General features: G+C 44.4%; 2 protein-coding genes and 1 long non-coding RNA gene across 3 annotated transcripts; 2 read left to right on the top strand and 1 right to left on the bottom strand.

Annotated features, from left to right (window-relative positions):
* Nucleotides 1–5625: 5625 nt before the first annotated feature.
* Nucleotides 5626–6384, top strand: LOC126999232 (putative nuclease HARBI1). The gene has a single exon (XM_050861633.1). It carries the CDS (start codon nucleotides 5722–5724, stop codon nucleotides 6382–6384), a length of 663 nt encoding a protein of 220 aa, XP_050717590.1. The 5' UTR covers nucleotides 5626–5721.
* Nucleotides 6385–25659: 19275 nt separating this feature from the next.
* Nucleotides 25660–31888, top strand: LOC126996500 (neogenin-like). Its single transcript, XM_050857029.1, has 7 exons — nucleotides 25660–25728; nucleotides 25955–26769; nucleotides 27460–27632; nucleotides 28272–28388; nucleotides 30323–30483; nucleotides 30692–30992; nucleotides 31175–31888. The coding sequence occupies exons 2-6, from the start codon at nucleotides 26709–26711 to the stop codon at nucleotides 30735–30737; spliced, it is 558 nt and encodes a 185-aa protein (XP_050712986.1). The 5' UTR covers nucleotides 25660–25728; nucleotides 25955–26708; the 3' UTR covers nucleotides 30738–30992; nucleotides 31175–31888.
* A 9971-nt stretch (nucleotides 31889–41859) lies between these two features.
* Nucleotides 41860–53887, bottom strand: LOC126997133 (uncharacterized). Its single transcript, XR_007751921.1, has 3 exons — nucleotides 53744–53887; nucleotides 43995–44139; nucleotides 41860–41963 (listed from the first exon to the last, which is right to left on the bottom strand). It is a non-coding gene; the product is annotated as an uncharacterized LOC126997133 (long non-coding RNA).
* Nucleotides 53888–72089: the final 18202 nt, after the last annotated feature.

Genomic DNA, 72089 nt, shown 5'->3' with positions numbered 1-72089 from the left:
CAGACGTGCTTGGTGCCACAGAATTTGCAGGGTTTCAGTTGCTTGGGTGTAGGTGAAGTCTCAGGCTTTGCAGCTTGTTTCACTTGATTGGGCTTGTTGGTTGGCTGTTGTGAGACTCTTTGAACAGGCTCTTGCGCGCCATCCTTGTAGATCGACATCTGCTTCTGTGATGCTTGATGTGCTGCGGCGATCTTCTCTGCTTGTTGTAGGGTTAGGTCTTCTTCTCGGAAAAACTTCTCCCGGAGTGCATCGTCTCGGCAGCCAAACACCAGCTGGTCTCGCAGTAGGTCGTCCTTTTCAATCTTGAAATCACAGTCTTTTGCCAAAACTCTGAGCCTTGTTATGAATGCTTCCAAAGTTTCTCCACTCAGCTGCAGACACTTGTGGAATTTGTACCTGTCAATCAGCGTTGTCTTCCTTGGAGCAAAGTGGGCATCGAACATGGCAAGTACAGTGGTTAAAGTCTTAGCAGGGTCAGTCCCACTAGCATCTGGTGTAGGGAACTCAAAAGAATTGTAGATATCAAGCAGCTCATCCCCACCTAGATTTAGAAGTAAGGCCACTTTTTCCTCATCGGATCTCTTCTTAAACCCTGCAGCAAGCACATAGTGGTCAAATTTCTGTTTGAAGGTCTTCCATGCTTTTTTTTTTTTTTTTTTTTTTTTTTTACGTTCTTGCCTATTGCGCCGGTAGGCATCTTCCCGGTGGGGCCTGATGGTCGGCCCAAGGCTTCTTCCAGGTGGGGCCTGATGGTCGGCCCAGCCCGTTCTGGCGCAGGCGAGTGTTTATAGTGGCGCCATCTTGCATTGGCTCATGCTGCCCCCCGGAACTCGTTCTTGATTCGCTTGGACGGCTTCCTCTAGAGTCCGGGTTGATGGGTGGTCTTCAGGACAGCATGTGGGTAGTTTTAAGCCACTCGCTGGTGACTGAAAAATCTGGTAGCGTGAGGATTCGAACCCGCGTCGTCCATCACGCGGCGAATGTGGGTCCAGTACGCTATCACTTCGGCCACCGCCTACCCCAGATCGGAGTTGCCTGCGAGGTGTATCTTGCCTGGGGCGTTCAGTGCAGAGACAGCCATCTTCACTTTCACTCCCTGTGTCCTCCAGAGAAATGATATTGCTGGCTCACCAGATTCTTGCACCGCCGCTCCTCGTATCACCAGGGCTGGGCGTCACTCTCTTCAACACATTTCACGAGCTTGGAACACTTCTTTCGCCACTGCGCTGCTGTTATAGGTGTCCGAAGGGATTATGTCACTTTTACCGCTGCCACCATGTTTTAAGCGTAATGGTTATGTGTAGTAGCGTGCATTATATAAGGACAATGATACACGCCCGTGGCCTGTGCTTTGTATTCCGTCTCCGAGCCGTTACACAGCGGATCCTTCGAGAATGTAAACAGTGGGTTACAGAAAACTGATTGATTGATTGATTGATAGTTTATTGTTGCAGGTAAACAACAAGGGAGAAGGGAGGAACATGCCATCCCAGCCCCCAGGCAGGACAGAGTGTGATTATACAACTATTAATACATGTGTAGGTAGCACCATGAAATTAAAAAGATACAATGGTAGGAAAACTGGATAATGGTGAGGGGTGACTGAGCCACACAAACAATATGAGTATTGAATATTGTCACAACCCCCCACATGTATATGTGACTTATTTCAGCGACGAGGTATTTCTTGCAACACTGGCTGCAGCGTCGCCACAGCCGCCAGAGGAGGTGACGCGCCTCCATAAACATTATCCCCTATTTTCAAGAGTGAAAAAAAAAGTCCTTGAATTGGATTTTCAAAGCTTTTCCATGACTGTTTAAGGTTTGTAGAAAAGATATATGAAGAGATGCTGATGTTTCATAAGGTAGGTAATGAGATACTGGCACGGACCTAAAACGAATCTTAACCGTCCTCCCTTCCTTTCCTCCCCAGTCAAAATACATCTTCCCTTCCTTCCTCCTCCCCATTCTGTCCTCCCTTCCTTCCTTTCCTCCCCGGTCGAAATACGTCTTCCTTCCCTCCATCACCCTTCTCTGTCCTCACTAAAACAAATTCCTCCCAGCTCCCATCTCTTCTTCTTGGGTGTTTTATGGGCTAGTTTGGCTGTGGGGCTGCAGCCTCTAGAGCTCGAGTTCCCATCTCTCTCCTCCTCCACCATGGCGCTTGTTTCCCCCTATTTTCACCTCTTCCACAGCCTCCACATGCTTCCTGCACTCACCACAGACGGCACGGAGTGGCTTTTCCAACACGGCACTCGTCTCCCTCATCTTGGCGGCATAAACCACGGGTAACGGTAGAAATATGGACTCAGCGGGGTTGGTTTAGGTCCCCGCTCTTGGTACAGGTGACCCGTTGGAGAGTCAGGCCTTCTCATCGGCACACCCTGTAAAAATAAAACAACAGTATCCATTACAAATCTTCCAATTCCCTATTTCTTGCACAGCACATCTTTTCCAGAAAACCCTTCATGGCTTCTATAATTCTCTCATTTGCTTCATCACTCGATCAGTCCCAGCAGCAGCAGCATCCACTCCCTCTCTGTCCTTGCAATCCTCCCATTCACATCCCTGCAGCCCACCTCACTCAGTGCCACCCTCATCATCTCCATCCTTTCTCTCCGGTACCTCCCACACACCACATGCACGACAGTTTCCTCCACACCGCTGTCACACACCTGTCACACTTTGCTGCGGGACTCAGACCACCTGTAATTTCTTGCATTCACATTCACACACTGCGCTCGAGCTTGGAAGAGAAGATCACCACCACCCAGGCTTCCATCATACCAGCTGACACACTGCGGGGCTTCCTTTTCCCTGTACCACTCCAAAGTACTCTTTCGCTCCATCACATGCTTCCACCTCCTCAGACCGTCACCTTTCACTGCACTGTCTATCTCTTTCTTCCACTTTCTCACATTCCATTCTAGACCCTCACTATTTCTGTCAGTCACCTTCCATTCAAAGAAACGCCTCCCTTCCTCTCTGCTCACCCACCTGACTCGCATACCACTGTCACCAACCATTCTCATGCAGTTTTTAATCCATTTCTCTCATGCACACTCCACAAGTAGACCTTCCGTGCCAATATCGCTTCATCCATTCGTTCCAATCTGACTTTGTATCTAAGGGTAGCCTTCCTAAATCTTTCCCTAAAGGTACTCCACCCCATATCACCCCTCAATGCTTCCACCGCCGCATACCTTGGTGCATTCAAAGCTAACCTACCGATCCTATTTTGCCCTACTTCCAATTTATCCATTTCCAACTCACTCCATGTAATCACCTCCATCCCATACATCACACTCGGCACTGCTACACTCTTCCACACCTCTCTCAGCACATCATACTTACATGCTCTCATTCTTGCCGCACTTCCCAGACGGCCCACCCATTGATTGACTAGGCTAATCTTCTCATTCTTTGTCCTTTCACATCCGCTCAGACTCATCCATACACCCAGGTCCTTGTATGCATCTGTTTGCCCTAGCTCTGTGTCTCCTAGCCTCCAGGTCCTATTTCTCTCATCTTCTGCCCCATTCACAACCATTATCTGACTTTTCTCACTACTATATTTCACTCCAAAATCTCTCCCATACTCATTCACCACATCTAATAGTTCCTGCAGTTCCTCCGCTGACTCACTCATGACTACCACGTCATCTGCATACAGAAGCACACATACCCTGTCTTCTCCCACTTTTACTCCTGCATTCTTTCTCCTCATCCTGGCTGCCAACTCCTCAGTGTACAGACTGAAGAGAGTTAGAGACAGGATGCAGCCCTGCCTAACACCTCTTTCACTCCTCACCCACTCTGTCTCTAATGCTCCTAACCTATACCTGGCTCTTGTATCCACATACATGCTCCTAATGATTCGCACTATCTTATCACTCAAACCTACTTTCTCCAGTACCTTGCACATCACCTCCCTGTTCACTCTATCATACGCTTTCTCAATATCCAGAAACCCAAGATGCAACGGACTTCCATTCTTCCTTTTCCTCTCTATCATCTCATTTACCACATACATATTGTCCTCTGCCCTCCTGTCTGTGCGAAAACCATTCTGCTCCTCACCCAGCACTCTCTCTCTTTCAATCCACTTACACAGCCTTTCATTCAACACAGCACAGAAAATCTTTCCCACCGTATTCGCCAGGGCTATCGGCCTATAATTCTTCAGCTCTTTCTTACTCTTATGTCCTCCCTTGTGTATCAGAGTCACTCTGCATTCGTTCCATTCCCGAGGCACTCTCTCATTCTCCCATACACAGTTGAACAGCTCAGTCATCCTGTCTATCACCACCTCACCTCCATTCTTATACAATTCATACGGGATCTCATCCAGCCCTGCACGAAATAATATTGTATAATCACACTCTGTCCTGCCTGGGGGTTGGGATGGCATGTTCCTCCCTTCTCCCTTGTTGTTTACCTGCAACAATAAACTATCAATCAATCAATCAGAAAATCAGGGCGGGCCGTTGCAAAGGCTGATCCCAAAACATCAACACAACAACAGAACATGTGTGTGTGTGTGTGTGTGTGTGTGGCTCCCCGCCCCTGGGGGCGGATTCTGAAACGAAGTTACGGCGCCGTATCTGCTTAAGGCGGCGTAAGTCCGGCCGTAGCGTTTCCGCTGGTATACTCAAAACACTGGCGCGGCCATTTTGAGGAGAGTTACGGCGCCGCAGGTTAAGGCGGGTGTGGGCAGCCCTAAGTGAGTTACGGCCGCCTCTCCCTGCACGCCTTCGCTGCTACAAGTGGAACATACAGCCTTCATACAGGTATGAAATGCATATAAACGATGTTTTACGTAGTTATACTAGTTATACAGTTGTAAGAAGTGAATGAACTACCAGCAAGATGTTTAGTAATACAGTAACTAGGAAGTTTGGTGAAAACTTGTAAGGGGGCTTCCCACTGCCTCTTGCAATAATGCCATTTTTTTTGTGGAGTTGTAAGGAACTAGTAGATAGGTATGTTGCCATGTTCCTATGCACTAATACTTTATGGACACCATCACAATTGAAGATTGGGTAAATATGCAGTTTACACCACACCATTTTCCTCATATTTCCTTCCTAAAGCCTACAAGTTTGGGGGGGAAATGTTTTTTTTTCTTTGGGGGGTGAAAGCCATATGAGTGACAGCAACCTGTCAGGGGGGGCTTTGCCACACCTCGATCCCCCAACCTATCGGAGGGCTGCGCGCCCCTCAACCCCCCCCTAATTAGTCGTTTAATAAAATATATCTGTAATTGTTACTCCTGTCGAAAGAAATGCACGTGTTTATGTTATCCATTATCAGGTGGTTTTATTTCACCTTTCCAGTGGTGCGCTGACCGGTGACTGATTCTGTGTCTACCCCACAGCCATGGAACTTCTGGCAGCACATCTCTTTGAACGAAATCTGAGGCGTGAGAGGAGATACAGAGATCCACTTGACCCTCTTCAAGTGAGCGACGAGCACCTTCTGAGGCACTATAGGATGCCTCGGCATGAGATTCTCAGACTCTGCGACGAGCTGTCTCCACTGTTATCACGGGCAACAAAACGGGCTCATGCTATACCCACTCACACGCAGGTGCTTGTAACTCTGCATTTTCTTGCAAGTGGCACTTTTCAAAATGTTATCGCTGATACCACAGGACTCACTCAACCAAGTGTGAGTCGAATAATTTCTAGTGTGACCAACATCCTATATGAGAAGGCTAAAATGGAAATTAAAATGCCAACCAATATCTATGATGTGAACAGAACAGCAGCCGCATTTAGTTTTATAGGTGGTTTCCCCAGAGTAATTGGTGCCATAGATTGCACGCACATACCTATTAAGGCACCTATTGAAAATGAACATATTTATGTAAATAGAAAGAGTTTCCATTCTCTGAATGTGCAAGTCATTTGCAATGCTGAGATGCTGATTACCAGCTTCAGTGTCAAGTATCCTGGTGCCACAAATGATGCCTTCATTTGGAGAAATTGCCCTTTAAGAGACAGATTTGAGGCTGGGACCTTCAGAGATTTTCATCTGTTAGGAGACTGTGGATATCCTCTTGAACCATACCTGCTGACACCCTTCCATGACCCCATGACTGAAGGTGAGCGGCAGTACAACAGGAGCCACAAAACTACAAGGGTCATCATTGAACAAACCTTTGGTGTCCTGAAGTCTCGCTTTCGCTGCCTTCACCGTTCAGGTGGATCGCTGCAGTACGACCCCAAGAAGTGTGCTAAAATAGCTGCTACATGCATGTGGCTCCACAATAGGTGCATAAGAAGAAGAATTCCAATGATCGCACCAGTTGGGAATGATGATGGTATGAATAATGACAATGACATCATACATGGTGATCACAACCCACAGGGCAAGATGTGAGGAGGGAAATAGTTGAGGGCTTTTTCACCTAAATGTAGACAGTTCAGTGACTAAGTGATATTATGGTGCATATAGTAGTTGAAATAAATATCTCATTTGAAGAGGTAATTCTATTTGTACTTTTATGTTACATAGCAGGTGACATAAATATGATCTCATTTAATAACAGATCCTGAACACTTTTGATATTTTGTTACTTACATTTTAATGCTAAATATACAGATTTTTTTAAATATTTATTTCTCTCTTCCCTCAAAATAATTACCCGTAGAGTAACAAAAAAATAAACTTTCAACTATAGCATTTGAACTAGAAGCTTTTATATATATCACATTTATTTGTATCATAAATATATTTACTCTTATCACAGTAGAGCAGCGCCTCTGTGGTGCAGTGGGACGGAGATAAGTCCTGCATCCACGCTGTCACTGCCTTATCACAGCATTGTGTGACTATATATTGCACTTTTAGGATCTAAAATAGCTACTGACTTTAATAAGAAAGGTAATAAAGGTAATATCTGTGCCCCAGGATAGCAGTTTCTAGCCTGTCAAGCCTTGAACTATTTTTTCTAGTAGGTCACCTATTCTGGTAAGGTTGTCACCTATTCTTGTAAGGTGTCTATCTAGCATCTCTTGTGTATTATTTTGAACATTAATAACTCTTTGGAGGCTTGCTGTCTCCTCATGGCCACGGGTTGATCCACGGCTACCGGACTGGCCTCGTCTCGGAGTGCTGTTTGAAGAGTTCGGCTCCTCCCTGTGGTAATCATGTTCATTAGGAACATGATTTGTGTCTTGGGACACAGATGTAACTGTCACTTCTCGGATGGCTGAAGGACCAGTAGCAGGCTCCAGGAATATGTTTGCATCCCTAGATACTGGATACAACTCAGCCATGGCCACCCTCTTGGGGGAGGTTCCTGGGGATGAGGCGTCGGAGGTTTACATGCTGCCACACTAGTTGTTCTGGGAGGTGCTGGCTCTTCATTCTCAATGGTTGCTGAAGCTGTAACAAAAAAAACAAAAATAAGAAAAAATGTACAAAAAAATATACAATATATATATATATATATATATATATATATATATATATATATATATATATATATATATATATACACACACACACACACACACACTCAGTGCAAGCTCGATATAACGAACTCCCTTTTCCTCTTACAATCAACCACTTGCACACACCCCATAGTTCACGAAATCCTAGACTGGCTTTTCCGCCTAGCAACCCGATAGAAATCAGTCTACTTCTGCTGGGTACCAAGCCATGTCGGCATCCCTGGCAATGAACAAGCCGACTCTCTGGCATGTGCAGCTACACTGTCCCCATCCATTCGTACCCGTTACTCTCATGTCCAAGCTACAGACTAATTCCTTTTTATTGAATAAGTGGCAGTCCTTCTAGACAAGCCTTACCACCAATAAACTTCAAACAGTCAAATCATCAGTATCCCCCTGGTTTAACCCCTACCATAAAAAACAGATGCTGGGAGACCTTTGTTGCACGATTACAAAAGACAAACACCCTCCACCTACTTTAGCATTCACACCCTCAGCCGATGCCTATCCCCCACCAAACCACCCTAATTAACTGATCATATTAATTCCCCTTGACCATAGTACCATATGACCTTAGTTGTCTGGCACAACAAATTGGTGTTGCAATTCAATTAATCCCCAAATAGGGGAAGTAGCTGAGAAAAGCCACTGATAGGGTTTATTGTGTATGCCTTTTTTAACTGAAGGAAGAAAGTAAAATATCTGTATAGTTTGTTCACACTTACCCATTGATGACAATTCTTCGCTATCCTCAATATTAGCGAGTCCATCGATGGCCTCAAGCTCAAGGAGAGACCACATCGCCTCTTCGCTGGCTTTCAACTGGTCATTAACATCCAGTGAGCCACCACCTTCAAGGATGAAATAACTTTATTAAACATTGGAAGAATTTATCACATGTGCCATTGCACTTTAAACAACTCCTCCAATACAGACTATCAGTGGCAGGTAAATTAAAGAGTTCAAGCTAATATTGCCGGGGCCTGAAAACTCATCAACGGTAAACAATAAATTAAGCTTTCTCCTTTCTAGGTAAATATTTACTCATATATCAGTTAGCTTTTGTGAAATATAGTTAAAATGAAGAGATAAGGGAGGTGTTGAAGAATAATTTTGAAGAGGTAAATTAGAGTATGGGAGGAAGAGCAGAAGTGACTAGTATGGGGTGAGATACTGTAAGCAATAAAGGGGAGGGAGTAGGGGGAGGGGAGGTAAATTTATCGCAGTGGTCAGAATAGGATTTTGGGGTTGAATATTTTTTCCTGAAAAATTTTCATGTGCTTATTATAAATTTGACATTGTTTCCATCACAATGTTTTATATTTTTGCCCCCACTCCCTATCTAACCAAACCTAACCTAACAACCTTAATTACGGGAGAAGGCAAAGTTTATTTTTATTTTTTCGATGAAGAAAATGATCCCGACTCCCTAACCAAAACTAAAATAACCTAACCTAACCCTCTGTGGTGCAGTGGTCAGCATGCCTGGCTACAAATTTGCAGGCTGACCCACCCACCTGTTCATCCATCCCTATCGGGTTGGTTGATAAATGGGTAGCTGGGGAAACCGGGGGAAGATAAACTGTGGAAATCCCGAATGCTATTCCAGCCCTGTGTCCCGGGGTAGCGAGTTCTTACCCACCACAGGCTCAAAGGGCTAATGGGACAGACATGAGCGCCACAGCCACGCACAGCCACTGCATATGCACCCCACTTTAACTAGGTAACCTAAAGCATTGGGGGGGGGGATTTTTTTTTGGCAATGGAAAAAATGCCAATTTATAATAAGCACATTGAAATCTATCAGAAAGAAGTAGTTTCTACTCCAAAATCATTCTGACCTCTGTGATAATAATACCAATTAACAAATAGCAGTAAGGTAAATATGGTGCCCTCCATTTTTCCTCTGCCCATCTAAGTACCCCCACTCTCCACTCCACCCCACAAAATGCATGTTCCCTTAGCAGTTTAAGCATGCTAATTACAGCAGAGTAATGCATCGAGCCTACACATCTGTTAGTTTGCCATGCTTTGTAAATAAAACCATTGCTACTGCTGTAAAGATATCACAATTAGGTGTCTTACCTGTTTTTTTCCTCTCCTTGTTGATCTTGGCTGCCTTCTTCTTCACCTCAGACCTGAAGTCCTTGAACTTCTTTCTCACTTCACCCTTCTCTCTCTTAACCCTCCCCACGCCACCTACTGCTACTGCAACGGTCTCCCACGCTCGGTCCTTTGATCTTAACGTCACACTGTTTGTAAGGGGCCCAAGTAACAGTGCCTTCCTTTTGGAGACCTCTGCTAACAGCATTAAGAGCTCCTCTTCCGAAAAGTTCGGCCTCCTTTTCTTGGTAGGGGGTGAGGAGAGAGGTTCCATTGTCATCCGTGACCCGTGACTCGTGAGAGACTGAGGTTGGGTGCGGCGGGTCACGTTCGCACAACAGCTGATTAGTGTTTATATCCCGCGATTGGTCGACGCTTCCTATTTGCCGACTAGAACTTGCCCCTGATTGGCCACTGAGACGCGGCCGCCTTGGAGCGGCGCGCGCCCTAAGGCCCCGTTACGGCGGCCTTAAAAAGTTTTGAGTATGGGAAAAGAATGCAGAGATACGGCGCCGTAGCGCGGCCGTAGCCAACGGCGCCTTAGTGAAGTTAAGGCAGCGCGCGGGCCTTAACTTACGGCCCTTCTCAGAATCCGCCCCCTGGGGGCGGATTCTGAAACGAAGTTACGGCGCCGTATCTGCTTAAGGCGGCGTAAGTCCGGCCGTAGCGTTTCCGCTGGTATACTCAAAACACTGGCGCGGCCATTTTGAGGAGAGTTACGGCGCCGCAGGTTAAGGCGGGTGTGGGCAGCCCTAAGTGAGTTACGGCCGCCTCTCCCTGCACGCCTTCGCTGCTACAAGTGGAACATACAGCCTTCATACAGGTATGAAATGCATATAAACGATGTTTTACGTAGTTATACTAGTTATACAGTTGTAAGAAGTGAATGAACTACCAGTAAGATGTTTAGTAATACAGTAACTAGGAAGTTTGGTGAAAACTTGTAAGGGGGCTTCCCACTGCCTCTTGCAATAATGCCATTTTTTTTTGTGGAGTTGTAAGGAACTAGTAGATAGGTATGTTGCCATGTTCCTATGCACTAATACTTTATGGACACCATCACAATTGAAGATTGGGTAAATATGCAGTTTATGCGCACCACACCATTTTCCTCATATTTCCCTTCCTAAAGCCTACAAGTTTGGGGGGGAAATGTTTTTTTTTCTTTGGGGGGTGAAAGCCATATGAGTGACAGCAACCTGTCAGGGGGGGCTTTGCCACACCTCGATCCCCCAACCTATCGGAGGGCTGCGCGCCCCTCAACCCCCCCCTAATTAGTCGTTTAATAAAATATATCTGTAATTGTTACTCCTGTCGAAAGAAATGCACGTGTTTATGTTATCCATTATCAGGTGGTTTTATTTCACCTTTCCAGTGGTGCGCTGACCTTCTCCTGCCCTCCCGACCCTCACATCCTCCTCAGTGCCGATGATGACCTGCTGCTGACGACCTGCCAACACGGGGCTGTGCAGGAAGGAAGGAGTAATGGCCTGGGGTGTGTGTGTGTGTCTGGCCGTTAGGGTGAAGGAAGGAGTAATGGCCTGGTGTGTGTGTGTGTGTCTGGCCGTTAGGGTGAAGGAAGGAGTAATGGCCTGGGGTGGGTGTGTGTGTCTGGCCGTTAGGGTGAAGGAAGGAGTAATGGCCTGGGGTGGGTGAGTGTGTCTGGCCGTCAGGGTGAAGGAAGGAGTAATGGCCTGGGGTGGGTGTGTGTGTCTGGCCGTCAGGGTGAAGGAAGGAGTAATGGCCTGGGGTGGGTGTGTGTGTCTGGCCGTCAGGGTGAAGGAAGGAGTAATGGCCTGGGGTGGGTGGGTGTGTCTGGCCGTTAGGGTGAAGGAAGGAGTAATGGCCTGGGGTGTGTGTGTGTGTCTGGCTGTCAGGGTGAAGGAAGGAGTAATGGCCTGGGGTGTGTGTAGTGTGTCTGGCCGTCAGGGTGAAGGAAGGAGTAATGGCCTGGGGTGGGTGAGTGTGTCTGGCCGTCAGGGTGAAGGAAGGAGTAATGGCCTGGGATGTGTGTGTGTGTCTGGCCGTCAGGGTGAAGGAAGGAGTAATGGCCTGGGGTGTGTGTGTGTGTCTGGCCGTTAGGGTGAAGGAAGGAGTAATGGCCTGGGGTGGGTGGGTGTGTCTGGCCGTTAGGGTGAAGGAAGGAGTAATGGCCTGGGGTGGGTGAGTGTGTCTGGCCGTCAGGGTGAAGGAAGGAGTAATGGCCTGGGGTGTGTGTGTGTGTCTGGCCGTCAGGGTGAAGGAAGGAGTAATGGCCTGGGGTGTGTGTAGTGTGTCTGGCCGTCAGGGTGAAGGAAGGAGTAATGGCCTGGGGTGGGTGAGTGTGTCTGGCCGTCAGGGTGAAGGAAGGAGTAATGGCCTGGGGTGTGTGTGTGTCTGGCCATCAGGGTGAAGGAAGGAGTAATGGCCTGGGGTGTGTGTGTGTGTGTCTGGCCGTCAGGGTGAAGGAAGGAGTAATGGCCTGGGGTGTGTGTGTGTGTCTGGCCGTCAGGGTGAAGGAAGGAGTAATGGCCTGGGGTGTGTGTGTGTGTCTGGCCGTCAGGGTGAAGGAAGGAGTAATGGCCTGGGGTGGGTGTGTGTGTCTGGCCGTCAGGGTGAAGGAAGGAGTAATGGCCTGGGGTGTGTGTGTGTTTGGCTGTCAGGGTGAAGGAAGGAGTAATGGCCTGGGGTGTGTGTGTGTGTCTGGCCGTCAGGGTGAAGGAAGGAGTAATGGCCTGGGGTGGGTGTGTGTGTCTGGCCGTCAGGGTGAAGGAAGGAGTAATGGCCTGGGGTGTGTGTGTGTCTGGCCGTCAGGGTGAAGGAAGGAGTAATGGCCTGGGGTGTGTGTGTGTGTCTGGCCGTCAGGGTGAAGGAAGGAGTAATGGCCTGGGGTGGGTGTGTGTGTCTGGCCGTCAGGGTGAAGGAAGGAGTAATGGCCTGGGGTGTGTGTGTGTGTCTGGCCGTCAGGGTGAAGGAAGGAGTAATGGCCTGGGGTGTGTGTGTGTGTGTCTGGCCGTCAGGGTGAAGGAAGGAGTCCTGGCCGGGGGTGTGTGTGTGTCTGGCCGTCAGGGTGAAGGAAGGAGTAATGGCCTGGGGTGGGTGTGTGTGTCTGGCCGTCAGGGTGAAGGAAGGAGTAATGGCCTGGGGTGTGTGAGTGTAGTGTGTCTGGCCGTCAGGGTGAAGGAAGGAGTAATGGCCTAGGGTGGGTGAGTGTGTCTGGCCGTCAGGGTGAAGGAGAATGCTAGCTGCTATGTACCGTCGGCTGCTATGTACCGGCTCCTATGCACCACTGCTTTGGCTTATATGTACCATTGTTGGGCTGCTATGTACCGGCTCCTATGTACCACTGCTTTGGCTTATATGTACCAAACAAGGCTGCTATGTACCAGATACCAAGTAGTAAGCTGGCTCTATATGAGATGGAGGTAAGTTTGGCAGCGCCATTATCTGCCGAATGAATTGTCTTACACAGGGACGTGCACAGGTAGGTTGCCCAGGTTGTCTGAGCAACTGCCGTTTTGCCCTTCTCGGCTGATGTTGCCCTTCTGAAAAATAGTGTTACGAATGTGTGTATTTTTTCCTAATATTATTTCCTCCAGGGACGTTATTATAGTCCCCGTTTTCTATTTTTACCCTCCCTCCCCTAGTGCTGTTGCAAAAGTAACCAATGATATTTCCGCTTCCAACAAAACATTATTACACTGAAATTACCTATTTAAATATAAGTATTCATCAATCTAAAATTATTTTAACTATTTTCTCACATTTGAAAACTTATAATATTAGCTATCTAGCTAGTTAATTCATTCCCGCCAAAACGTACTTGAAGCGTCCCTCGCGGCGTCACAGTCACTTCCCCCGCGACCGTCGCGACGCCTTCACACACGTCCCCTCGCAGGTAAAACTCCCCCATATTCACCGTATTTTGTATAGTTAATAACCTTCGATAACATGTGCTGCTATAACAACTAGTGAGTTAAGGATCCCTAGAAGGCTGTGATAACTATGAATCCCATATTATACAGTTGACCGGGTGAAGTGAGGCATGTTGGGTATGATAGGCTGGACTGCTTGCATCACCCGCAGCCCAACACCCACCCTTCATACCGACTCACGATTTGCTTTTTTGTTCTTTGCTGTGCTGTGGGTTCTACAAAACGCTTTCGAACTACACAGTATATGGTTAATAAGATACAATAAAATAAAATATTGATAATAATAATAATAATAATAATAATAATAATAATAAAAATAATAATAATAACAACAATAATAAAAATAATAATAATAATAATAATAATAATAATAATAATAATAATAATAATAATAATAATAACAATAATAATAGGGCTTATAATACAATGGCAATTATGCTATTACACAGATGATGAGCCCAGTGCAGAGCCAGAGCAAGAGTCAGATGAGGTCAGGACAGGCAGAGAAAGGAGAGATGAGCAAGAGGATGAGAAGAGGGAGAGAACAACTTCAGAAAGGGAGGATGTTGAGATGGAAAGTTTGGCAGAAAGTAATACAAATTTTGATTTTTTGCTGAGGTTGGTTAATCCCACAGATCCGGCTCATGTACAAAGCAAAAATCTTAAATATAATCCAAATTTCATCCGATTCTGCACTTCAGTCGGGCCTTGTCGTCCTGTGGTGAAGTTCCCGAAAAATCAAGATGGGCGCTCATTTCAAGCTCAGTGGTTTAATGATGATCCCTGGCTGGAATATTCTCCACTGAATGATGCCATGTATTGTTTTAGCTGCAGAAATTTTATGAATGATGAAAAGTTTCAGAGCAAGACAGGATGGAAGTCAGGAGGGATGCGCTTCTGGAGGCAGGCAAAAGTGAAGATCAAAGAGCACCGCAGCAGTGAGTCACATATGCTAAGCATGATTCGGTGGAATGCGTTTAAGAAAGATACACTGCAGAAGGCTTTTGAAGCATCTGATTCAGAGTTGAAAATGGCCAAAGAAAGAGAGAGGCAGAAAAACAGAGAGCTTATCTTCCGCATGATGGATGTCACATTATATCTGGCAAAACAAGGATTGGCCTTCAGGGGTAATGAAGAAGGCTTGTCAAGTTCAAACAAAGGAAATTTTCTGAATTTGGTTGATTTACTTGGCCAATATGACAACGTACTTGGGCATCATCTTGAAATAGTCAAGGAAAAAAAAGAAGCAAACAAACGGTCTCAGGTGTCTCTCCTTTCCAATAGGACCCAAAATGACCTGATAAAAGCACTGAGTGTTTACGTCAAAAAAGTCATACAGCAGGAAGTGATGGAAGCAGCACAGTTTTCCATTCTACTGGATGAGACCACCGACGTCTCACATCTTGAGCAGGTGTCCTTTGCCGTGCGATATGTCAACAACATGGCAATAAAAGAACGCTTTGTCCAATTATGTAATGTGGCATCAACAACTGCTGAGGCACTGGAGAATGTTGTTATGAAGCTCCTTGAGGAAAATAGCTTCAACATTCAGGAGGTCTGTGGACAAGGATATGATGGGGCAGCTAATATGAGCGGACGCTACAATGGGCTGCAGTCCCGGATCCAGAGGCTAAATGAAAAAGCACTGTACGTGCACTGCCACGCACATTGCTTGAATTTAGTTTTAGTCGAGAGTGCCAAATCCAACAAGTTTTTTGTGGATTTCTTTGCCGTTGTTGAGAGGCTGTACACATTCCTCACCATCTCCACAAAGCGACATGCTGCTTTTGTTGAAACCCAAAAAGCCATGAATGCTGACCAACGTGTCCTGGAATTGAAGAGGCTCTCAGACACCCGCTGGAGCTGCAGGGAGGATTCTTTGAAGACAATTAGGAAAGTCCTCCCAGCTATCCTGCAATACCTGAAAAGTCTCAGAGAGTATGACCCCCCCGATTTGGCTGCAGGCGAAGCTAAGATGCTGTTGAGCAGCATAGATTTTGAATTTTTGCTCTGCCTAGAGATAGCAACGCCCGTGTTCATGGAGACATCAGTGGCTTCTAAAATCCTCCAGCAAAATGACCTGGACTTGGCTGCTGCTTATGCTGTTTTAGATGGTGTCATGAAGCGAACAGTGGAACTGAGGACAGACAGTCAATTCTCACAAATTTACAGCACTGCCACAACAATTGCAGAGGAACATGACATAAACATTCCAGCAATCATTCCTGGTAGGCGGAGAAAAGTCCCTGCCAAGCTAAAATCTACCTCTAAATCTGCTACATTAGATGATGAAGCTCAGACCTTGGAGGAGTACTACAGGGGAAGACTGTACTACACGTTTTTGGACAGACTGAGACAAGAACTTGAAAAACGATTCTATGGAGAAGGGAAGACTCGAGAAATAGTGATGTCATTGCAGAGACTCACTGATCCAGAAAAGTGGGTGGATGTCAGTGGCAGCCAAGGCGAAGACACAGCACGCACACTTTGTGCCTTCTATGGGCTTCAGGGTGAAGAGGCCAATCTGCAAACTGAACTCAGGGTCTTTCATGCAGCTTACAAGTGTCAGAAGACAGTGACAGCCATGCTGGAAGTGTTCAAGGAAAACAACGCAGACATCATTTTCCCCACCCTATTCAAGCTGACCAAAGTCTATGCCACTCTGCCAGTCTCCACAGCAACAGTGGAAAGGTCCTTCTCGAAGCTTAAGCTAGTTAAAACCAGGCTCAGAAATCAGTGTGGTCAAGAGCGGCTGTCTGACCTCCTCCTCCTGGCCATAGAGAAGGACATAGAAATAAACAAACACGAGGTCCTGAAGATTTTTGTTGACATGACTCCCAATAGACGCCTCCTCTTGTGAACGTTTGCACTGTCAGCATATCCCTTATGTAAATATGTATATGGAAGTAAGCAAGTTTATTTTTTTCAATTTACCTAGAAATAGTGAGCTCAAGTGCTGAATTTTTGTTTTTGCTTATTTGTAATATTCTAATAAAGACAGTGTGCATAAAGTGCAAAGCCTGTTAGGGTGTTTTGTTGTTGTTGTTGTTGCAGTTTGTGTGTGTGGGGGGGGGGGGGGTTGCCCTTTTTTCAGGTTTGAGCAACTGCCCTCTAAAATTCCTGTGCACGTCCCTGGTCTTACAGTGAGTTGATTAATATAGGCATTTTGTAGAGCTAGTCTCTTCACTCTGCGGTACACTGCTTGGGCCCAGTGAAACCAGCAGCCATGAAGGGAAGCCTCGGGAATGCACACTCGCACTGCTGACCATAGTGCTCTTTCAAAATCCAAAACAACTTCACAAACAGATGTTGACGTTAAATCAGTAATTTTTCTTATGACAGCTGCAAAGTCCTTTTTCTTTCTTCTTGACATTAGGACAAAGCACAATGGAACCTGTTTCATAATTCCATCCTTCTTTATAAAACTGTGCACACTAAAAAGTTGAACAAAAGGGGTACGAACAATTTTAAAAGTTCCGTCCATGTACCAAACTTTAGATTTGGACAGGTGTTGCAACTGAATTGGTTTTGCAAATATGAGATGCTGTTGTCCATTTTCAAATAGATCAGCTTGAAGAAAGTCCTGTGGAACATGATCTGTGTTTAATTCAAAACTAATATCTTCAGGGTGTTTTGGACGTTGTCCTTCCCTGGAGCGATTGGTGCATCTGACTAGAGTGTTTATATTTGGTAAGGGAACATCTGAATTTTCCCAGCTTGAGAGTGCTTTCTTTACTATTTCCCCAGATGATGCAAATGGAAATTCCAAAGCAGACTTTTTAACGAAAGCTCGTGTCGATGCTTTGAGTTCAGCAGGTCAGGATCCTCAGGATGTGTGTGTTGGTGGTGTCCACTTTTGAAGTTCATTGTTCCTATTTGCTGTGAAATTGTTGCATAGCACTTTTTACCACGGTAGCTGCATATCCATGTGACTGAGACAGATGACTCTCGCTTCCTGGTGTACGTAAAACCCAAAGAATCAGCGAGGAGAGAGCTGCCTTTTCTTGTTCCACCGGAAACAATTTTGTAGGTCACAGGAGTGTCTGCAAGGATCGTTGTTGGTAACGCTTCATCATCTAATGATGTTTCTGCAGCTAGCGTGATGTCATCAATAGGAAGTGTGATGTTGAAGCCATTGGGTGTGTTGTTGATTGTTGCAGGCTGCTCTTCGACTGGGAAGGCATTAAAAGGATCATCGGCATCACCTGAAACCAGGGTAAAAAATATGAGCAAATGTACAGTGAGAGGGGGGGATGGAAAGTGAGTGGGACAGGGGAAAGTGAGTGGGGAAAATGAAAATAAGAGGGATGAGGGAAAACATGAGTGGGACAGGAAAGTGAGTAAGTAACAAGGTACATACATAGTAATGCAAAGGGGTACAACTAAACCGAAATGACTACAAATGACTTCAAAATACATAAAGGAATACAGAGGAGAGAGAGAGAGAGAGAGAGAGAGAGAGAGAGAGAGAGAGAGAGAGAGAGTTACAAAGGAAGGCAAACAACAACAGACCTATGAGTCCTCACTACGGCTGTTTGTATAGAAGAGAGAGAGAGAGTCTATGGGCATAAATTAGTACCCCTCCTCTCCCACCCATCCTTATCTAAATGCTCATGCAATAGAAAGCTAAGGCCCCTAACAAACAGAAAGATAATTGTACCTGAAACTTCCATCCAGTCAGGACAGTCTGGGCAACACCACATGAAAACTTGACCAGCTTTCAATGGTCTGTCTATATTCCGGTACTCAGATTGTGATGTTGCTGTACCACATAAGCAGTGGCGCCACTTGTTGCACCCGTCACAGATAGGGGCTTCCTGTCTAGGGCGAACACACAATCCACATCCTGAGCAAAGGAAAAGTGCTGATGCCATGGTAGTATAAAAAGGATAACTGGAGTTAGGAAGTAAATACTGAGCAAGTTCACTGGAGTTTCGAAGCAAATAGTGAGCAGATCCACTGGAGGTCCTAAGTTACCCTTTTCGAAGCAAATAATGAGCAGAGCTCTATTTGCTCTATTCTCTATTTGCGTGGCAAACAAATAAACATTATTATTAATTATATTAATAATAATGTTACATAGCTATAATCATGGTACATAGCAGCTGGTGGTACATAGCAGCCAACGGTACATAGAGGCCTGTTACGGTGAAGGAAGGAGTAATGGCCTGGGGTGTGTGTGTGTGTCTGGCCGTCAGGGTGAAGGAAGGAGTAATGGCCTGGGGTGGGTGTGTGTGTCTGGCCGTCAGGGTGGAGGAAGGAGTAATGGCCTGGGGTGGGTGTGTGTGTCTGGCCGTCAGGGTGAAGGAAGGAGTAATGGCCTGGGGTGGGTGTGTGGGTCTGGCCGTCAGGGTGAAGGAAGGAGTAATGGCCTGGGGTGGGTGTGTGGGTCTGGCCGTCAGGGTGAAGGAAGGAGTAATGGCCTGGGGTGGGTGTGTGGGTCTGGCCATCAGGGTGGAGGAAGGAGTAATGGCCTGTGGGGATAAGGCTGGCAGCGGTGAGGTGACGGCGGCGTGGCATGAACCAGCTGGCACCTGTGATGACCTTAAAGCCCTGGAGGAGTGCCAGGCCAGGGTAAAGTCCCTTGATAGAGAGAGAACCAACATTGGCGGCCCTGTGTATAAAGCTGCTGGGTGCTTTTAGTGGCCCATCGAACACTGCGAGGTATTAAAAACATAATTTTACCTATTTTGGAAGCGGATTTGGCTGCTTTTTTATGTGGCAACTCCTTGCAGCCTTGCCTTTGGCTGTAGCAACAGGCCACAGAGGGGATACAAAATTTATGAATTTCCTGCAAGCCCGCTGAGAAGATAGAGTTGTGCTGACTTTTTTTTTTCGTCTTGGGAGGAAACCCTCTCGTTGGTCAGGTTTGTGCCAGACATGCAGTGTGTGTGTCTTGCTGTCATAACTGCCCTCCTGTTGTCCTGATATGGAAATCGTTGTGAGACACAGCTACAAGGCCTCAAGTACACACAGAGGACGTGTGGTCACCCATCTTGTCCACCTTCATGCAGCTCAGCCACCTTGTCTTAGTGTGTTGGAAGTGGCCTCAAGTACACACAGAGGACGTGTGGTCACCCATCTTGTCCACCTTCATGCAGCTCAGCCACCTTGTCTTAGTGTGTTGGCCAAGAATATCAAAGAATGAACCCAGAACCTCCTCCTCTCCTGCCTCCCTCACTCTCTTGCCTTGTGTTTTATTATTATTCTGTCTTGTCATTCTTTCTTTGGTTTCTTTCTTGCCTATTTATTTTTGCATCCTTCCTCTGTTCCTTTTATTATTACCACAGAACCTCCACAGCTCACCTCTCCCTGCACTTACAGCACACCTTGGCCTGCACCTCGTCCCTCCCTGCAGGTGCATGGTGCCCAACAGGGCGCTGCACCTCACCTGGGTCAACGCCCGGAGCAGACTGATGAGGGCATCCACCAGTGACTCCCTGGGTGTGGGCACCTTCATCTCCACCCACGCCAGGCTCAGCATTGTTGGTGAGTGCCACGGCTGTCATCCCTCGCAGTACCTCTTGATGGGCAGTAGTCAGGCAGTCTTGTGTAGGATTTGGTAAGACTGTCTTTGGCTCAGTGACTTTCTGAGGATGCACATGTTGGTTCATACTCTGTAGAGCAAGGAGAGAAAACTACCTCCTTCCACCTTGTCCTGATTCCTGGGAAGGTCTGCAGCTGTGACATGAACACACTAACAAAATATTACCTACCTACTGGGGTGATTTGGTGTGTGTGTGTGTGTGTGTGTGTGTGTGTGTGTGTGTGTGTGTGTGTGTGTGTGTGTGTAATTCACCTCTTGGTCTGCTGCGCGTTTCTCTCGAGACAGCCAGCCGTTCCCCTGCGGAAGAGCACAGAGCTCGTAGTACTGATCTTTGGGCAGGACTGAGACAACTCACACACAACACACCGCCACAACGAGGTCACAACTCCTTGCCTGACGTCGTGTACCTACTCACTGCTAGGTGAACAGGGGCTACACGTGAAAGAAGATAAACCCAACTTATCTTCACCCGGCCAGGGAATCGAGCCCCGGTCCTTCTGGTTGTGAGCCAGACACTCTATCCACTGAGCTACCGGGCCGTGTGTGTGTGTGTGTGTGTGTAATTCACCATGGTCTCATCACACAATAGACTCAAGATTGTCCGTCACTACCTTCCCCGAGAGGGCATGAAGCTCATGAGTGATGGATCTCCGCATACAGTTTAGACCCCCCTGGGGAGGAAGGGCACAGCCCCTGTTAATACCTGATACCCATTCAGTAGTGGGTGTAGAGGTGACTCAGGTTAGAGGAGGCTGCCCATGGTCCCCACTCTGGCCAGGACTTGGCCCTGGAGAGAGCCCTGGAGCTGGTCAGCCAGTCTGTGGGCAGTGCTGAGCCTTACTCCCCCAGCCTCGTGGCTCAAGAGGCAGGAAATGGAGAATTCTGGACTAGTTTCATATACATTAAAAAGGGGTTATTATACTAAGTATCTCTGTAGTATCTTGTACAGGGAAGGTGTCCTTAGTTTTCAAGGCATTACAATAAAACAAAACCTCAGCTGTTTGCCTTGCAAGGAAGAATGGTTTTGCTGCATGTGATGAACTTGTAAATATTCCCATGAGGAATGTATGGCATGACAAATAGCATTGAATAATTCCCTGCCAAGACTCATGCTTGGTTTCTCTCCTCACAGGAAGAGGATGGTAAAGACACCTTGTGCATGTTAATACTCTCTCATACTTGTGCCAAGGCCTAACACTGTGTGGCCAACACTCTCAGCAGGGGCTTTGTCTTGTGATGTATGTTGTTCATTTTGTATCTTGTTCTTTGTAGCTGTGTGAACTGCCTTAAAGTGAGTATTTATGCTCATTTTCATGACAAGAAAGTGTTTGTTATGTTGCTGGCTGCCACAGGCTCTATACAATCATGAGATGTTCATCATTCCACAGGAATATTTTATTGGCTTTACATTTTTTACATAATAGTTTGCTGGAATGTTCTCTTCCCTGCCTGGTGCTCAGCCTTCATCATTTCACAGGCTGACTGATTGAGGGAAGTAAGTGGGTACTGAATTCGATACTGTTTGCTGATGACACAGTGCTTATTGCAGAAAATGAAAGTGACCCACAAAATTTGGTCAGTGTTTTTGATAATGTCTGTAACAGGAGAAAGCTGAAAGTAAATGTCAACAAAAGTAAAGTGATGGTTTGTGAGAAGTGAGGCTGTAGATTTTGTATGTCCATATAGAGTGGGAATTGAATGTTTTATTTATTTATTTATTTATTTTTTACAACAAAGGAAACAGCTCAAGGGCACAAAAAAAGGAAACAATAATAAAAAAAAAGCCCGCTCCTCGCTGCTCCTAAAAAAAGAATCAAAAGAGGTGGCCGAAAGAGAGGTCAATTTCGGGAGGAGAGGAGTCCTGATACCCTTCTCTTGAAAGAGTTCAACTCGTAGGCAGGAGGAAATACAGATGAAGGAAGATTGTTCCAGAGTTTACCAGCGTGAGGGATGAAAGAGTGAAGATGCTGGTTAACTCTTGCATAAGGGGTTTGGACAGTATAAGGATGAGCATGAGTAGAAAGTCGTGTGCAGCGGGGCCGTGGGAGGGGGGGAGGCATGCAGTTAGCAAGTTCAGAAGAGCAGTCAGCATGAAAATATTGATAGAAGATAGAAAGAGAGGCAACATCGCGACGGAATTTAACCCGTGGGCTTGGGCTATGGGAAAGCCGAGAAGTGGCTGAGAAACGGCACCATTACACTGCATTTTGAGACTAAGAAAAGAGCATGGAACATACATCAGAGTACTCCTCTCATAACCATGAAGCCGTTAAAAATATTTATTTATACTCAAACTCCATTCTTTTTGGGTGGTGTTTGTTACAAAATAAACAGTCTCGTGATGCATGGCATCTAGACGAGAGTCGCTTGTTGTCTACTTTAGATAATTTGACAAGTGATTACTCTATGGATAGCTAATTCAGTCTGCCATGACATTACAGCACCACCTATGACAAATAAGCCCACCTCAAGATCACTCACCCACCACAATGACCCAGGGCATGCATGGTGGGTTGCTCTATGCCGCCACCGCCTACAATTAGCTCGAATTAGGTGTTTTGAGCCGAGCCCCATACGGGGTCCACCATTTCAGCGGACCGACTCGCAAGAGCCCAAAAATGGGTCCACCGACGCTGCTGGGTTAAGAGGTAGAAGACTATCAGTAGGAGGAGGATAGCTGATGAGACGAAGAGCCTTAGACTCCACTCTGTCCAGAAGAGCTGTGTGAGTGGAGCCCTCCCACACGTGAGATGCATACTCCATACGAGGGCGGACAAGGCCCCTGTATATGGATAGCAACTGTGCAGGGGAGAAGAACTGGCAGAGACGATACAGAACGCCCAACCTCGAGGAAGCTGATTTAGCGAGAGAGGAGATGTGAAGTTTCCAGTTGAGATTTTGAGTTAAGGATAGACCGAGGATGTTTGGTGTTGAAGACGGTGACAGCTGAGTGTTGTCGAGGAATAGGGGATAGGTGTTTGGAAGATTGTGTCGAGTTGATAGGTGGAGAAATTGAGTTTTAGAGGCATTGACGGACACAAGGTTCCTTCTGCCTCAATCGGAAATGATAGCAAGGTCTGAGGTTAATTATTCTGCAGCCTCCAGTCTGGAGTCGTGTACTTCCTGTTGAGAGGGTCTTCTATTGAAAGAAGTTGAATAAAGCAGAGTGGAGTCGTCAGCGTATGAGTGGACAGGACAGTTTGTTATGGAAAGAAGATCATTGATGAACAACAGGAAGAGAGTGGGTGATAGGACAGAGCCCTGTGGAACGCCACTGTTGATAGGTTTAGGGGAAGAGCAGTGACCGTCTACCACCGCAGAGATAGAACGGCCGGAAAGGAAACTGGAGATAAAGGAACAGAGAGAGGGATAGAATCCGAAAGATGGCAGTTTAGAAAGCAAAGACTGGTGCCAGACTCTATCGAAGGCTTTCAATATGTCAAGCGCAACAGAGAAAGTTTCACCGAAATGGCTAAGAGAGGATGACCAAGAGTCAGTTAAGAGAGCAAGAAGATCGCCAGTAGAACGCCCCTTGCGGAATCCATACTGGCGATCAGATAGAAGGTTAGAAGTGGAAAGGTGCTTTTGAATCTTCCGGTTAAGGATTGATTCAAAAGCTTTAGATAGACATGAAAGTAAAGCTATTGGGCGGTAGTTTGAGGGATTGGAGCGGTCACCCTTCATAGGCATAAGCTGTACAAAGGCATACTTCCAGCAGGAAGGAAAGGTAGATGTTGATAGGCAGAGACGAAAGAGTTTGACCAGGCAGGGTGTCAGCATGGAAGCACAGTTTTTAAGGACAATAGGAGGCACTCCATCAGGTCCATAAGCCTTATGAGAGTTGAAGCCAGAGAGGGCATAGAAAACATCACTTGGAAGAATCTTAATAACAGGCATAAAGGAGTCAGAGGGGGGATGAGTAGGAGAAACATGCCCAGAATCATCCAGGGTGGAGTTCTTACAGAAAGTTTGAGCAAAGATGTGAAGAAAAAAAATGCAAAATAATTTTGAATGGTGAAGAAATGGAGGAAGTCAATGAGTTTAAGTACCTTGGATCAGTTGTGTGTAAGCATGGAGGGAGAGATAAGAGAAAGAGCATTGCAAGGAAGAAGGGTGGTAGGGTCTTTGGGACAAATCATGAATGGCAGAAGTGTGAGCATGGAGGTAAAGAGGGATTTGAGAAATACAATAATAGTACCAACCCTCACATATGAAACGTGGATCTGGAATGAAAGTCTAGAGTGCAGGCAGTGGAAATGAGTTATCTGAGGAGTGCTTGTGGTGTGAGTAGAATGGATGGAATGAGCAATGAAAGTGTGTTTTGGAATGTGTCACAGGGGTGAAGGGAAGAAGTGTGGAGTGGTGGAAGAAGTGAAGCGACAGACCTTAAAGTGGTTTGGCCACATGGAGCGAATGGAGGAGAGTAAGATGACCAGAAGGGTGTATGTGAGTGAGATAGAGGGAGGGAATGCTAGAGGACGACCTCCAGTGAAATGGAGGGATAGGGTGCTAGAGTACATTAGGGAGAGGGGGGAAAAATCTTTGAGAAACTTTGAGCAGGCAAGGAGGGAGTGTCTGGATAGAGAAAGCTGGAAGCTCTTCTGCCGTGGCCATCCCCTGGTGGGAGCTCCTAGGAGCAGGCGTCAATGAAATGATGATGATGATGATGATGATGACTGATCTTCCTGTTATTTATGTCATGTAAATTGTTGTGGTCACCTGGAGCATAAAACTGTTGCTGCTCTTCATTATGTAAATGCCTAGATAGACTACAAATGTATACTTTTTGCGTTGCATTTCATCATTGTGAGTTATCCGTTTCCCTTCTGAGGCAGTCACCAAAGGCCATACAAACACTGTAATGAAGGTTTGGGCAGAACCATTGGACTGCCCCAGCCTGCCTCCTGTCTTGCAGGAGTTTCATTTGTCTTCATCACTTGTGCCGGGCCACCTACAGCACAGTGGGCTGGGGCAGACAGGTTTTGTTCAGTCCACACCTCAGCAGTAATGTTCTTGTATATATATATATATATATATATATATATATATATATATATATATATATATATATATATATATATATATATATATATATATGTACATATATATATATATATTGCCTGAAAAGCTTATGCTTATATAAAGGCTGGCCTCTAACAATACATGCATCAACATATGTAACTGCACCTAATAGGCTATTAATAAATGTTTCAAATATATATATATATATATATATATATATATATATATATATATATATATATATATATATATATATATATATATATATATATATATATATATATACAAAGATCATATGAAGCATGACTAAATGCATCTTTTATGAAATAGCATATACATATTTATTCTTTTTCTTCATATGAAGTTTCTCTGTTTCATCTTGGACATTAGAAGTGGCAACAGACAGTATTAAAAATATTACGTAGTTTTCATATTTCTTTATGAGTGTGAGTGTTTCAGTTTGGTGTCAGTGTTGGGCAATGCTCTGTGTGCATCCCCACACACACAGCCTGCCTCTCCCCCACCACTGCCAGAGTTTGATGAGCAGCCTCAGGACGTGACGGTCATGGAGGGGAGCGCACTGGGTTCCTGTGCCCTGGACACCATGCCGGCGCCTCCATCAAGGGGTTCAGGAACAGTCACCCGCTGGAGCCAGACTCACGAATGACACGCCTTCCATCTGGTGGGTGTCTTCAGGGAGAGGGAAGGGCTGAGAGGAAAGGTTCAGGCAGACTGTTCTGCCCTGACCCATGGAAAATAGCTTTAAGGAAGAAATTGACGATTAACTTTGGGCATTTTCAATCATTCATTAGTGTTCATCATAGTGTGAGTCATGCTGTGTGACCTGAGCTTAAATCACATACTTAAGGTACTTGTAGCTCCAGCATTGAAGTTGCTTGCCTCTCCAGGTGCCTTAGAAATAGAGAATGTAGCCATGCCGGGGAGTACTGCTGCTAAGCCAACAAGAGCAAGGTGTCCCAGCAAGCCACACTCACAGTCAAGGAAGCCTACATGCTCACTGCTCAGCCAAAGTCCACGATAGGCAAGGTGGGGGACAAGATTACCCTGGACTGTGCGGCCAACGGCTACCCGGAGCCAGCCGTGGTGTGGCTCAGGGACAGTGCCACCATCCACATGGCGTAAGGACCTGCAAAACGTTCCGTTGATGATGAAAGGGAATTCGGGAGATGACTGAGAGGGCCATTTTGATGTGTCTTGAGAGCTTGGATAACAGTGACTGAGGGAGAGGTTTCAGAATCAAATAAATATATACCCATTCCTTTTATTTTTAGTTTGTGTGTGTGTGTTGCAGTTATTGCTGTATATAAGGTAAGTGTTGCAGCAGGCTTATTGTAATGGACTGCTTTTGTTGGTATTTTTTTTCCCTCGAGCTGCTTCCTCTACTGTGAAAAAAAAGTGACAAACAGCAATTAGATACAAAACTCACTTGCTTACCGTACCTTTCTGTCTTTCCTCAGGGACCTGGACACACTGTTCTGCGGCACCACCACCAGCAGCCTGCACATCCATGGCCTGCAGGAGGAGGACGAGGGGACGTACAGGTGCCGGGCGGAGAACAGGGACCTGGACACACAGTTCTGCGGCACCACCACCAGCAGCCTGCACATCCATGGCCTGCAGGAGGAGGACAAGGGGACGTACATGTGCTGGGCGGAGAACAGGGAGGATTCGCTCGACGCCGTAGCCCACATACAGGTCCAAGGTGAGACAAAACTATGACATATATATTTTTTTACAGTAATGAAAGAGTTCAAAGGCAAAACAACGAAAACAATAAAGCACTGCTCCTATAAAGAAAAACATGAGAGGTCAATATCAGGTGTAGAGGTCATAGGCAGGAGGAAATACAGACACATGATGGCTGTTCCAGAGTTTACCAGTGAAAGGGATGAAAGAATGAAGATGCTGGTTAACTCTTGTGCTGTGTGTGGATAAAGTCTGGCATGGTAAAAATCTTAGTGTTTGTGAATTATCATATGTTTGTCTCCATTACTAGTATTGAAAATGGTATAAGAAAGACTATTCATATCTTTGTGGTTTGAGTATATAAAGTTTGGCATTGTGAAAGGTTAGCATTTGTCAGTTATCGTTAAGCTAGGTTAGATGTTTGTCTCAGTACTAAGGTGTTTTCAGTGATATAACAAAGACTGTGCATATTTTTTGTGTGTGATTTGTGTGGATAAATTTTGCCATAGTGAAAAATCTCAAGTGTTTGTCAGTTATCATTAAGTTCCTCTCAGTTACTAGGGTGGTGAAAATGTTGAAAATGGAATAACAAAGACTAGGAATATTTTTGTGGTTTGAGTGAATAAAGTTTGGCAAAGTAAAAATCTTAGTGTTCTTCAGTCATCATGTTTCTCTCAGTTGCTAAAGCTTGAAAATTGTGTGACAGTTGCTCCGAGGTTTCTGAGGCAGCTGGCCAACGCTCTCACCTATGAGAAGGAGAACGTGGAGCTGGAGTGCAGCGTGTACGGCCAGCCAGAGCCCTCGCTCCACTGGCTCAAGAACGGCGAGCTGCTGGTGGAGACGGACTTTTGTGATGGTGTGGACATTTATCACTTACAGGTTAAAAAGGACAGAGATATGCAGATTCATAAGATAGATTGATTGATGGATACATACATACATACATACATGCATACATACATACATACATACATAAGGGGAAAGGAATGTAAGGCTCTAAATCAGTGGTTCTTAACCTGGGGGGTGCACCCCTCTAGGGGGGGACACAAGGCCTAGGGGAAAACTAGGTATTTCTCTCATTATATTTGTTATTCTCTTAACAAGAGCGTGGGCTAATATTGAGAAGTTTATGAACAAATGCAGACGTATCGCCATTACTTTAGTTGCCTATAGGCTACTTAAGGCCTGCCATTTTCTTTAACATCTGGGAGGAAATTTTACTGCTAGATGCAAGGGGGCGTGGAGGGAAGGACCACTTCCTAGAGGGGGCGGAGTAGTAAAAAGGTTAAGAACCACTGCTCTAAATGGATGTAAAAGGTATATAATACATTGGAATCCATAAGGCTCCATGTAGAAGGTTCTAAAAAGATAAGTAAAGGAAAAGGGATCTAAGGTTCTAAATAGATACATAAGGGATATAAGGCTCTATATAAGGGGAGATAAATATAAGGCTGTCAATAGCTACACAAAGCACAGCTGTGTTGTGTTAGGTGTGTGTAATGCCAAGCCTCCCTGTAGAGTGTGAGCGGCAACAACCTGCAGATCCTTGGCCTGGTGCGCCAGGAGGACTCCGGGATGTACCAGTGTGTGGCGCACAGCTCGCCAGGGACGCCCAGCTGTGTGTCCTTGAGTCAAGTAAGTGGCGGTGCCGTGCGGGGCAGACACTGTTCACACTGTAGCCCTTTGTTTGCATTCATGAGTACTGATGTAGTGTTGTCTGCATTGGACACAGGCAGTGACTAGTCCAGATAATTCCAGGTTGCTAATAAGCCCAGACATTTACAAGGTTACTGAATGTATTACAATGTTTCTGAGGGCAGCTGCAGCCGCTGCTACAGACGCTGCAGTTTTAAAAAGTGTACTTTACCCAAGTTATTGATGTTGATGCATGTGATTTTCTTAGCATGGCTGTAAGCATAGCCCTTTATTGTGTTTATTATTCCTTGAAGACTGAATAAAATGCATAGATTACACTGTGGGCAAAGCACACGTCTCCAGTAATGTGTTCATATTTGATTGTCCTGAAGTTTGGAAATATCAAAGCCGGTGCTGAGTGTTACTGACTCACTAAAATGTGATTTACCCGAGAATGACTATTTTGTTGTGGTATTTTGATAATACGTTGTCTGGGCTCACCTCCAGGAAGGAGCAGCATGCCCCCACCCACGCACAAGGCAGGTCACAGACACTGTCACCAGAGTAAGTGGGACAGCTCAGGCACACCACTACTACTACTCATTCATCATCATTTCATGGACACCTGCTCCTAGGAGCTCCCACCAGGGGATGGCCACGACAGAAGAGCTTCCAACTTTCTCTATCCAGACACTCCCTCCTTGCCTGCTCAAAGATCTTTCCCCCTCTCCCTAACGTACTCTTGCACCCTATGCCTCCATTTCACTGGAGGTCGTCCTCTAGCATTCCCTCCCTCTATCTCACTCACATACACCCTTCTGGTCATCTTACTCTCCTCCATTCGCTCCATGTGGCCAAACCACTTTAAGGTCTGTCGCTTCACCTCTTCCACCACTCCACACTTCTTCCCTTCACCCCTGTGACACATTCCAAAACACACTTTCATTACTCATTCCATCCATTCTACTCACACCACAAGCACTCCTCAGGTAACTCATTTCCACTGCCTGCACTCTAGACTTTCATTCCAGGCCCACGTTTCAGATGTGAGGGTTGGTACTATTATTGTATTTCTACTACTACTCCTTGGTTTTCAATACTTAGAATGTCTGCTCATTGTTGACACAACTTGTTTGCATCATTTGCCTTCTGTTGGTGTGGCCTTGACAGTCACTGTCTACTAGTCTTTATGCTGTACACAAGAATTACTCCTGAGAGGGGAACTCTTTGATATTGAAGCTGCTTAGGTAAAAATAGGTTTTCAAAAATGGAACTGGAGATCAGTCTTCATATTTCCTCCAGTGTCTTTGTTAGTGTGACAGCTCAAGTGTGTGGACAACTGAAACAAACAGTGGCAGAAATATTGCTAACACTCAACTTGTATTTTTGGTAATAATTGTGTTTGTAGAATTTTTGTCTAAACTTCCTTTGTGTATTTTGAGCTTTGAATGCTCTCCATGAAAGGGTTGTAGCACTCCGTCACTCACCATCTTTTCACACATTGAGGATGTCCAGAGAGTCACGCTTCATTCCCTTGTTCAGGAAAAAGTAACATTAGAATTCTTCAGTGTCAGTTGTTGGTTCAGTCTTTGCCTCATCAGCAGGGTGTTGGCGTCTCAGGTAAGAGGTCACTTATATTGCCCCGTGACCCAAGTCTAGTAATCTTTTTGTTAGTTACTTTCCATAAAACTAATTACTGTTGATAGCTCTCACCCAAAGGAGGTTTACTTATAACTGTGAAGCAGCAAGATAGATGCATCATCTGTTTTGAGTCCACAAAGCTACATCAGTACTTACCAAAGCTTAATCAATTATAAAATTTAATTCATATGATTTTTCTTATACATTTCTTGTATTCTTTTCTTAAAATATTTACCTTTTATTCATCTATTTAGTACTCTAAGGCATTTCTGAAGAAGGCTCTCACCCCTCAGAGGAGCAAGACCCTGGCGGCGGGCACCCCCAGGCCCCCTTGGCTGCTGCAGGCCACCTCCACCAGCAACAGGTTCATCACGCTGGCCTGGCATGAGCCGGAGCTCAACACCGACCACACTGTGGGATACTCAGTCGTCTACAAGCAGGAAGGATCACTCAGGTCAGAACCAAAGGACACAACCTGGGAATATTTATTGCATGAAAAATTCAACACAATACTACTGCTGTTAAGATGTAGTTAGCAAATACAGAGTTATCCAACTTCCATTCCAGTGATTATGAAGAAATAATAACATTCTAGTGAGTACATATACAACATTTCATCAAAAGTAAGTAATTCACACATCACTTTCCTCCCTTCACTGCAGAGAACGCGTCCAGAACGCGAGTGCAGCTCCTCCAGCGAGGGACTGAATGAATACAAGACCCAGATCAGCGACCTAAGTCCCGGGAGTAACTACATGGTGCGGGTGGTGGCCCACACCTCCGGCGGCCTGGTGGGCGCCTCCACACATGAGGTGCGGGTGTTCACCAAGCCGGACCTGGACCTGCCCTCCGCCCCAGAGTCTGAAAGTTGTCCCCACCTCACCCACCAGTCTGGAGGTCACTTGGTCGCCGCCCGGAGTGGCCAAAACGCCCATCACGGGATACACCATGCTCTATACGCAGGTGTGGACGGCCTTATAGAACTGTGCGCCAAATGTGGAGTCCCTTTTGCCTAACAAAAGTCTCCCCATATCCTTGTGTGTCATTAGTGACCTTACTTGGAGTACAGGGTGACCATAGCCGTGTGTTTGTACAAGTGCCAGTGTGTATCTTAACCATTGTCTCCCTTGTAATTTTCTCCTCAGGTTGGGTCAGCAGAAGAACACGAGGTAGAGGTCACTGGTACGTCACATGACCTCCAAGGCCTGGACCAGTTCACAGAGCACAGCGTGTGGCTCACCGCCGTCAACAGTAATGGCGGGGGAGACGCCACCCCGGCGGTCACTGCCAGAACCTTCTCAGACGTGCCCTCAAAGGAGCCTCAGAATGTGAGCGTTGAGGCTGCCAGCTCAAGGGTGAGTTGTGGAAGGCTTCCAAGGCAAAGATGCATTTTAAAACTCATTTTTAAATAGCTTTCTGCTTTGTTCGTTTCCTTCACATCATCTCTACAAGTTGCACATTCATTGTTTCAGTATTTTTAACCCTTGCACATTCATTATATTTCATTATATTTGACCCGTCCCCTGCGATTGGCACAGATTTGGCCTTCACAGGTAGCCTGAAAACATATACTCCCAGGTCTTTCTCTGCCTCTGTGGTGGATAGTGGAGTGTTTCCCATGTGGTATTGGTGTGCTGGATATCCTCTCCCAGGGTGCAGGACTTTACATTTTTCTCCACTGAATTGTAGCAGCCAGTTTTTGTTCCATTCCTGTAGCTTGGTGAGGTCTTCTGGTAGGAAATCCACAGTCAGGGGGTTAAGTTGAAGCACTCACGGCCTCACACAATGTTCAAACTTTTTAGATTGTATTTTCATCATTTCTCATATATCTTTTTCCCTCACACGGCCTTTCCCTTCAGAGCCTCCGCTGGCCGAGCACCAGAATGGGATCATCACCAGCTGCAAGATCCGCTACAAGGAGCGTGGCAAGTCAGGTTCCTCCAAGACCAGTGCCACAGATGGAAACAGACGACTCTTTGCCCTCACAGACCTCAAGAATCCCCTCCCAAGGTGTGCAGGACTTTATATTTCTCTTCATTGTAGCCACAGACACTTTTTGTTCTCACTGTTCATTTCCCATTTCCTTCTGGTTCTCCTCCTATTAGCCTCTCTTTCCTTTCCTTACTGTTCATTTTGTTTTTCCTCCTGCTGTTACAATTTCCCTGTTTGCCCTGCCAAATATTCTCCCGTCATTCTCCTGCGTCTTACTTCTCTGCATTTCCTGGTCTGCCTTCCTTCCTTCCTCTTATACTTTACATCTCCATTTCTCCTCCTCCTTCTTTTCCATGTTTCCCATCTCTCAAGTTTCCTTCCCTTATCCCATTCTCCTCCTCCTCCTCCTCAATGATTTTGATGTCGATGGAACTTAGATTTATTCATTTTGTTTCATTTAATCTCTCTCTCAGGGGGAAGACTTACACACAGTTATTTTTTTACTTCATTTATTTATTTCTTGATACATCTTATTGTTCTCCTGGGCCCAGATTCACTAACGCCTCGCAGATACGACAGTCTTAAGTGGATCCAATATGGCGGAAATAAGAATGTCGTATCTTGCGATTCCCCAAAAAATCTTAAGTCCGCCATGTTTAGATTTTCCTGCCTTAACGCTGTTTCACACTCCCGCCGACAGACGGCGTAGTGTGTTGTTGACATATTTCGTTAAACCAATGGCAGCGCTCGATACATACGTACTCAAGAGACAGTAGCCAATCACAGGAACCTCAACACCAGTGCAGCATGTGGCCCGTGACAGAGGCAGGCGATGTCTGTGACAGAGGCAGGCGATGTTGTCTGCCCCACCGGGAGTACGGAGATGAAGTGAGGAAGTTCAGGTAAGCTAATCACTTGTCATGTGGAGAGTCAGCTTGGTATATTGTTGCTAAAACGTGCTAGGGAGTGAAACATTTTTGTTAACCTGCATGAAGGTATCCTTTAGGTCAGTGTTGTCCAAACCTGTCTTTCTGTCAGTTCTTAGCATAGATCAAAGGGGTACGTGAAAAGACGATGAACACACACACACACACACACACACACACACACACAGCAGAAACTTCCCATGTTCTATGAAGGAAAAGAGAGGGAGGGACGGTTGGTTACCTAGGAAGGACGCGTTTTGTAATGTCGTAAATATAATGTAATGTAATGCAAATATGATATATATAATTGACTTTAGTCAGCCATAGGGGGTTCGTAACAGTGGGAGAATGTAATAAAAGGGTACAATAGGCGAAAAAGTTTGGACAGCACTGCTTTAGGTAATGTTATAAACCTGTCTTTCTGTCAGTTCTTAGCCATGACTTTGTCCTCCAAGTTGTCCATGATCAGTCTCATTACCCTGTTTTGACCTCTGTAGGTAAAAGTGTAATATACTTGCATGCACCAAGTTATCTCACCATGGAGGGGAAAGGATATGGGTGCACACACACTTCAGTACGTGGTGTCATTTCAGTATTTTCATAGAGGTGAGGCCATTTACTGAGCAGCAGAGCTTAGCAAACTTATCAGTCATTAAGATTTGCCACTTCTGCCACCAGGGCACTGCCCAGTAATGTGGCTAGGATTAGGAGTGGAGCTCAGACATTGTCAGCTGCTCAGATATTGGGAAGTAGATAAAACGGTATACTTTCCAAAGAGCAGCTTGCTGTATTACGGCTTAAAACACTGTCGCTCTACTATAAGTGCAATAACAATAAGTAAAAAGCTCTTTCATAGTGCTTGAGATAAACTAACTTCCTATTAAAACATAGATACTTTAAATTCACTATTATAACTTAGTCATTGTATTTCTTTGTTTTCTTCATTTCCACAGATTAAGTTTATTAACTATGTAAACTTTTTACTTCATTGCTTCTTAACTCTCTCTCTCTCTCTCTCTCTCTCTCTCTCTCTTATGATCCTGGTTATGATGACCAAGCAAATAACTTTCCTTTTATAGGAGACTGAGTGTCACCTGATGGTGTAGTGGGTGCTACAACACCTGGCAGCCCATATGTCCCAGCAGTGGTGCAGCGTCAGACCCTTAAACTTCCAGGCAGGAGACACAAGATAAAAGATTCTGAAGAAGCAAGACCAAGCATATATTACTGGATAGTTTGCAGAAATGTGTAGATTTCCTTGAATAGTTTCAACCAGAATGACTGCAATAGCTGGAGCTTTTCAGGACTTTGTTGAATATTGCAGGGCATGAAATTCTGTATTTCTTATGCATCATTAAAGGTCTCTTTTGGTTTCTTCAAACATGTTTTGTATTTGCAATTTATTTAATTGTTTTCTATAGGAAATAACATATAAAAAGATGTTTAATAGCAGACTGTGAAGAATTGCTCCAAATAGTACACACCACAGGTGCTATATGCTTTACATTTTATTAAGTGTATAATAAGCTCAGCCATATTGTCCTGCAGTTAATTTTTAGAGTCAGATAATTGCTCCCCTTTTTTTACAATTTAAGTTGTGATTGTGTTCATGTATACCAGCAGTTCTTTCTTTAATTATATTAGTAAAGAAGTTTTTATTATATATATGAAGTCAGATTAAGTGACTTTCAAAAGCATCATAATTAAGTTAATTTAGCCTGTGTCACTCTCAAAGTTATACGCCTCCTTGGTCTAGTGGTTAGCGTGCCTGGCTTCTGCTCCGCAGGCCCGGGTTCGAATCCCGGCCCGGGCAGTCGGCGTGCAGCTCACCCAGCTGTTCATCCTCCCTCTCAGGCTGGTCGATAAATGGGTACCTGGGGAAGGTAATATGTGGTAACCCAGATATCACACTGGCCCTGTGTCCCGGGGTAATGGGGGCTCCCTTCCACCACAGTCTCAAAGGTCAATGTTACGGAGATGAGCACCGAGGCCATGCGCTGCTACTGCGTATCCCCCCAACTTTACTACTTTTACTCTCAAAGTATATAATTGTGTGTTTGTGTGTATGTGAGTGTGTGTGTGTGTGTCACATCCTGGAAAGCCCAAGACTTCTCTCAAAACTCTGATGACTCGTGAAAGAGTCTGGCTTCCAGCTATATCTTGAGAGCCAACAGTCATCGTGGAAATTTTCTAGGTATAGTGGAATATGTTTTGACAGTGGGCAGTGCCTTTGTCTTTGAAGAACTCTGCCGAGTTCTTAACGAAACACACCCATACACCAATTTGCTCGATGATTTCCTGTATTTTATTGCCAGTACACTATTTAACACATTTAAATATTTAATAATGTATATATCAATGCCCACTTTTTCATTATGTTCTCAACTTGTGCCAGCAACATATGAGTCAGTACTTTAGTAAGGTTAGGTTACATAAATGAAAAAAAGTGCATATTTGAGTTAAAAACAGAAACATTATTTTCTTGTCAATACCCAAAAAATAACTTGAATTTCAAGAGGAGAATCTATGGACAAAGAACCTTTATTTTCTAGTTTTAATGTTGTGCTATAAGTAGAAAATGAAGTAATTATATATTTTTCACTTAACCTTTTTGCATGAAATAAGTATCAATATATATATAAATATTTTGCCTCAACCTAAAATAAAATACTTTTTCAATTATAGTAGCTATGAAACTATGAGTGGGAATAAAACTGGGTGATGAATCAAACCTTGACGGGTGTTGCTAGGTTGCTAATTTACCAGCAATAGGTTACCATGTGATGGAGATGAGCACCAAGGCCACACAAAGCTATGTGTATGCCCCCAACTTCGCCCTAACTTTACTAGACACATCATCTATAATACCCAGTAAAGCTAGCATACTAAATAGTAAATGTAATACCTTAATACAGTAAACATCATTGAGACAAGAATGAGCCATGGGATGACTAAATTACCAAAATATCCAACAAACATGATGCATGTTGCAAAGAATGGGTAATTGCTTAGCAGGAGCAGTCTCTTTGAGATGCATATTACTTATTTCCTGTGGTATGTTATGATGCTTTTTAATGGGGATCTGTTTATTACCACAATAATTCAGCTATGAAAGTGTTACAGCAAATTTACCCCAGAATTCACTCTAACAAGCTCTGCGGCATATATCGTCCAGCCGTCTTCACTCCCAAATCTATTTACAAACTAACAGACTCATTTTAACCTAGTGGATGGTAACCTAACTCTGCTAAATTTGTAAGCTATAATTGCCGCTGGGGATAGTAGCCTATCGTTACAGAGGAGAGTAAACTGTCAACCCAAGTATGAGACTCACCAAATCAACTCTAGTACTTTCAAATTTCATTTCACTTTCGTGAACTACACATGTTCATACCAGTAGGCGTAGCCCTGTACAGTTTCACAAAGCTTTTTAACACATTAAGAGTTGCTGGAAGGCTGAATCAGACATACAGTACCACCATCCTCGCCTTTTCTAGAACGACACTGTACATATAAATACAACTCGTACAGTGTCGTTCTAGAAACAGCGGGGATGGTGGTAGTGGTACTGTATGTCTCATTCAGGCCTCCAGCAACTCTTAATTACGGTTAAAAAGCTTTGTGAGACTGATCAGGTCAACGCTTGCTGGTCTGAGCATGCTCAGTTCACGAGAGACCAGTGTTTGTAAACAAAAGCATTGAAGGTGGGGACGTCAAATAACACAACACTGGTTCAGGATTTTCTAGTATTACCGTCCATAGGTACATGTCAACGTGTGGTGTTCAGGTTTTGTAAGTTTTCTAAAATACAGATAATGAAAATTTGAATTCATCAATGTTTTTTATTTGAAATATCAATATAGTATTGTTTTCGTCTATTGGACTTATCGCTAGCTAGCATCGGAATTGTGAATTTATATCGTGCATCGGGTATTTGTGTCTCCAGTTAACGAATATTGGTTATCACTGATAAGGTTTTCCATTATCAGTTATCGGGAATAAGGTTTTCTGTTATCATGCCCAGCTATGCCCCTGTCCACCCAGCAGTGTACCAGGTATTAATTGGGGGTTGTGTCCCGTCTCCTGGGGTCTGTTCCCTTCTCCTATAATTCCTTCCCCTTCTGTCTCTCTCCGGCATATGACCACAGATGTTGCGCCGACTAAACCAAACTTTCCCAACTAGTCTTGCTCACTGCTTCTCCAGGGGAACCGAGGCCTCGTGGAAACTACTACCGCTGGAAATACCCACAACTCCTATGAAAGCCTTGTCAAATATGTGTACCTACTTTTTTTTTTTTTTTTTTTTTACAGCAGAGGAGACGGTTCAAGGGCGTAAAAAAAAGAAAACAATAATGAAAAAAAAGCCTGCTACTTACTGCTCCTGAACAGAGTAGAGAGAGAGAGAGAGAGAGAGAGAGAGAGAGAGAGAGAGAGAGAGAGAGAGAGAGAGAGAGAGAGAGAGAGAGAGAGAGTTGAGCGCTGAAATGTTTAAGTATACAACCTTATTCATGTCTGTGCACTCCATGGCTGGGAAAACACAAGGAGCCGGCCAACACGCTGCCCTTCCAGACGTCTCAACACAAGGCAATCTGTGCGTGTGTGTGTGTGTTGCTGCTCTGTGCCTCTTGTATTCTCTCTGAAGATCACACTCTGTCAAAACATAAAAGAATATAGAGTTTCTGCCTCAGCCTGAGTTTCCTTCCCACCTCTTACACCCAGAACCAAAGGGACATCCATGCTATAGTCAGGGGTGGGCAAGCGCAGTACTTAGTGCGGTAGTACTAAATCACAAAAAGAAGAAGTTACTGGTCGTGAAGTAAGGATGTTATGAAAGAAAAAGAAGTTACTGGTTGTGAAGTAAGGATGTTATGCAAGAAGAAGAAGTTACTGGTCGTGAAGTAAGGATGTTATGCAAGAAAAAGAAGTTACTGGTTGTGAACTTATGCCATAAAACAAACAAAAAAGTTACTGGTTGTGAACTTATGACATAAAACAAACAAAAAAGTTACTGGTTGTGAACTTATATGACATAAAACAAACAAAAAAGTTACTGGTTGTGAACTTATATGACATAAAACAAACAAAAAAGTTACTGGTTGTGAACTTATGACATAAAACAAACAAAAAAGTTACTGGTTGTGAACTTATGACATAAAACAAACAAAAAAGTTACTGGTTGTGAACTTATGACATAAAACAAACAAAAAAGTTACTGGTTGTGAACTTATGACGTAAAACAAAAAAAAGAAGTTACTGGTTGTGAACTTATGACGTAAAACAAAAAAAAGAAGTTACTGGTCATGAACTTATATGACATAAAACAAACAAAAAAGTTACTGGTCATGAACTTATATGACATAAAACAAACAAAAAAGTTACTGGTTGTGAACTTATGACGTAAAACAAACAAAAAAGTTACTGGTTGTGAACTTATATGACATAAAACAAACAAAAAAGTTACTGGTTGTGAACTTATGACTTAAACAAAAAAGTTACTGGTTGTGAACTTATGACGTAAAACAAACAAAAAAGTTACTGGTTGTGAACTTATGACGTAAAACAAACAAAAAAGTTACTGGTTGTGAACTTATGACGTAAAACAAACAAAAAAGTTACTGGTTGTGAACTTATGACGTAAAACAAACAAAAAAGTTACTGGTTGTGAACTTATGACTTAAAACAAACAAAAAAGTTACTGGTTGTGAACTTATGACGTAAAACAAACAAAAAAGTTACTGGTTGTGAACTTATGACGTAATACAAAAAAAATAAGTTAGTGGTTGTGAACTTATGACGTAAAACAAACAAAAAAGTTACTGGTTGTGAACTTATGACTTAAAACAAACAAAAAAGTTACTGGTTGTGAACTTATGACATAAAACAAACAAAAAAGTTACTGGTCATGAACTTATATGCCATAAAACAAACAAAAAAGTTACTGGTTGTGAACTTATGACGTAAAACAAAAAAAAAGTTACTGGTCATGAACTTATATGACATAAAACAAACAAAAAAGTTACTGGTTGTGAACTTATGACTTAAAACAAACAAAAAAGTTACTGGTTGTGAACTTATGACGTAAAACAAAAAGAATAAGTTACTGGTTATGAAGAAGTGACATTAAGCAAAGAAAAAACACACAAAATCACACAAATCACTGTCCCTGTAAAAGCAAACCGAGGGAGTGGTCAAAGAGAGGCCAATTTCGTCTTCTGGGATCAAACTCTTCCCTCCTTCAGACCGAAAACAAATGCCGAGGAACAGTGAGAGGCATTACTTAGCTTCTTGGTGGACAGGCTGTAGCAAGGCATGGCAGGCTGAGCGCTCCAGAAAGGAAATGACTCAAGCTTTTTGGCTCTGAAACTGAAAACAATGGAGTGAATTGGGCACAGAAGAAGGTAAGGAAGGAATGGATGTGGGAAAGGGAAAATTGATGATAGGAAGTGCAGAGAACTCAAAGGATAAGAGAATAAAGGAAGAGATTGAACAGAGAAGCGAGTATGTGACACCAGGCTCACAAATCTACCCCTGGAAATGCCCACAACTCCTAGGAGGGCCTTGTCAAATATGTGTTTCTGAGGTTCACGGCGCAGAAGAAGGGTCAAATTATCACAACGCTCACAAAACTACCCCTGGAAATGCCCACAACTTCTATGAAAGCCTTGTCAAATTTGTGTTTCTGAGGTTCATGGCACAGAAGAAGGGTCAAATTACCACCAGGCTCACAAAACTACCCCTGGAAATGCCCACAACTCCTAGGAAAGCCTTGTCAAATATGTGTTTCTGAGGTTCATGGCACAGAAGAAGGGTCAAATTACCACCAGGCTCACAAAACTACCCCTGGAAGTGCCCACAACCCCTACGAAAGGCTTGTTAAAAATTGTTTCTTAGGTTCACGGTACAGAGGAAGGGTCAAATTACCACCAGGCTCACAAAACTACCCCAGGAAATGACCCCCACAACTCCTACGAAAGCCTTGTTAAAAATTAGTTTCTTGGGTTCACGGCACAGAAGGGTCAAATTACCACAACGCTCACAAAACTACCCCTGGAAATGACCACAACTCCTACGAAAGCCTTGTCAAATATGAGTTTCTTAGGTTCACGGCACAGAAGAAGGGTCAAATTACCACAACGCTCACAAAACTACCCCAGGAAATGACCCCCACAACTCCTACGAAAGCCTTGTTAAAAATTAGTTTCTTGGGTTCACGGCACAGAAGAAGGGTCAAATTACCACCAGGCTCACAAAACTACCCCTGGAAATGCCCCACACTACTCCTACGAAAGCCTTGTTAAAAATTAGTTTCTTGGGTTCACGGCACAGAAGAAGGGTCAAATTACCACCAGGCTCACAAAACTACCCCTGGAAATGACCCCCACAACTCCTACGAAAGCCTTGTTAAAAATTAGTTTCTTGGGTTCACGGCACAGAAGGGTCAAATTACCACAAGGCTCACAAAACTACCCCTGGAAATGCCCCACACAACTCCTATGAAAGCCTAGTGAGCGACGGTTGGGATCCTCAGTGATGTGAGCCGCCACACTACCCAAAATAGATGATACATAAACTGATCACAAATGCTTTGATATGAAATGGTTTGTGTGAGGGCTGATTTTTTCTCACTTTTCTCGCTTGGAGGGACCATTAAGAAGCATGGTCCCTACCACCACCACCACCAGGTTAATTAAGGGAAACAGAGGGACTAGGGAAGGAAGATCAAGGAAAAGAGGAAATCAGAAGAAGGAATAGAGAGGAATAGAGAAGGAAAATATGGAGGAAAAAAGAAGGAAAAAGGATGAGAGAGAGAGAGAGAGAGAGAGAGAGAGAGAGAGAGAGAGAGAGAGAGAGAGAGAGAAGGATAGATATATAGGATAGGGGATAGACAAGGGAAAAAGAAAATATACATTTATTTAAGATTAAATGAAAATAATTGCCTTATGCAATATCCTATGGTCAGACGATCATAACACTCTGGCATATTCAACAATGGATACAACATATGACAAACGACATGTCTTAAACACAATACTATAACATGTGCACACTTGTTGCCAATAATAACAACACTTGTCATTCCACAAGCAGTGGTTTTTATCTCTCTGCTTACATCACAACCATTATGTGCTCTCCTCACAAATCCTAATAACACATCCTATGGTATAATCTACTGCAATTCACAGAAACACCAAATCATGCCACACGCAGTGCTTTCCATCCCTGCTTAATATCGCAAACAAATAATCACTATCCTGTACAATCCTACGACACATCTCCTCACAATATAATCTCCTCATTAGGAAGGACAGAAAGGGCAGGAACTGGATGAAGAGAATAGGAAAGGAATTTGAAAGGGAATGGAAGGAAAGGGAAATGATGGAGACACTTGGGAATGAGTTTGAAAGGGAATGGAAAGAAGGGGAAGGGATGGAGACACTTGAGAAGGAGATTGTAAGGGAGGAAAGGGATGAGAAAGAGTTTGAAAGGGAATGGAAGGATAAGGAAAGGAATAGAGACACTTGGGAATGAGTTTGAAAGGGAATGGAAGGAAAGGGAAGGAATGGAGACACTTGGGAATGAGTTTGAAAGGGAATGGAAGGATAAGGAAAGGAATAGAGACACTTGGGAAGGAATTTGAAAGGGAATGGAGGGAAGGGAAAGGGATGGAGACACTTGAGAAGGAGATTGAAAGGGAGGAAAGGGATGAGAAAGAGTTTGAAAGGGAATGGAAGGATAAGGAAAGGAATAGAGACACTTGGGAAGGAGTTTGAAAGGGAATGGAGGGAAGGGAAAGGAAGGATTCTGAAAGGGAATGAAAGGAAAAGGAAGGAATGAAAGCACTCGGAAATGAGTTACAATATGGAGGTATAACATGGCGAACCTAAACTCCTCTACGCATGCAAACAACAACACTAGCTCCTCACCTTCTTGGCGGCTGGGTCCTTAGCTTCCCGGGCGGTCCGTCTGGCGGCCTGCATGCTGTCGTACGCCTCGTCACGCTGGAACACTGACGCGTCCTCCTGCAGAGCCTCGCGCAGCAGCCGCTTCTGTAGACTCTGCTGACCTGAGCTCCCGGCTGAAGGTAAGGAAGGCAGGGATCGGTTTAGTTTACAGAAGAGCCTCATTTACATAACTCCTATAAAGAAATAAATAGAAATGTGAGGCCAGAAGAGAGGTCAGTATTGGGTGGCGAGGTGTTATGATACTCCCCTCGTGAAGGAGTTAAAATTGTAATGGAATATGAGAAGCCAGAAGAGAGGTCAGTATAGGAAAAATCAAGGTTATCTCCTGTACCAGGTAAGCACGTATTGGATAGATCAAGGTATCTCCTGTGCCAGGTACTGGATAGATAGCTGTTTTGATGCTCCCCTCATGAAAGAGTTTAAGTTGTACTGGAATATGAGAGAATTGTGAAGGACTCAGAAAGGGAAGGGATGGAGACACTTGGGAAGAAGTTGGAACAGGAATGGAGGGAAGGGAAAGGGCTGGAGACACTTGGGAAGGAGTTGGAACAGGAATGGAGGGAAGGGAAAGGGATGGAGACACTTGGGAAGGAGTTGGAACAGGAATGGAGGGAAGGGAAAGGGCTGGAGACACTTGGGAAGGAGTTGGAACAGGAATGGAGGGAAGGGAAAGGGCTGGAGACACTTGGGAAGGAGTTGGAACAGGAATGGAGGGAAGGGAAAGGGATGGAGACACTTGGGAAGGAGTTAGAACAGGAATGGAGGGAAGGGGAAGGGATGGAGACACTTGGGAAGGAGTTAGAACAGGAATGGAGGGAAGGGGAAGGGATGGAGACACTTGGGAATGAGGAGAAAGTAAAGGGAGAGGAAGGAAAGAAGAGGAAAAACAACATAATCCAGGAGTAAGATAATCAGTGAAGGAAGAAGAAGTATTAGGAAAGAGAGGAAGGATAAGGAGGGAAGCAGGATAAAAACAATAATAATAATAATAATAATAATAATAATAATAATAATAATAATAATAATAATAATAATAATAAGACAAGGTATTGTGTGTGGGAGGTCAGGTCGGGGTGTTTTGACACGCCCAAATACTCACATAACATCACAAGGCTCAAGTTTCTATGCATATGCCAAATATATTCTTTGTATATTTTTTCTTATTCAACAAGAAGAATTTTCTACACCCAAATATGACTGGTATTAATGATTTTAGTCTCCTGTGGTATTAAGGAAAGTTGTGTAAGGGATTTGTTCAGTTGAGTGAGTATGTTTTGGGGGACAAGGATCAAGAGGGAAGCCAAGGGGAGAGAGACTTCATGGTACTACATAAAAGAAGGAAGCATAGAGGAATTTTCTGAGTCAAGACCTGTAGTGACTGTTTGAGGTTTTGTTAGGTTAAGTTTAGGGTATCTTCAAACACATGATAGCCAGCACTTTACAGTATAAATCAACAAAGAATGACCTTACTTTGTTGTATAGAAAGTCTCATTAGCAAGGAAGCATAGAGGAATTTTCTGAGACAAGACCTATAGTGACTGTCTGAGGTTTTGTTAGGTTAAGTTTAGGGTATCTTCAAACACATGATAGCCAGCACTTTACAGTATAAATCAACAAAGAATGACCTCACTGTGTTGTATAGAAAGTGTCATTAGTAAGGAAGCATATATGAATTTTCTGAGTCAAGACCTGTAGTGACTGTTTGAGGTTTTGTTAAGTTAAGTTTAGGGTATCTTCAAACACATGACAGCCAGCAACTTAAGGTATAAAGCAACAAAGAATGACCTCACTGTGTTGTATAGAAAGTGTCATTAGTAAGGATGTATAGATGAATTTTCTGAGTCAAGACCTGTAGTGACTGTTTGAGGTTTTGTTAGGTTAAGTTTAGGGTATTTTCAAACACATGACAGCCAGCAACTTAAGGTATAAAGCAACAAAGAATGACCTCACTTTGTTGTATAGAAAGTGTCATTAGTAAGGAAGCATATATGAATTTTCTGAGTCAAGACCTGTAGTAACTGTTTGAGGTTTTGTTAGGTTAAGTTTAGGGTATCTTCAAACACATGATGGCCAGATCTATACAGTTTTGTATTTTTGGGGGGCACAATCAACACTAGGAAAGCCTCCAGCATGGGTCTACACACCTTGAGGGATGCCTCCACCCAGTCAAGGGGGTACTCTTCATCCTGGTCCAGCTCGTCATCTGAGTCCAGCAGAGGGTTGAGTTTCCGCGTGCCTAGCTCTCCCCCAACCTTGTTCTTGTTCTTGCTGGGCAGGATCAAGCCATACCTGTGGGTGAGGAGCGTGGGTGAGGACTGCTGCCCGGGGCATGCCACAAAACAGTACACATGAATGAGGAGACTAAGAGAGGTCAGGTAGTCCTAAGAAACCTCTGCAATAACACATATCCTTCCTCCCCCCTCAACGCCTGAAGGAAATGAAAGGGAAAGCTCAAAAGAGGATAAATAAGAGGTATAAGGGTAAATAAAAAATAAAGAAAAGAAAGTGTAGTATGAGAAAGTGTTTTAGACCTTTCCAACAATACAATACATGATAACAATAAGCAAGACTGGTGGTGTCAGTTGGGGAATTTCCGGGAGTAAAGAGTGTGCATTTTTCCTACTGACTAGTATTGGGGTAAAGGAGCGGCAAGGGAAAGGAATGGAGAGGGAGATAAGCAAGGAGAGAAGGTAATAGTCAGTCAGGCCAAAGAAATCTCTCCCACCAATACTGTTTTGTTCTTGACTCTTTTTGCTGGGGCAGAGCTTAGCGGGTTTGGGTTCTCTTGATCTACTTTAATTGCTGGAAAAAGAATCTTGTGACTGGAGACTACTTATCAATCACTTGTCCTTCCCATTCACAAAGCCATCCACTTGAAATTCTCAACTCTAGAAGAACTAAATGAAGATATGAATAGAAAGAAAGAAGGAAAGATATAGGAAGGTAGGAAGGAAGGAAGGAAGATAGAATAGTTATGAGGAGAAAGAAGGAAAGATTGATTAAGAAAGGAAGATGGAAAGAAGGAAAGATATAGGAAGGTAGGAAGGAAGGAAGGAAGATAGGATAGTTATTAGGAGAAAGAAGGAAAGATATAGGAAGGTAGGAAGGAAGGAAGAAAGATAGGATAGTCATTAGGAGAAAGAAGGAAAGATTGATTAAGAAAGGAAGATGGAAAGAAGGAAAGATATAGGAAGGTAGGAAGGAAGGAAGGAAGATAGGATAGTTATTAGGAGAAAGAAGGAAAGATTGATTAAGAAAGGAAGATGGAAAGAAGGAAAGATATAGGAAGGTAGGAAGGAAGGAAGGAAGATAGGACAGTTATTAGGAGAAAGAAGGAAAGATTGATTAAGAAAGGGAGATGGAAAGAAGGAAAGATATAGGAAGGTAGGAAGGAAGGAAGGAAGGAAGATAGGACAGTTATTAGGAGAAACAAGGAAAGATTGATTAAGAAAGGAAGATGGAAAGAAGGAAAGATATAGGAAGGTAGGAAGGAAGGAAGATAGGACAGTTATTAGGAGAAAGAAGGAAAGATATAGGAAGGAAGGAAGGAAGGAAGATAGGACAGTTATTAGGAGAAAGAAGGAAAGATATAGGAAGGAAGGAAGGAAGGAAGATAGGATAGTTATTAGGAGAAAGAAGGAAAGATTGATTAAGAAAGGAAGATAGAAAGAAGGAAAGATATAGGAAGGTAAGAAGGAAGATAGGATAGTTATTAGGAGAAAGAAGGAAAGATTGATTAAGAAAGGGAGATGGAAAGAAGGAAAGATATAGGAAGGTAGGAAGGAAGGAAGGAAGATAGGACAGTTATTAGGAGAAAGAAGGAAAGATTGATTAAGAAAGGAAGATGGAAAGAAGGAAAGATATAGGAAGGAAGGAAGATAGGATAGTTATTAGGAGAAAGAAGGAAAGATCAATTAAGAGAGGAAGATAGGAATACAGTAATACCTCGGTGGTTTACAAGTGCCTTAGTTTAAAAGTGTTTTGGTTTACGAGCAAAAATATTCACAAAAATTGCCTTGTTTTCGAGCGCCTTCAGTCCACGTTATATACTGGCAGCGGCAGCACCCGCACGCTGCTGTCCGCTGATGTTTGTTAATGCTCTAGTGTGCAATCTTTGTGTTTTCACAACTATATTATTTATATATTATACTACATTATTTATATTATTTATATTATTATACCATATTATTTGTATTCTTTATTACTATTTGTTAGTAAAATTACTTTAATTCTGTATAAAACAACATGTAAAATGATTTTTGTTAATATTGTTTGGGATATGGGATGCATTAGTGGGACTCACATTAACCCTTTTCCTGCAATATAATTTAATCACCATTGAGAACACATACATATAATTGTATATAATATTGAACACATATATACAAACAGTGTAATGCTTCAACATTTCTTAGCTAAGCATCTTGCAGAGAAAGCTTTGTGCAACACTGCACTGCCTGACCAACGATGACAGATGTGTGTCAGGTATAACAGGTACGCTAATGCACTTGTCTTTTCACTGACATAAATATTTCTGTTTATGTGTTCAATAACTTGATACGGAATTTAATGTAAATAATAAAAATCTGCCCACCTCAGCCGAGTTCTATGCCCTACTGGAAATTATAAGGCTACTGATAATTCAAAGTGTTGTACATCCCTACTGGACATTATAAGGGCTACTGACAAAAATTCAAAGTGTCGCACATCCATACTTGACATTATAAGGTCTACTGACCACAATTCAAAGTGTAGTACATCACTACTGGACATTATAAGGGCTACTGACCACAATTCAAAGTGTTGTACATCCCTACTGGACATTATAAGGGCTACTGACCACAATTCAAAGTGTTGTACATCCCTACTGGACATTATAAGGGCTACTGACTACAATTCAAAGTGTTGTACATCCCTACTGGACATTATAAGGGCTACTGACTACAATTCAAAGTGTTGTACATCCCTACTGGACATTATAAGGGCTACTGACTACAATTCAAAGTGTTGTACATCCCTACTGGACATTATAAGGGCTACTGACTACAATTCAAAGTGTCGTACATCCCGACCTTTACATTATAAGGGCTACTGACTACAATTCAAAGTGTTGTACATCCCTACTGGACATTATAAGGGCTACTGGACACAGTTCAAAGTGTTGTACATCCCTACTGGACATTATAAGGGCTACTGACCACAATTCAAAGTGTTGTACATCCCTACTGGACATTATAAGGGCTACTGACTACAATTCAAAGTGTTGTACATCCCTACTGGACATTATAAGGGCTACTGGACACAATTCAAAGTGTTGTACATCCCTACTGGACATTATAAGGGCTACTGACTACAATTCAAAGTGTTGTACATCCCTACTGGACATTATAAGGGCTACTGACTACAATTCAAAGTGTTGTACATCCCTACTGGACATTATAAGGGCTACTGGACACAGTTCAAAGTGTTGTACATCCCTACTGGACATTATAAGGGCTACTGGACACAATTCAAAGTGTTGTACATCCCTACTGGACATTATAAGGGCTACTGACCACAATTCAAAGTGTTGTACATCCCTACTGGACATTATAAGGGCTACTGGACACAATTCAAACAAAATATGATTTATGTTTGGAAACACTGCAGCAGATGCCACATATCAATTTTCACTTAATTTCCGCACAAAAGAATTGGCGTGCTACTTTGAAATTATCCTGGCCCATATATGGGACACTCGCAGGCAACTGCACCAGTCTGTGTTTCATATATGGGACACTCGCAGGGAAAGGATTACCGTAATTTAAATGGAGAAATTTGTTTTGGTCTAAGAGTTTTTTGATTTGCGAGCAAAATTCCTGAACGAATTAAACTCGTAAACCGAGGTATGATTGTACACATCTCTCTCTCTCTCTCTCTCTCTCTCTCTCTCTCTCTCTCTCTCTCTCTCTCTCTCTCTCTCTCTGTACCTATGGTAATAATGAATGTGAGCTACTATTATTGTTATTACTACTAATGTTATTACTATTAATATAAATATTTCAGAATAATTTTTATTGAATTATCTGTCAAGGCTGCAAGCCTTCCCTCTCACAACACTACCACAGCTGTCGCGACTGATGTAAATATTTAGGAAGAGAATTACTATCTTGAGAACGAGTGATGTGCCATATGCCAGTGTGTTGTATGGACATATACCGTTTACTGTTGATGAGGTTTGAGGCCCTGCTGCTGCTCCGCCGCTGATGATGCAGTGCTCTACGTCAACAATTACAATGTTAGCCTCAATAATAGTCTTCGATGCACTTATTCTCAAACATCGTAGTGACTGTGTCTTAATTTTTTTCAGAATAATATCACATATATAACCATTAGTTCAGTGTTCATGTCTAATATTTTCATAACACGTGTTATGCACCTATGCATGTTAGCACCTGTACAGGTGCATCATCAATCCAGATCCAGATCCAGACACACAATACTTGACACAGCACCAAGGTGTTCTTTGCTGTGAGACAGCCCATGTTATGGAGCAAGACCTTAACTTCACAAGCTACTGACCCTTCTTCAACATTAGCCCCAAACTAGTTAATGGCACCCAACATGACCCTCTCCCAGCATGACCTCCCAAAATGACATCCTCCAACATGACCCACACTGACATGACCCTCTCCCAGCATGACCTCACCCAGACCTGGATAAAATCTACAAATGGGCAGAGGAAAACAACATGAGTTTTAACGAGGACAAGTTTGAACTATTAAGATTTGGTAAAACAGACAGCCACGTTACAACATACCAAGACCCCGAAGGAAACAATATCACAAGAAAATCACAAGTGAAGGACCTTGGTATAATAATATCTGAAGATGCCACATTTGACAACCACATAAGAAAGACTATCTCAAAATGCAGACAACTCATGGGATACATATTCAGAACCTTCAAAACGAGAGATCCACAAACTATGACAACACTTTGGAAAGCCCTAATTCTCCCCCACATTGAATACTGCTCTCAACTCTGGGCACCCCACAAACAAACCCATATAATGCAACTAGAAGGCCTCCAAAGAACTTTCACCTCCCGCATCAAAAAATATCATTAGCACACAGAGGAATCAGAAAATCATGACTATTGGCAAAGACTAACGGAACATGACTTATACTCAGTAGAGAGGAGGATAGAAAGATACCAAGTAATATATACATGGAAAATACTTGAAGGACAACTTACCCCACCCAAAACAGAGACAATAACCCCCAATAACACCAATGATGCAAGAACCGGAAGAAAATGTGTCCAGCACCACCTCCCATCTAAATGCCAAGCTAAAGTAAAGACACTCCAATACAACAGCATCTCAAAAGAGGGGCCAGACTCTTCAACCACCTCCCCAAAGAGCTGAGGGGTGGAAACAGAGGTGTTCAAGAGGGAACTGGACAAATTTTTGGCATCAATCCCTGATCAACCAGGTGTCCCGGGATATTCTGCAGCACGACCAGCAACTTCTAACTCCATCACTTCCCAGCTGGAATACATGCAGCAGTGTAAGGGGTGCCGTGGCCCTGCCTCAACGTACATCGAGGGTGTAACGCTCTCTTGAGGCAGAAGCCCTTCAAGGTAAATTCAAGGTACACCAACATGACCCTCTCCCAGCATGACCTCACCCAAAATGACATCCCCCAACATGACCACCCAACATGACCTCACCCAAAATGACATCCCCCAACATGACCCTCTCCCAGCATGGCCTCACCCAAAATGACATCTCCCAATATGACCACCCAACATGACCTCACCCAAAATGACATCCCCCAACATGACCCACACCAACATGACCCTCTCCCAGCATGGCCTCACCCAAAATGACATCTCCCAACATGACCACCCAACACAACCACACCCGACATGACCTCCCCCAACATGACCTAAACAAAGTTGTGGAGGCTCAGGGACTAGCGCTGCAAAACCTGGCGAAGCCACCAACCCAGCAGTCACCCCGCACAATTGCTTCCAGCAGCAGTGGCAACCATGAACCCAACCTGGGCCTGGCCCAGGATAGAGGCTCACTAGTGGAGAAACTCTTAGTGGGCAATATTCAAGGTCTCTACCCGAAGACTAACCAAACCAAGCTCCCATTTCTCAGCGAACTAGCCCGGGTGGAGGCCTTCATGTTTATTGCCCTCACTGAAACCCACCTATCTGCAGGAGTCAAAGAGGCAGAAATCAGTATTTCCAACTACACCTCATTCCGGACTGATAGGAAAGAACGAACCCATGGAGGCACAAAAATATACCTGAGGGATGACATAGCTCTAAATGGAAAACTGCTCTTGTCATACTCAGACGGCCAAGTAGAACTCCAGGCAATCCACATACAGGCACGCAACATGGTGCTTGTAAATTGCTACCGCCCACCGAGCTGCTGCCCCAGGAATTTCAGCAATGCCATGGTGGCCCTGAGTCACCTGCTGGACTCCTTACCCATCCCAACACCTGATATTATCCTCACTGGGGACTTCAACTTCCCCTTCTTAAAATGGCCTGAAGGGATTTTAACTGGGAGCACGCTTGCCGATAAGTCTCAGGCAGAATTACTCCTAGATAGAACAAACTCTGCTTTCCTTATTCAGGTTATAACTGATCCGACCAGGGGCAACAACATCCTTGACCTGCTCTTCACAAACAATAGTGATGCAGTGAATAGCATCGCTGCCGAGAAAACTATCTTCTCTGACCACAGGCTTCTCAGGATACACACAAACTACAAGATATCAACACTACCCCCTGAAGTGACCAGACCTATAGAAAAGACCCCTTTCTCTAGTCTCAACTTCTTCAGCAGTGAAGTAAATTGGGACCTGATAAATGCTCATCTAAGGGACACTGACTGGGAGGCAGTATTGCAGGACGGTGACCCCGAAACTATGATAGATAGCCTGCTCACGACCATCCTAAGGCTGCGCGCACAACGAACGCTGGTTTTCTCGTGCGAGACACCAGCGCCAACAGGCGTCAACCGGCGCCAAGAATATCACCATGTAACTGAATGTAAGTGAGCACAGCGGAAACTTGTTTGAGCTTGTCGGCAGGCAGCCCAGCCAACCAGCTAAAAGATTCCCGAGACCATTCTTGCCTGCACCTCGCATCGAGTGACCGCTGTTTTGATTATGGAAGTTGAATTACTTATTAGTAAAGTGTTTGAGAGAGCGCCCTTGTGGGATAAAAGGGATAAACAACACGCAAATAGGAATGTGACTGACAAGCTGTGGAAGGAAGTCAGCAAAGAGCTAGATAGTGAAGGTAAGAACATAAAATACTTGTTATTTATGCAGTGTAGGTAATTAATATATCATATTTAACGTTCATAACATGATGTAACCATTCAATGAAAAAATGGTGGTATTCTCCATACTCTCTTCTTTTTCTATTTATAGGGTGTACTCCCTCTTTTCTAAAATTCAGTCTTATGCGTATTTCTTCGAATTATAATTAGCCTGTCATCAGAGGATGAGTTTGACATGATTGCTCTGCACCTGTTTCTTAACGACTGAAGCAAAACTTTCCATCTCCGCGCTGGTCATAGCAGATTACCAGCGCCCGTTGTGCTCACCTACTCGCGCCTGAAACAAGCGCGAGTCACAGCAGATCGGCGCTGGTGTCTCGCACGAGAAAACCAGCGTTCGTTGTGCGCGCAGCCTAAGAGCTTGCGAAGGCAATGTCCCAATGAAGAGAAGGCAAGGTTCCAGGAGAAGTGACATACCAAGGGAGCGAAAAATACTGATGAGGAGACGGGCCACCTTAAATCAGCGCATGCTTAAAACATCAAACGACTGTCAAAAGAGCTCGCTTCAAGCCAAAATCTCTGCCGTCGAAAAAGAAATCAGAGAATCTCACGAAAAGCAGCGAGACTGGGAAGAAAATCAGGCAGTCAAAAACATAAAGGTCAACCCCAAATTCTTTTTCAAGTACGGCAAAAAGTTTTCTAAAACACATGCTAGAGTTGGGCCACTTAAAGCAGAAAATGGGGAAATGTCAAGAAATCCCCAAGAAACATGTCACATCCTGTCCCAGCAGTACACGACAGTCTTCTCACAGCCACAAACTACAAAGATCATACACAACCCCAGTGAGTTCTTCATAGACTGCAGCCAGACCCACCATAACCTTGCAAATGTTACATTCACCACAGCTGACATTCAGAGAGCCATCAGCGAACTTAAGATGAACTCTGCTGCTGGTCCTGACGGTGTGCCATCCATCCTCCTCCTGAAATGCAAAGAGGCACTGGCAAGCCCCCTCTACAAGCTCTGGCGCCAATCTCTGGACACCGGCATCATTCCGTCCACACTAAAAAGGGCAGTAATCTCTCCAATCCACAAGGGGGGAGACAGAAGCCAGGCAAAAAACTACAGACCTGTGGCCCTCACCTCCCATATAGTAAAGATATTTGAAAAAATAATTAGGGATACCATCATGGCTTACTTAGAGGATAATGACCTCATGAGCAGCTCCCAGCATGGGTTCCGAAAGGGAAGATCGTGCCTCTCCAACTTGCTGGCCCACTACGACTGGCTGCTCCAAGGACTTGCTGAAGGAGGTAATGTGGACGTCGTGTACCTGGATTTCTCCAAGGCCTTCGATCGGGTCGACCATGGCATCCTCCTTCACAAGCTGAAGGCCATGGGGATAACGGGTGAGCTGGGTGTGTGGCTGCACAGCTTCCTCACACACAGGACACAGGCAGTCGCTGTCGATGGCCACATATCACAGCAAGAAAAGGTTGTCAGTGGCGTCCCCCAGGGTTCAGTCCTCGGCCCCCTGCTTTTCCTGGTCCTGATGGCTGACATAGAGGAAGTGGTCGACAGCTCCTTTCTGTCTTCCTTTGCGGATGATACCACCCTCAGCCACAGGATTAGAGAGGAAAGTGACACTTTTAAACTACAGACAAACATACAAAAGATCTTTGAATGGGCAGAAACAAACAATATGAAATTCAACGAGGAAAAATTTGAACTCCTGAGACTAGGGCCCAACACTGAGCTAAAAGACTCCACCAACCTATATTCAGGGGGACAGACAGTGATTCCACCAAGCCGGGTCGTCAAGTGTCTTGGTGTCCACATGAACAACGATGCCACCTTCCAGCACCACATCAAGGAAACAACCAGCAAAGCCAGGCGGATGGTCGGCTGGGTCCTCCGAACCTTTAGGTCAAGGGAACAGGAGGTCATGCTGGCACTGTGGAAGGCACTCATACAGCCAGTACTCGACTACTGCAGCCAGCTCTGGTCACCCCACAAAAAGGGTGACATACAAGAGCTGGAGTCGGTACAGAGGGCCTTCACCAGGACAATTAAAGGCATGAAGGGCCTCAATTACTGGCAACGCCTACAAAAGCTGGGGCTATACTCTCAACAGAGAAGAAGGGAGAGATATGGGGCCATATATGTGTGGAAGGTATTGGAGCAGCAAGTGCCGGATCCCACCCCAGAGCTACTCAAAGCCAAAACAAGCGAGCGTACCGGTCGCTTATGCGAGAGACGGGCCCTCCCTTCAACAGCACCAGGGAGAATAAAGAATCTCCTCGCCTCCAGCCTCTCACACAGTGGTCCTAGGCTCTTCAATGTGCTCCCTAGACACGTCAGAGACACCACGGGCTGCTCGGTCGCCAGATTCAAAAAAGGACTGGACAACTTCCTGCAAACGCTGGCAGACGAGCCTCCTGTTCCAGGCTACACGGCTTACTGCAGGGCAGCCTCAAATTCTGTGCCGGACCAAATAGCTCTCCTAAGGGAGGACTCTCGGGCCGGCTGCAGCGGTGGTCCACCACAGCTGTGAGGAATACCCTCTAGATTCAACCAAGTAAACCAAGTAAGTAAACACTCACTCCTTGGGTTCCTGTGGCAAGGGGAGGGTGGTCAGGTCACTGCTCACCCAGCACCGTGCCGCCCTGGGTGACTCTTGTTGAAATGTTGACCTCTGACCTCACCGCCAAGTATCACCCTCGGCCATGGACAAGGAAGACGTATTATGAGACCTGCCAGGCGCTAGACGTAATGGCCTTGATCTTGATCTTGATGTCACAGGTGGCTCGGGATTTCTCCCCAGCCAGGCCTTTGTATCGGCAGCTCCTGTGAAAAGAAAACAAAACATGCGGGAAGTCAAAGTTCTCGGGGCAAGATATCATTCCCTACATCTTTCACGCCACATGCCTTCCAAGAACTCTTTCACTGCCTCAATCACTCGTCCACTCGTCTCTCCACTGAGCCCCAGCAGCAGCACCATCCACTCCCTTCCAGTCCTCCCGTTTACTCCACGTCCCATCTCGCTCAGAAACACATGCATCATCTTCGTTCTCTCCCTGTCATACTTCTTGCATTCCAGCACTACATGTTGCACAGTCTCGTCCACACCCCTATCACACATCTGTCACACTTTACTGCGGGACTCAGACCATCTATAGTTCCTTGCATTCACATCCAGACACTGCGCTCTAGCACGGAAAAGAAGATCACCTCCCAGGCTTCCCTCATACCACACCTCACACTTTGGGGCCTCTTTCTCCCTATACCAGTCGAGAGTTTCCTTTCTTTCCATCTCATTTTTCCACTTGCTCAATCCCTCATCTTTAACTGCCATATCTATCACATTCTTCCACTTTCTTACATCCCACTCAAACCCCTCTCCATTTCTGTTTGTTATTCTCCATTCAAACACATTCTCTCTATCTTCAAAGGGTCGGTACACCCACCTACTTAGCATAATATTCCTGTCTATCATTCGCCCACATTTATTCGCCCATTTGCCATCTCTTATACTCCACAAGTATACTTTCCTTGCTAATCTTGCATCCTCCATTTGTTCCAGTCTCACTTTATATCTCAAGGTTGCCTTTACTAGTCTTTCCCTAAACGTGCTCCATCCCATGTCCCCCCTAAGAGCCTCTACTGCTGCAAACCTTGGTGCATTCAGTGCCATTCTTGCTACCCTATTCTGCCCCACTTCCAATTTTTGTATCTCACTGTCATTCCATGTCATCACATCCATTCCATACATAATGCTCGGGACAGCCACACTCTTCCAAACCTCACGGATGACATCATACTTGCTCGCTCTCATCCTCGCTGCACTCCCTAAACGGCCTACCCACTGGTTTGTCATACTTATCTTTACATTCTTGGCCCTGCTGCATCCATTTACCTCCATCCACACCCCTAGATACTTGTATTCTTCCGTCTGTTCCAACTCATCCCCTTCCAGTCTCCAAGTTGTTTCTCTCTCATCCTCTGACCTATTCACTATCATTACTTTGCTCTTCTCACTACTGAACCTAACCCCAAAATCCCTTCCATAACCCCCTACCACATCTAGGAGACTCTGTAGTTCTTCAGCAGACTCACTCATAACCACCACATCATCCGCATACAACAACACACATACTTTATCCTCTCCAATTCTCACTCCTGCATTCATTCTCCTCATTCTGACTGCTAATTCCTCTGTGAAAAGACTAAATAATGTTGGTGATAATATACAGCCTTGTCTCACTCCTCTTTCACTCTTCACCCAACCTGTCTCTAGATCACCTAGTCTATACTTTGCTCTTGTACCTACATACATACTTCTAATTATGTTAACAATCTTATCACTCAGCCCAACTTTTTCAAGCACTCTGCATAACACATCTCTATTAACCCTGTCATAAGCTTTCTATATCTAGGAAGCCTAAGTACAGTTTCCCTTCCCTCTCTCTTTTTCCTTTCAATCAGCTCATTTACAACAAACATATTATCTTCTGCTCGCCTGTCCACTCGGAATCCGTTCTGCTCCTCACCCAGCACCCTGGCACTCTCAATCCATTTACACAACCTTTCATTCAACACAGCACTAAAGATTTTTCCTATTGAGTTTACCAGAGAGATTGGCCTATAGTTCTTTAATTCCTGCTTACTCTTATGCCCGCCCTTGTGGATCAGAGTCACTCTACATTCATTCCATTTACTTGGCACTCTCTTCTTCCCATACCTGGTTGAATAACTCAGTCATCCTCTCAATCACAGCCTCACCTCCATTTTTATACAACTCATACGGGATCTCATCTGGTCCTGCAGCCTTACCATTCTTCTGTCTTTTCACACATCTCTCAACCTCCTCCCTACTGATCCTTTCATTCAGCTCATTTGCATCTTTCCTCTCCATAGTTACACATCCTTCTCTCACACCAAATACTTCCCCTACTCCTCCTATTTCTTCCCAAAATTCCCTAATTGACTCCCTCATTTTCTCCTTATCTGTAATTTTTTCACCATTCACCTTCAGACTTTCCACATTCTCACTGTCACTCATCCTCTCACCTCTCAGGAATCTATACCACTCACGACCTCCCTCAAGCCCTTTCTCTCTCAGGGTCTGAATCACACTTCTTTCACACTGAACCTTTGCACTCATGATCTTCCGCTTTGTCAGTCGTTGGTGTCTCACGTAGCTTTCCCATGCATTCTGGTATTCACCCTCAGCTTCTTCGCTTTCTTGCCTCCTTCTCCTCATTCGTCTACACAGTCTATTTAGTCTCTTTCGTTCTTTCCTAGCTGTCCCAATATCATCGTTCCACCACGGTTTCCTTACACGCTTTCTACCATTCGTTCTCACATACCCTACATGTTGGACTGCAGCTCCTCTCACATTCTCTACGAGCCTTTCATTCAAAGCGTCCACATCATTCAAACTACCCGGCTCCCAATTTCTTTCACTCAAGTCTACCTGAAAATTTTCCCACCCTACATCTCTCAGTCTCCACTTCTTCTTCCTGTCCTTTTCTTTCATTTCATTTCTACCATTCAGCCCGCACTCCACGGTCAACATATTATGGTCAGACACAATATCAATCATTCCCTCTTCATCTATCCACATACGAGACACACATTCGCGCATTCTCCCATTTACCAGTACATAATCAATCGCAGACTCCTGATTTCTTGCACTCCAGGTCACACGTCCCTCAGCCAGAGTTTCATTCAGGTTCTCTAAGTTCATTTCACTTACAAACTCAGCTAGCATTTCTCCATTCCGATTTATACGTTCACCTAACATACCTGTATGTGCATTCATATCACCCATAACAATCACTCTCTCCTGCATGCTCTCTCACAACTTTTCTAAGAATATTGTACTTTCCCTGTTTTCCTTACTGCTCTTTCACCTTCTACAGTCATATACACAACAACCATAACTACTCTTTCTAGTCTGCCCTTTTTATTCTTGCATTCCACACTCACGGCCAATACATCTTCACTGCTAGCACTGTTACCTACATCTAGCTCTTCCACCTTCAGATTCTCATTTTTGCGGTGGAGGAAGGCTACGCCTCCTCCCATAGTCTCCTGTTTCTTTCGCCCCTTCCCAATCATCACATACTCACTCCCCTCAGTCTGCACGTCACCTCTCAGGTGTGTCTCAGTCAAGCCTATTATATCATACTTCCATTCATCCAGTTCCTTACTCATGTCCTCAAGTTTGCCCACACCCCAACCTCTCACATTCAAACATCCAATCTTCATACTTTCACTTGCCTGGGTTGTGTATCCACTCCTCCGTGCTAGGTCATTTACACCCGTTCAAACTGTCCCCACTGCATACAGTGACTTCATCCGCACCCATTCACGCAGGCGCTCCCCCATCCTCCTGTTCCCGTTGCCGCTCAGGTGCACGCCATCCACGTCGAACGCTGCATCTCCCCTCAGGACTCCGTCCATGTCGATGAAGCTGACGTCGCCCTTCTTCCCTCGCGTCCATTCAATCTTCATCTTCATCATTTCTTCTTGGATCCATGTTGATATGGGTCTGGGTCTGGGTTTCACTATTAACTTTACTATGAACCTGTGAGTCTTACTAGTGTATTAAGTAAGGTTATGGAAACCATCGTGAGGGAAAACATTATGAAACACATGGAGAGTAATAAATTATTTAGCAAAAGACAGTATGGCTTCTTACCAGGGAGGTCTACCGTACTACAGCTGATTCAAGTGTTGGATATGTGGACTGAGTCTGTTGATAAAGGATGTGCAGTGGATGTGGCTTATTGTGATTTAAGGAAAGCCTTCGATACAGTCCCCCATAGACGGTTGCTTGAAAAACTCAGGAGTTATAATATTACTGGAGAACTACTTGACTGGATGAAATCATTTTTGTGTGGTAGGAAACAACGGGTCATTGTGAATGGGGAGAGGTCAGAAATGAAAGAAGTTATAAGTGGCGTGCCTCAGGGATCAGTTTTGGGTCCACTCTTGTTCGTGATATATGTGAATGACCTGGTAGAAGAAATCCATAACAGCAGTGTATTTTTGTACGCAGATGACACCAAATTGTTTAAGGAAATTAAGAATAAGGAAGACTGTGAGGCATTGCAAGAAGACTTACTGAGAATGGAAAGTTGGTCTAAGAAATGGTTGTTAAGGTTTCACCCCCAAAAGTGTTGTGTCATGAGAATCGGAAGTGCTCAGGAAGAGAGTTTTATATACAAAATGGAAGAAGAATTACGGGAGGTTAAACATGAAAAGGATTTAGGAGTAATAATTGACAATAATTTGAGTTTTGATGAACACCTGGCTGAAAAAGTAAACAAGGCAAACAAGATTGTGGGAATTATTAGGAGAACATTTATAACTTTGGATGAGTCAAAGTTCAAGGCCTTGTTTACTGCAATGGTACGCCCTCACCTTGAATACGCAAATCAAGTATGGTGCCCTGTTAAAAAGAAAGACATCGAAACTATTGAAAATGTCCAGAGAAGAGCCACCAAACAAATCCCAACACTTAAGAACATGACATATGAGGAAAGACTGATTAAACTTGATTTACCAACACTGGCATATAGAAGAGTACGAGGAGATATGATTGAAACTTACAAAATATTAAGCAGAATATATGATGGAGAAGTATGTGGGGACTTATTTACCATGAGTGTAGATGCAGGAACAAGAGGACACAGTAAAAAGTTGTACAAGAGCAGGTCAAGGTTGGACAAGAGGAAATATGCTTTCTGTAACAGAGTGGTAAATACTTGGAATAGTCTGCCGGAAGAAGTGGTGAATGCAGAGTCTGTTATAAGTTTTGAAAAGAAACTGGATAAAATATGGAAAGGACAAAGTATAAAATACGATTACAGAGCAAGTATTGAAGCTGGCCAGCGCGTCCGGCACCCAGACCAGGATATAGTAAGTTTGGAACTGGAGTCACAGGCCTGAAGGGGCCTCTTCCAGAAGTCATCTGTGAGTATCTGTGAGTATGAACTGTTTAGAAGTCCTCGCCAGCACTCTCAAGTTAATACCAAAGTTAAGAGTAGGTATTAGGCTAATAGTTGTTGAGGATACACTTTGAGAGTGAAGTTAATACCAAAGTCGAAAGTTAATACCAAGTTTAGTATTAATAGTTGTCGAGGATACGGGCCCAGGGGACGAAACCTGCTCCCGTCATCACTAATGTCACTTCCCCCCTCATCCCCACTGCGCTGCTCGTGTACCCTGAGCGGCATGTTTCCCTGAGGGGCGACAAAGCCTTGGCTAGCACCCATAGCCTCGTCAACATACTTCCTTAACTCACTGGCAACCCCTTCCACTTCAGCCTTAACCTCGGCCTTTGTAAACACCTCCTCAAGCACCTCTTCCTTCACCTCCTTTTTAACACGGTTACACTCCTCCGCTAGGTGTACCCTGAGCTCTTTAAATACCCGCTCGGCACTCCCCGCCACCTCCTCCCGTACACTTGCCAGGCTTTCAGTCATGTCTTCCCTCATGCCCGTCATGTCTCCCCTCATGCCCGTCACAGCCTCCACCTGGGCACTGAGGGCGGCCAGCAGGTCCTCCAGGGTAACTTCCTTCCCTGCCATGACTTAGAACACACCACACACAGTCCGTAACAGTCCTAAGCCCGCCCGCTGGGAGGTAAACAACAGCTGATCCTCTTCCCGCCTTTCCGGTCAGCTGACTCCCCCACGCGGCGTCCACGCAGCAAGACCGGGCAAGAAAATGGCGACGCGTGCACACAGGGCGTAACCCTCCCACACGCTGCCCGTCGCTCTCACACTGTCCCAACACTCCCCGTAGCACCACACGCAACTCCAGCGGCACCCTCAGACAGACCAACAATATCCCACTCCTGACACCACTGTAACCTTCCTGTAACCTCACCCAGGCGCCCGAAAACCCCGTCAGCGTCCCCAGGAGACTCACCGCTCCTTGTGGCTGGCGTCCACCGTCTGGATGGGCTACTCACGTTACTTCCGGGTTCTTGGTCCCCTGAAGTGCGACTCCCAGGCGTGTGTGCTACCCTGTGTTCTCTCCGAGAGCGAACAGCGCACGTGAAATCCAGCCTCTGGCCACCAGTGCACTTTACTGTGGAGAAAGCAACCCCTTCCACTTCGGCGGGCTCAGAGAAACACAGTCCGCCGGTTTAACGTGGTTTATTTCCTTTGTCACAGTTCCAACACTGATCCACCGGGGCCCGGCCACTTGTTGACCGTCGAAACCCTCTACTAAAGTCCACAAACCCAAACACCGCCAATTCCAGGCACTTTCTTCAAGGGGGTCCGTGCACCGCCACGCTACGAGCCTCAGGTCCCGACCGAGGTTCAGATCCCACTGCCTGCCGGCGTCCCCCAAGGCCCTCGTGCGCGCCCCTATCACAGGCATTCCCGCTCGGTGACGATACTTCCTGGCGGGAACCTCAGGCAGCCATGTATATATATATATATATATATATATATATATATATATATATATATATATATATATATATATATATATATATATATATCAATATATATATATATATATATATTGATATATATATATATATATATATATATATATATGTATATATATATATATATATATATATATATATATATATATATATATATATATATATATATATATATATATATATATATATTTATTGATTGATTGATTGATTGATTGATAATTTATTGTTGCAGGTAAACAACAAGGGAGAATTAAGGGAGGAGCATGCCATCCCAACCCCAGGCAGGGATATATATATATATATATATATATATATAAATATATATATATATATATATATATATATATATATATATGTATATATATATATATATATATATATACATATATATATATATATATATATATATATATATATATATATATATATATATATTTTTTTTTTTTTTTTACAGCAAAGGAGGCAGCTCAAGGGCACACAAAAAAAGAAAACAATAATAAAAAAAAAAAAAACCGCCACTCGCTGCTCCCAAAAAAGAGACAAAAGAGGTGGCCGAAAGGAGTATCAACTACGGGAGGAGAGGTGTCCTGATACCCTCTTGAAAGAGTTCAAGGCGTAGGCATGAGGAAATACAGATGAAGGAAGATTGTTCCAGAGTTTACCAGCGTGAGGGATGAAAGAGTGAAGATGCTGGTTTACTCTTGCATAAGGGGTTTGGACAGTATAGGGATGAGCATGAATAGAAAGTCGAGTGCAGCGGGGCCGCGGGAGGGGGGGAGGCATGCAGTTAGCAAGTTCAGAAGAGCAGTTAGCGTGGAAATATCGATAGAAGATAGAAAGAGAGGCAACATTGCGGCGGAATTTAAGAGGTAGAAGACTATCAGTATGAGGAGGAGAGCTGATGAGACGAAGAGCCTTTGACTCCACTCTGTCCAGAAGAGCTGTGTGAGTGGAGCCCCCCCACACATGAGATGCATACTCCATACGAGAGCGGACAAGGCCCCCGTATATGGACAGCAACTGTGCAGGGGAGAAGAAATGGCGGAGACGGTACAGAACGCCCAGCCTCGAGGAAGCTGATTTAGTAAGAGATGAGATATGAAGTTTCCAGTTGAGATTTTGAGTTAAGGATAGACCGAGGATGTTTAGTGTTGAGGAAGGTGATAGCTGGGTGTTGTCAAAGAATAGGGGATAGTTGTTTGGAAGATTGTGTCGAGTGGATAGGTGGAGAAACTGTGTTTTTGAGGCGTTGAAGGACACCAGGTTCTTCTTGCCCCAATCGGAAATAATAGTAAGGTCTGAGGCTAAGCGTTCTGCAGCCTCCAGCCTTGAGTCGTTAAGTTCCTGAAGGGTGGGTCTTCTATTAAAAGAAGTTGAGTAATGCAGAGTGGAATCATCGGCGTAGGAATGGATAGGACAGTTCGTTTTGGAAAGAAGAGCATCAATGAACAACAGAAAAAGAGTGGGAGATAGGACAGAACCCTGTGGGACACCACTGTTAATAGATTTAAGGGAAGAACAGTGACCGTCTACCACGGCAGAAATAGAACGGTCAGAAAGGAAACTGGAGATAAAGGTACAGAGAGAAGGATAGAAACCGTAGGAGGGTAGTTTAGAAAGCAAAGATTTGTGCCAGACCCTATCAAAAGCTTTTGATATATGTCCAGCGCAATAGCAAAAGTTTCACCGAAACGGCTAGGAGAGGATGACCAAGAGTCAGTTAAGAAGGCTAGGAGATCACCAGTAGAACGCCCCTTGCGGAACCCATACTGGCGATTAGATAGAAGGTCAGAAGTGGAAAGGTGCTTTTGAATTTTCCGGTTAAGGATTGATTCAAAAGCTTTAGATAGACAAGAAAGTAAAGTTATAGGACGGTAGTTTGAGGGATTGGAGCGGTCACCCTTCTTAGGTACAGGCTGTATGAAGGCATACTTCCAGCAAGAAGGAAAGGTAGATGTTGACAGGCAGAGGCGAAAGAGTTTGACCAGGCAGGGTGACAGCACGGAGGCACAGTTTTTAAGGACAATAGGAGGCACTCCATCAGGTCCATAAGCCTTCTGAGGATTGAGGCCAGAGAGGGCATAGAAAACATCATTTTGAAGAATCTTTATAACAGGCATAAAAGAGTCAGAGGAGGGATGAGTAGGAGGAATATGCCCAGAATCGTCCAGAGTGGAGTTTTTAGAAAAAGTTTGAGAGAAGAGTTCAGCCTTAGAGATAGATGAGACGGCAGTGTCACCGTCAGGACTGAGGAGTGGAGGGAAAGATGAAGAAGTGAAGTTGGAGGAGATATTTTTGGCTAGATGACAGAAGTCACGGGAAGAGTTAGAGAAAGCAAGGTTTTGAGATTTTCTATTAATGAATGAATTTTTGGTTAGTCGGAGAATAGATTTGGCACGATTTCGGGCAGAAATGTAAAGTTCATAATTAGCATTAGTTTGAAGGCTCTGGTGCCTTTTGTGAGCTACCTCTCTATTATTGACAGCACGAGAACAAGCGTGATTAAACCAAGGCTTTTTAGCGTGAGGAGTAGAGAAAGAACGAGGAATGTATGCCTCCATTCCAGAGACAATCACCTCTGTGATATATATATATATATATATAAATATATATATATATATATATATATATATATATATATATATATATATATATATATATATATATATATATATATATATATATATATATATATATATATATATATATATATATATATATATATATATATATATATATATATATATATATATATATATATATATATATATATATATATATATATATATATATATATATATATATATATATATATATCATCACAGAGCATCACAGAGGTGATTGTCTCTGGAATGGAGGCATACATTATAGCATCATCATGACCATTTCTGCTGCAACCCCCACTCCCTCAACAATCTACCATAACTAAACCAATTCCTGCTAAACCTGTCCTACCTAACACGTCCTAACCTAACATGGTAGGTCCCCAAGTTTGTTAGGGTGGAAAGGGGGTTAGTATAAGAGAGTCAAGTCATATTTACCTGTTATTTTATTTATTCCTTATTTAGATTTTTTTTGGGGGGGTAGGTGGGCTGGGCATGCCAGACTCTCAACACTTTTACAAGTATTTTATGTTAAGACTATATCGGAATAGGTAGATTTGATGAGAATGGTAAAGTAAGATTAAAATATTATTTTGATAGCATTGGTCAAACAGTTTCTGGTGATATAATGTTAGGTTAGAAGTACTCAAAAGAATGGAATTAAGATTAATGCTTTGAATTTTTTTGAATAGCTGTATTGTGTAATATCATCCTACTTAGAGAAAAGCATTTTAGAAAAGTAGGTAATGAAAAGTAGTATTTATGGCCATGTTCATAACAATTAAAAAGCTAATGTCTTATGATGCATGTAAATAAAATACCAGTACTGATTTAGCCTTCCATCACAGCATGTATTAAATGTTATTGGAGAAGGTATGGGAAATAAATAGCATGCCATAGTGAAACGATTAAGAGACTTGCTTTACATTTATACCCTGACAGTGCCTTCCCTGGGAGTGGACCCCGTACGCAGGATGACTGTGAGAGGCGTTGGTACAACGTACAACAAAAATCAAAGCCTTGCATTGCCAAGTTCAAGAATGAGCAGCGGCAGACTGGTATTTTTTTTTTAGTTGTTATGTCTTTAAATGTAAAACTTATATTAGTTAGTTTTTTATGTGCTCACAGAATGCAGCTATACTGGCCACAATGCCTTTATTTCAGCTTAAAGTTAATAAGTTCATAGCAGTGAACTGTTTATTTGATATAGAAATTTTATTGATGTTCATCTGTCAATGACTATCAATCTATCTAAATACCTTGGTTGTCTTCCCCCGGTGAAGGGTTTTAGCCAAGACAGGCACACACTCACTTACACATTCACATTCATGTACACCACTCTCTCAGCTGCACAGCCCCTGAGGGAGTAAAAAAGGCCCTCACTGTATGGGGGATTAGCTGCACAGTTCAGGCAGGGATCTTCCACACCAAGGCCTCACAGCATACACTGGTTTACCCCTGCCCTTCATAACAATGACATTTCCCCCAGCACCTGAGGGCCCCACACGTGTGGCACCACAGATACGCAGACATTAACTGTGGTAGATAAACTGGTGTATGACATCATAGGCCGCTAGTCTCATGTATTTGAAGGGGTACCAGAGCCATTCAGCATTGACACAGCTGATGATGTGCTAGGGATAGGACAGCAGCAACAGCAGCAGCAGTCAAGCAGCAGTGAAATATTGACTGGCCTGTATGTTTTTGGCAAAAACTTTTATATTCTCATTAAAACAACTTGTTAATCACTCTTAAATTCATATTCTTTGTAGATACACACTTTATCAGTCAATGATTTTACAACTAATAACAAATAGTGGAATATTTCTGTTAATAAGTAATATTTCACCTTTAAGACCCTTTTTCTTCAACTACGTACCTATTCAAGGGGCTATGGGATCATACTGGGCAATCCAGTGGGGTTCTGAAACGGTTCAAACCTTCAGAAGATTGAGAACCCTGCAAGCTGCTCTATGCTGTAGCTAAATTCGGCACTGATATTAAAAGTAACAAAACGTTTTCCTTCCTCTCGGGACAACCACAGTCAGGTGGACTTTAAAAACAAACAAGTAACATTCGTATCTGCTGTACATAGCTACATGATGGAAAACTTCCACCATTATATGCTTGGCTGTTTATTTCATCATAAATGTATTATTATTATTTTGATAATTTATTATGTTATAATAAACTATCATACTCACTCTATGTAAAAACACTGAAATCAGTAGGGGAGAAAATTTCAATATTAACGAATTCTCAAATGAAAGAAAACGGAGATAGAAGGCCAATGCAAGAGCTGTCTTAAATTTACTAAAATTTCCTCATAAAGTTTGAGCAATTGATCTGGTCGCCCAGTACTTAAAGAATCGCTTTACTGGGCGACCATTTTTCATCACTGGGCGACCAAATGGTCGCCCAGTTATAATGTTAAAAAATACACTGAAGGAAAGAATATAATGAAGAGTCTGTCTTGCTGACATACTGTTTGCTAAATAGTAGAACTTTAATAATTGTCACCATTATTTCACCAATTATTCCTTGGAAATATTAGGCTATCAGCAGATTTGACAGGTGTATTACAGCGATCGAGACACTCCACATTTTTTCGTCATATTTATTCTTGACAGTTATTCCTTATATTTCATATTTTTTTCACGTTTCTCCTTGCCAATCCTCCGCTCAGTGTTTGCATGTCCCACCAACCCTGCCATGACCGTCACCACGCCGACACCACGAAAACAACGGCTGATGGTGATGCTTGTTAGCAGGCTGGCAGGGCCTCGGGTTAGGCTGCGTACCAGACGGCTGTGAGAGCGGCCCCAAATCAGCTGATGTTCGGCGCCAAAAAGAGGTCACAGCTTGGAGTAAAGGAGTGAGCTGCGAGAGATGTGATGACTGGTACCATGTGGGCTGCATGGTGGTGAAGGGCGCGGTAAAGCCCGAACACATGAAGATCCTGAAATGCAAGAACATATGGTTTGTGTGTGAAGCGTGTCAAGAAAGAACAAGGAGAGAGTGGAAGGAAAAAGATAAGAAAACAAGAAAAGAGGAGGAAGCGGCAGACGCCAAGAGACATCCCCCTGGCGATGAGGTGGAGAAGGCAGAGCCAGTGGTGGCTGCGGATCACAACTACCACAAGGGCACCGCAGCCAGCGAGGATGCAGGGAAGATGGAGGAAGGAGCAGAGGCGGGAGAGAAGAAGGAGGCTGCACCAGGGACGGAGAGTAAGAGGAAACCAGCAGCAGTGAAGGAGAAGGAGGCTGAACCAGGGACGGAGAATAAGAGGAAACCAGCAGCAGTGAAGGAGAAGGAGGCTGAACCAGGGACGGAGAGTAAGAGGGAGCCAGCAGCAGTGAAGGAGAAGGAGGCTGAACCAGGGACGGAGAGTGAGAAGGAGGCAGAAGCAGTGAAGGAGAAGGAGGCTGAACCAGGGACGGAGAGTGAGAAGGAGGCAGAAGCAGTGAAGGAGAAGGAGGCTGAACCAGGGACGGAGAGTAAGAGGGAGGCAGAAGCAGTGAAGGAGAAGGAGGCTGAACCAGGGACGGAGAGTAAGAGGGAGCCAGAAGCAGTGAAGGAGAAGGAGGCTGAACCAGGGACGGAGAGTAAGAGGGAGCCAGAAGCAGCAGTGAAGGAGAAGGAGGCTGAACCAGGGACGGAGAATAAGAGGAAACCAGCAGCAGTGAAGGAGAAGGAGGCTGAACCAGGGACGGAGAGTAAGAGGGAGCCAGAAGCAGTGAAGGAGAAGGAGGCTGAACCAGGGACGGAGAGTAAGAGGGAGCCAGAAGCAGTGAAGGAGAAGGAGGCTGAACCAGGGACGGAGAGTAAGAGGGAGCCAGAAGCAGTGAAGGAGAAGGAGGCTGAACCAGGGACGGAGAGTAAGAGGGAGGCAGAAGCAGTGAAGGAGAAGGAGGCTGAACCAGGGACGGAGAGTGAGAAGGAGGCAGAAGCAGTGAAGGAGAAGGAGGCTGAACCAGGGACGGAGAGTGAGAAGGAGGCAGAAGCAGCAGTGAAGGAGAAGGAGGCTGAACCAGGGACGGAGAGTGAGAAGGAGGCAGAAGCAGCAGTGAAGGAGAAGGAGGCTGAACCAGGGACGGAGAGTGAGAAGGAGGCAGAAGCAGCGGGGAAGGTAAGGCAGGGTGCAGAAAGTCCAGAGGAGGGCAAAGGAGCAGCAGCAGAGAAACAGGAGGTAGTAACTACACCAGAGGTAAGTGTGGAGGAGGAAATGTCATCAACAGGCCCACCAGCGAGGATCAGGGAAGCCGCAGGAGGGACAACAGGGGTCCAGACAGGAGGGGAGAAGGGAGCATCAGGAAAGACGTCAGGGGTTAAGGAAGGGAGAGAAACAACAGCAGCAACCCAGACGGCAGGGGTGAGGAGAAAAGGAGCAGCAGAGGACAACCAGAAGAACGAGTCTGGCCAGCACTTCACCCCATGGGTCGGGGTGGGGAGCCAAACCTGGCAGAAGGTGCAGGATGGGCGGCGAATGAGAAGGAGGCCAGGAAAGCTGCAGCAACGGCTGTGGCTGTTCGGGGACAGCATCCTGAAGGGGGTGGGAAAGGAGATCCACTTCCTAACAGATGGCTTCTACAGGATAATGGACAGGACCGAAAGTGGTGCCAGAATAGAAAAGATCAAGGGCATAGTGGAGGAGCACCTACCGGAAATTCTACCAGATGACCTAGTCGTGGTAGAAGGAGGAGGAAATGGTCTAGAGACTGTGGGTGAGGAAAGAAACGCTGAAGGAAATAGTCCAGCGAGTAAAATCACGGGTTCCAGGAAAAGTGCTAGCGATGAGTGTGCCGAGGAGGCGAAGCAAGGAGGGCACAGCGTATGAGTGGAAAAGGAAGTGAAAAAGACTGAAGAGTGGCAGTGTGACGGTCTTCAACTCAGTGAAAATATGGCCTGGAAAAGAGTGTGGGCAGGAGATGGAGTGCATCTGTCCACCATTGGAAAAGTGTGGGCAGGCTGGAACATAGTGGAGTGGGCTCAGTACAGAGGAGTTGAACAGGAAAGAAAATAGCATGAGGCCATGAGAAGGCAGATGTGTTTCGCCTTCCTGAACACGAGAGGCTGGAGTGAAGGGAAGTGGAGAATTTTGTTGAAGGAGGGTGAAAACATTGAAGTGATCGGAGTAGGAGAAACGGGGTGGCATGGCAGGGTACAGTGGCAGGAAGGTGACTGGCTGTGTATAGGGAGAGGAAGGAAAGTAGGAGAGAAAAGGGAGGAGGAGTGGGTGTGATAGTGAAGGAGAGGGCGGGAAGGAAGGTAACGGAGGTAGACTTATTGGAAGAAACTGAGGAAAAGTTAGGATACAACAAGGGAGATCTGATCACAGTTAAGGTGACAGACCTGAAGGAAGAATGGTGGGTGACAGTGGTATATATGGGAGTAGAAGGGGCAGAAAACCGGGAGGAAAATAGGAATGGTGCATTAATGGAAATTAGCGGCAGGGTAGGAAAAGAAAAGTGGATTGTAATGGGAGGCCTCAATGGACACATAGGCCTAAATAATGCACCAGTCAACAGAAATGGACACATGTTGCTAGAATTTGTGGAGTCAGCTCATTTGAAAATTAAGAACTGGGAGCTTGAGGACCCAATAACTTGGAGGGACAGAGGGGCAGCATCAGCTATAGAGTATATCATGGCAAGTGAGGCAGTGGAGAAAAGCAAATGTAGGATATGGAAGGAAGAGGAGGTAGATATATCAGACCATATAATGATAGGTGTGACATGTGGAAAGGGAGGGAGGAAGGAACAGGAACAGGAGATGCAGACAGAGTGGAAGACAAAATGGGACACGCTGAATCCCGACTGGGAGAAATATAAGGATAACCTAGATGGAAAGCTATGTAGGGAAATAGAGAGGCAACAGGACAAGTGATCAGTGGGAAAAACAGGTAAAAGAGGTAATAGCAGAGGAGGCAGAGATATCAATAGGTATAAAGAAGTACAAGGTAGGAAAAAGGAGACTGAAAGGCTGGTGGGATGAAGAAGTAGAAAAAGCAATAGGAGATAGAAAAAGAGAAAACAGAAGGCAAAGGAAATTGCGGAAATTGACAGAGAAAGAAGGGGAGCAGCACAGACAGGAATGGGAGACGGCATATAGCAGTTATAGGAAGGTGCAGAAGGCGACACAGATCTTAATTAATAAGAAGATTGCTGATTGGGAGAGACTGCAGGCAGAGAAACTAAACAATCTACCCCGAGGAGAGAGAGAAAAAGAAGGGTGGAAAAGACTGAAGAGGAACCTAGGAGGGAAAGAGGTAGATCAGAGGGTGATACTGAAAACAGAGGGCAGGGAGACTGGAACAGAGGAAGAAATAAGGTCAGTAATAGAAGAGTACTGGAGTAAGGTAATCAAGATAGATACATGGAATAGAGGAATAGAGAACATGGTAATCTACAGTGACAGAAAGGAAATGGAGGAGGTAGGAATAGAAATAGGGGAGGTAGAGCGAGCACTGAAAATGTTGAAGAATGGGAAGGCGGCAGGAACAGATGACATTATCGGAGAATTCCTTAAGTATGGAGGAGATGCAGTCAAGAAGGTTATTTCAAATATCTGCAAGGAGGTTCTGGAGGAAGGGGAGGTACCACAGGACTGGAAAAAGAGCAGGGTAACTCTAATACATAAAGGAGGGGGAAAGGATAAAGCAGAGATAGGAAATTATAGGCCAATAGCTATCATGAACACCATGGCAAAGGTGTTTGGAATAGTAATAAACGAAAAGCTTAAGAACTGGATAGAGACGCAAAAGGTGCATGGAGAGGAACAGAGTGGATTTAGGAAAGGCAGAGGAGGGCTGGAAAATATATTTACCTTAAAAGAGATTATTGAAAGGAACAAGTTGAAGAAGAAGGAGTTATACCTAGTGTTCATAGATCTTGAAAAGGCGTACGACACAGTGAACAGAGAAAAGCTCATTAGACTGCTAGGACATGTAGGTGTAGATGACAAGATGGTAAATATAATACAGAGCCTATATGAGGGAAATGAGGTGCAGTTCACGTTAGGAGACGTCACTACTGGGTGGTTAGAAAGTAATGTAGGAGTCAGACAAGGCTGTGTGATGTCCCCGACGCTTTTCAACATGTACCTCGAGGAGCTGATAGTGAGAATTAGGAAAGCCGGGAAAGGAGTAGAGATAGGAGGAGAGAAGTTAGGGTGCCTGGCTTACGCTGATGATGTAGTGTTGATGGCGGAGAGGAAGGAGGAGATGGAGGAGATCCTGCACATAGCTCAGGCATATGGGAGGGAGTGGGACCTGAAATTTAGTGAAAGAAAATGTAAGGTTATGGAGTTTGGTAGTGGAGGCAGTAACCAAAGGGTACTAGGAAACAACGTGCTGGAGGTAGTCGATAAATATATGTACTTAGGAATGGAGGTTAGCAAGGAAGGCATAGGAGGGGAGAAACAGAGGAAAGTGAATGAAGGGAAGGCAAGGAGGACGTCAGGGATGATAATAAATGGAGGCAATAGAGTAGTAAACAAATATGATGTAGGGCGAAGTCTGTGGAAAGGAGTAGGTGTACCATATTGCCTCTATGGATCAGAGATAACGCACTACAGAGAAGGGGACATTGCACAGCTGGAAAAGGTTCAGAACACAGTAGGCCGGTGGGGATTAGGAGCCCCTAGGAGCACAGCGGTAGAGGCCGTCAGAGGAGATATGGGATGGAGTACGTTCAAGGAAAGAATTGTAAAGGGCAAGTTGGGCTTCCTTAAGAAAATTGAAAAGAGTAGTGAGGAGAGATGGGCAAAGAAAATACTGCAAGAAAGTGGAAACAAGTCCACCTGGGGGAAAGAGTTAGAGAGATGGAAAAGGAGAGAACACCTGAGGGAAGAGTGGAATGAAATGGAGATCAGGGATGTGAAGAAGGCAGTAGAAAGGAACGGACAAGTCAAATGGCAGGAAGGAATGAGTGGCAAGTCAACGCTAAAATGGTACAGCAGGAAACAGAAACCAGAGGGAGTACACTGGCATGTAGGAGACTGGGGGAGCAAACTATTGTTTAAAGCAAGAACAGGAACCCTGGAGGTAAACGGCAGGAACAGGGACGGGGGAACTGTAGCTGCAGGACAGGGCAGATAGAAACAGTAGAACACCTAATAGTGGAATGCAGCAACTATGAGAGGCAGAGAGGGGAGTTGGTGGCAGGAGTAATGATGGTAACAGGCGGAGAGGAGTGGGCTAGGAGACTAGAGGAGGAAAACGGGGCGATCTGCACGGTGTTGGGGCTGCATGGAGACAAAAAGGAAACGGAAAGAATTAAGAATGATAAAGTTGGCAAAAGTGTTCCTCGCGCAGTGCTGGGAAAAAAGGGCACAAATGTCTGAATAAGTGAATATAAGTGGCTTTATTTCAGGTTAGAAAATAACATAACGCTGAAAAGAAAGTTGTGTGAATAAGAAGGGAGGAACGAGAGGAGGAGGACCTAAGAAGCGATGCAAAGCGTTACAGGTCAAAAGAAGAAGAAGAAGAAGAAGGCATCAGCTGATCCGCCATTTTTCTTTCAAAGCGACACTCGGGGTGACCAAAGCTCTCAAACTGGCTGTGGCGGCTCCCTTAGAAGGTGTGCAGCGATGACCAGTGAGCGGCAGCACCCCAAGGCAGCCATGAGTGTATACGGCCTTAGTTGGATAGCTGTACAGCCTTAAATAGTGCGTTAACAGCGAGTGAAATGGGAGGCCCAGTGTTACCTGTCCCCGCCCGCCTCCCCAGAAAAGTGTCATATCATTGTTCTTATTGGCTCTCCTACGGCACGTGCAGCGATGGCCAGCGAGCATGAGCACCCCAAGGCACCCAGAAGTACAGCGTGCCTTGCCTGGTTAGCTGTACAGCCTTAATAGTGCGTTAACAGCCAG

The sequence above is a fragment of the Eriocheir sinensis genome, chromosome 1 (genome assembly GCF_024679095.1).
Source record: "Eriocheir sinensis breed Jianghai 21 chromosome 1, ASM2467909v1, whole genome shotgun sequence".
NCBI classification, from domain to species: Eukaryota; Metazoa; Arthropoda; class Malacostraca; order Decapoda; family Varunidae; genus Eriocheir; species Eriocheir sinensis.
Note: the sequence above shows the minus strand (reverse complement) of the source record. Positions and strands in the feature narration are given on the sequence as shown.

What these genes read in the sequence shown, in the direction of transcription:
- LOC126999232 (XM_050861633.1), top strand. Translation starts at nt 5,722, where the DNA reads ATGGAAATTAAAATGCCAACCAATATCTATGATGTGAACAGAACAGCA.
- LOC126996500 (XM_050857029.1), top strand. Translation starts at nt 26,709, where the DNA reads ATGTGCTGGGCGGAGAACAGGGAGGATTCGCTCGACGCCGTAGCCCAC. An exon ending in AGCCCACATACAGGTCCAAG is followed by an intron (nt 26,770 to 27,459) that starts GTGAGACAAAAC and finishes ATTGTGTGACAG; the next exon opens with TTGCTCCGAGGTTTCTGAGG. An exon ending in GCTGTGTGTCCTTGAGTCAA is followed by an intron (nt 28,389 to 30,322) that starts GTAAGTGGCGGT and finishes CTCACCCCTCAG; the next exon opens with AGGAGCAAGACCCTGGCGGC.